Source organism: Tiliqua scincoides, chromosome 2, assembly GCF_035046505.1.
Source record: "Tiliqua scincoides isolate rTilSci1 chromosome 2, rTilSci1.hap2, whole genome shotgun sequence".
Classification (NCBI taxonomy): Eukaryota; Metazoa; Chordata; class Lepidosauria; order Squamata; family Scincidae; genus Tiliqua; species Tiliqua scincoides.
This window is the reverse complement of record NC_089822.1, coordinates 245,662,347-245,734,435: the sequence shown is the minus strand read 5'-3', so window position 1 is coordinate 245,734,435 and position 72,089 is coordinate 245,662,347. Positions and strand designations below refer to the sequence as shown.

Genomic DNA, 72,089 nt, shown 5'->3' with positions numbered 1-72,089 from the left:
CGCCTCCTGCTCCCTGCCCACCCGCCCCGGGGCCACCCATTACCCTCCCTCCCCAGCCCAGGAACACCTCCCTCCCTGCTTCTCCTCCTCCTTGCCCCCATGCCTACCTTTTGTCCTTGCGTCGGCTCATCTCAGCTGATGCAAGGAGCTGGGGGGAAGCTGGCGTGCAGGCCCGTGCTTCTTTGAGTGCCGGCCTGGCTTCCTCCTGAGGAGGCACAAATGTGCTATATGGCACATTTGTGACACTCCCAGGCCAGCCCAAGGGACTTGGGCCAGCATAGGGTGCAGTTTGGATTGCGCCCTAAGTAAGTATGGGGCAGCCAAATTCTGTCCCCAGCAGCTCTTCCGGGTTCAGCATATCCAAAATGGCTACTGCTGCATCCAGCAGCAGCACCAAGGCTGCCAACACTGCCTTCTCCTTGGGGAAGGGGACTTCCATTCCCTTCCCCGGGGAAAGCCCCAGGCTCCACAACGGGGCTTCTCTAGTTTGTGCCAGCTATTTTACTGGCACATACTTGAGAGCTTCTGTATTGGGCTTTGTAGCCGGACACAGAGGATAGGATATGACGAAGCAGAGATCTACTGGTCCCACATCCCTTCCAGGCTGGTTCCTCCCCATCCTCCCTCCACTCTGTTCCACCCAGTCCCCATCTTTCTCACCCCCAAAATATAACCGCCTGCTGGAGCTGCAGGAGCACTGGTCAGCCCCCCACATGGCGCTGAGGCTCAGTGCTGAGTGGTACCCAGCACCGGCGGTTTCCCCTCTCTGGGTGCCAAGGGTGTGCCTTATGGAATGTTTGTGACACCTAGCGCCAGTGTTGAAGCTCAGCACCAGTGGGGCTGAATAGGATTGTGCCCTATGTAAGTAAGCTAGGAATGGGCTGTTAGTTTGGCCTGTAGCTTTTTGTAATATGTGCCAACTATGCCTTTTATATACCCATAACAACTGGTCCGAATCCTAACCCTGATTCAAGGAGCTCAGGGCAACATTCACATGGTCATCTCATTTAAATGCAGACCATCACTCTCCCCAACCATTGTGCTTCCTTATAGACTCACCGTTTTGTACTTCGTTTTTCATTGGATCGGTAAATTAATAGTATTTGCTACCATAGTTCTCTCTAGCTGGCAAGGGTGTCCCACACCTGTGCTAAACACATCATTTAGTTTACAGATTTCAACTTTGCAAGTATTCATCTCTGCCAAGTAGTAACTTACAACAGTTCACAAAGTGGCAGAGGGTGAAATATTCACCGTTACTGGCAAAACAAAAACAAAAAACCCTTGGCCTTTACTGCCTCAGAGCTGCAAATTCCACCCTTGGGACAAATAGTATGCAGTTTTCATGAATTAGCCTCAGGCACAAATATACCATTTTCATAGCAGATGCATCTATTGTGGTGGGGGTGTATTCTTCCCCTGAGGGGCAGTGGGGGGGAACAAAAACTTGCCTTCTAACCTTTGGGGGGAAGCCTTCCATACTTCTCACACTCTCTTCAGGTTTCTTAACAAGACAAGCTGGCTCAACTTCACACTGGCTGGACAGGTCATAGCTTACATTATCTATAACTGTGTTGGTGCCTCCCATGCAAACAAGGTTTCTTTCAGTTAGGGATAAGTCTGTTTCTGACTGAACCCCACAATAGCCCAAAGTAGCCCACAATAGCCCAAAGAGCAACCTTGGTTTTGTCATGATCTGGAAATCACACCTCCTCTAACAGAGGAGGCATCTGATGTTATGTAGGGTTAGGAAGATGGGGTTCAGAAATCACAGCTGGTAAGAACACCTAAAGTTACCACCCAGCTAGAGAGTCCCACAGAAGAAGAGAAGGAGCCTTAGGGAACAGCAGCTTTTCTGTTCTCAGCCTGGGAATGTACCCCAACCCTTGTCCTCTGAATCAAGGATTCATCTGAAGAGTCTCTGTAGCTCAGAAAGGCACCCCTTCACCCCTTCACTACTATGTTCACTGCCATGGGCACCTCTTCACTACCATGTTGTATTCAGGGGTAGTGGGAGTCTTCCCAGCCATGCTGGTCTGTGTGCCTTACTAACAGGGTATAGTCCCTTTGAACCCAAGCAGTTTTCCTTCAGAGAGGTAGAGCTTGATACCCACTCTGTCATAGGACAAGATAAGCTTGCAGTCAGCTCTGTTATTGCTGGAGTCACACTTGTTTTGCCTTCAGCTTCAGCTTGTGAGGAGCCCCACAGTGAGCTGTCTGTGGTCCTGACCAACTGCATGCTTCCCTGAGATTTTTGCGATGCTTTGCCAGCGCAACTCTCAAGGCTTCAACTTGGCACAGGAGATATTTCCCAAAGCAGTGTATACCAGATGCTGGGGATGAATTACAGGGGACAGAGAATGATTTCTGCCATGTCCTGCTTGCAGCTTGTGGTCTGGGCATGGCCACGGGATCTGGCAGGGAGTGGCCAATGGACTCTTCCATTGCTGCTTTCTTTCTGGGATCGTTGGCGTGAATTACATGGTAAGGACCGGCTTCTTCCTTGGTTGTCCCATTGTAAAATATACTCTGCAGAGCTTGTTCTCAATGAAGGTGATCCTGGGAAGATGGCAGCGGTAGTGTATGGTCCTTGAGAGGCCACCATGTACATAGGCATTAACAACAACAAGTTGTTCTGGGGTGATGGTGGCAGGATGGTACTAGGGTATTTGGATCCTGAATGATTGTGTCTTAATCAAATGCGTCCCAGTCACTGGCATCCCTGGACATTCATGTCTGGTTGTTTTCCCCCCCCCCATCCCAGTTATTTGCATCCCACTAAGTGGGCAACAGACTACAACTGGGCAACAAACCCCATGTTATATATCCTAAACCTCCTATCCCAGCCCTTGCCCTAACCCTACCTTTGCTTTTAAAAAATAAAAAGTACATCTAATGTAAATATACATATATTGAGTCACAGATGTCAGGGACGTTAATGTCCAATACTGGGACACATTTGACCGGGACACAGTTGTTCAGGATGCAATGGTCTTGTCACTGGCAGGGACATCTGGGAAGCAGCATGGAAGGCATTGACTGGCAGGGTCTGAGGGCATGAGCATCTCTGCTGTCTAGCTGTGAGAGGCAATTCAGCCAAATCTTGGTCTTTCCAGAAGCCTCCTACACAGCCCTCATACTGGCAGTGTATCAGCTTTGCTGCCTCCCCTCCTCTGCTAGAGACTCAGCCAGCAAGTCCGAGCACCAAGCCCAATGCTGTACTTCCCACATTGCTCCACTTCTCTCTCCAGTCTCCAGCCTGCATCCATCTTCCTCTAACTGCTGCCCTTGGCTGCAGCACTGAGTCCAATTAAGGAGTGCACTATCAATACCAGCCCGGTTCACTTTCTATCACAGTCTTATGGGGCACTGCAGAGGAAAAACAAAACAAAGCCACATTCTTGATGTTCATGTACACTGAATTTTGGCCTTCACTCCTGAGAGAGCTCTCCATTGTTGTGCTTGTAAAAGACTTTTTCCTGAGTGTGACCTCCTCCTTGCAAAACCTTTGACTCACCCTGACCACTGGCTGTGAGACGTGGCCAAGGATATTGCCTGTTTCTGTCACTCAATACAGAATGGAAATATATTTGCCTACCTGCAGACCTGCCTCTGCCCACCACCTCTTCTTTCTTTTTAAGGAGCGGCCATGCGCACAACTCTCATTCAAAGCTTCAAGTAATTACAATTTTCCAGGGTGACGGCACAAAAAGGTAAGTGTGAGTTAATTGTCACTCTGCGGCCACGGTTTGAATGGCTGATTATAAAGAGTTCTCTTCTATTTCAGGTGGAGAATTTGCCCCAAGCAGAATTTTCGTTATACCAACACAAGGAGCTATAATACAGACCTCATTACTTCCAATCTGTTTTGCCTGTAAGGTGTGCAGGCACTGCTGTAACAGCTGACTGCACAGAAGCTTCGGTTATGTGAGTAAAAATCCATGGTGTTTTACTGATTTCTGTACTTCCACTCTTGTTTTAGGCGGAAAAAAAAAAAACTGAATAGAAAGCTATTCTGCCTTGGAATTCATCCATGCTTTACTTCCTTTAGCTGCCTTCTGTCAAAACATGGTGGATAAATGATTGGGGAAATCCTATATTCTCCTTGTCGCAAGTGCAAGAAGGCTCACCACAAACATAAAAATATAACATAAGAAGAGCCCCACTGGATCAGGCCAAAGGACCATCTAGTCCAGCTTCCTGTAGCTCACAGTGGCCCACCAAATGTCTCAGGGAGCATACAAGACAACAAGGCACAACCTGTGTCCTGGTCCCCCCCCCCCGTTTCTGGTACTCGGAGGTAGCCTACCTCTAAAACCAGGAGCTTGCACATACTTATCATGACTTGTAACCCATGATGGACTTTTCCTCCAGAAATTTGTCTAATCCCCTCTTATAGGCAAGATGCCATTATTACTTCCTGTGGCAAGAAGTGCTACAGACTAATTACACACAGGGAAAGAAATATTGTCTTTTGTCTGTTCTAACTCTCCCAACACTCAATTTTAGTGGATGTCCCCTGGTTCTGGTGTTATGGGAGATGGAAAAGAGCGTCTCTCTCTATTCACTCTGTGTCAAGGAAAAGGGAGTGCAAAGGGAGGCAAGAGAAGAAAGGAGAGAATGTAAGCCCTGGCTGATACATTAGAGGGCAGCAGCGGTAACGTCTGACACCGCCATCTGTTGCCTTCCCCTCCAAGATCACATGAGCCTCGGGGTCACCCACAATGGCAATGACTCCTGTGAAGTTATGAGGTTCCTGTGAACCTCTTGTGTGCTTATGTTCTTAAGTTATATGGTGCTTATATGATTCCTCTCCTTCAAATGTTGCCTCTGTCATAAGCAGAAGTTTTGTGAGGCTGATACAGCTGGTGCAGGTTTCCCTGGGTGTGGCCCTCCAGGGGTGACATCACATGGCCTGGGGACAGCACCATCGCCACCCAAGTCTTTGGCCCTTGCCTCATTGTTGGTGATGAGGCCCAGAATGTCCACTGGAACTCTGCACGCAGATGTTTCTCCACATGCTAGAAGGGCCCTCCCACCTACCCTTGCCTCCAATTGGCTCCAAATGGGGCACTTCAGAAGCAGTTGGTGGTGATGCCATGACCTGATGACATCATCACATCACCCCCGGACTTCCAGAATGCCAAGTCTCCACAAGGTAAACTCCACACTAGGGGCTGGCCAGTCCAGCAATACCACAGGCCATGAGTTCACTAGATTGCAATGGGCAAACCTTCGGCTCCCCCCCCCCCCATTTGCAATAATACTGATCTATCTCACAGGACTGTAGCCACTGTAAAACTTATGATGATGTGTGATTGCCTGTGAGTGCTACATAAACATGGTTGTTCTTATTAGTTAGGAGAGATTGGCAACCAAGTCCTGTTCCCTACCATGTTATAGCATCCAGCCGTGCCAATGGAGCATACGCTGCATACTATGATAGAGGGAATTGGACAGCCTGCAGGAGTCATTTCTTACTTACCTCCTGGTAGTCTGCCCAATCATCTATGCGTCTCCTCAGACCTACACCAGCCACTTTGCTGGCACATGTCTGAAGAGAGTCAGGCACATGTCAGGTTACAAAGTTGAGGATAAGTTCCAGTGAAAGTTGCTGCTGCCGAATCTATCCTCTCCTGCCCTTGATATGTCCCCAGTTCCCCCTCCTTCTCCACTACCAAGTTCCTCCCTGACTCTGTCCAGTGTAGCAGGGGTCAGCCGCTGCAGTCAACTTATGGCCGCAACCTCAAATAGATCAGAAGTGACACAGTCTTTGTGCCATCACAGGGCCTTTTATACCAGCAGGACACTAGCGCCACTGTTGTAAAAGGCCCATAGGATTGGCCATGAGTTACTGACGTCGTAAAGTAATCATATGGTCTTGTAGAATGATCAGTTGGAAGGCCATTCACTTCACCTCCTCCTAAAAAGCAACACCTATGCTTGGGTTGGCTTTCTTTTATGTCCACATCAATACTTGTCAATGTCACTTTGGAATATGGTCAGAAACTAGCTTTAATTGTATGGGAACCATCAAGTGTCAAGACATCAAATGCTACTGTGTGCCAACCAGCAAGTTTTGTGTGCCAAGTATCACATGTCAGTAGAATTTTGACATCAAATGTCATAGCAGGCTAAAAATAGCTTTTGGATACCAAAATATTGATTGAGCATCTGAAGAATATCCAACAACAACAACAACATTTGCAGAGGAGAATTCAGGGAGAGTCACATTTTTAATCCATCTGTAGTTAAAATGCCTTTCTTGACTTCTAATTCCATCCACCCATTGCTACTTCTACTTCAAGAGACGCACATTTATCACTGTTTCCACAGATGGTGCCTGTTTGGCAAGAACTGGATCCAGATGCCAAGTTCTGGAAAGTTCCCAGCAGCAGCATCTGGGTTTGATTCTGGCTTTCTATCTGCCTTCTTTGCTGACATTTAACAGCTGGCTGAGGAGCGGCCTGGGAGACCACCATGGGAATGGCTACCCAAGATCTGACTGGGATTTGGTCTACTTGTGAGGAAAAAAAAAATCAATGATTCAGTACATCCACCTGCAGTACAATATTGTAGCAGAAGCTTTGTATTGTACCTCCACACCTGGGGACTTCTCCTTGTCTAGTGAACTGAAAACAAAGTGAGATACAGAACTCACAGAGAGTTCTGAGAAACATTCATGAGAAAGTTTATGTTTTCAGAATTCGCCAGTCCTTTCTGATTATGCGGGCGGCAAACTGCACATTATGTCAAACCAGTTATAAGGGCTGATAGGCTTGTCCTTTCCTCAATAAATAGTCCACATAGGAACTGACCTGGATCAAGATGGCAGCATAGGGTGGGCAGACTCTGCCCCTAACATGATCCCATGTTGAATTGGAGCTTCTGTGGCTGCCCAAGATGGGAAGGTCCCACTGGCATCAGTGTTCACAATATGATCTCTGATTGGCTGGAAGGTGAAAGAGCCTTAGGGCCCAATCCTATCCAAGGTTACAGCACCGATGCAGCTGCAATGCAGCCCCAAGGTAAGGGAACAAATGTTCCCATATATTAAGGAGGTCCCTGTGATTGCCTTCCCACACAGGATGCAGTGCATGCCTCATTGGCATGGCTGCACCTGGCACTGGAAAACTGGATAGGATTGGGCCCTTAGCCAAGGGAAGGCATGGTGCTCAAGAGTAGCAAATTGCAAGTCTGAACAGGCCAGAAAATGACAGATATCCACAGAGGTGGTGGTGGCGCTTCAGAGACCATTTCAAGTTCCCTGAAAGCACGGCTTTTGTCCTGGATCCCCCAGCTGGATGAAAGTGTGGCACAGCCCTGTTACCAAAACAGCTGCCATCATTTCCTCATGCCCCCAATTGCGTCATTGTTTTAAATTATAATTTCTATGACCTTTCCCAGTGTACAGAGTGCATCGCAATTCTTATTTCATGTCTTGTATTTAACCAGGTTAAATTGAGATATAGCGGATTGCCATGGCTACCTAATGGTTTTTGTAGGCTCCTCCTTCTCCCAGCAAGCATGAGGTTTGTCGTGAGAAGGGACTACTTCCTGGGGACAAAATGGGTCTTTCCCCAAAAATGGTTGGCATAGGATATGGAATGCCCTGTAGGGTATGGGCCTCTGAGCTCATAAGGGGAGGGGATTATGCCACCCTCATGCCTCTTCTACCAAACTTGGGGCTCCTTCCCTGGGCCATGCTTTGTCCTTGTAGTGCTACCAGCAGCTACAGCCCTCAGGCAGGATTTCTTCAGGCTTTGTCACTGGTGGCCTGTGCCTCTCCTTTTTAACCTATTTCTGCCCAGCCCACATTTGATCCCTGCTGTGTATATGCAACGTTGGGCAGAAATGGCTTAACCTGAGCTACTGCCTGTGGTCCCCATTTGTTCTTGCCTCTTGCTGCCTCTTCCTGACTGGCCTCTCTTCTGAATCACCCTGGCCACCCTGCAGCCTGCGCCTGTGGCTGCTCCTCTGGAGATGGGCAGGCTCTGCCCCTTCAGGTCTGTCAGATGTGGGTTGTGTGGCCACGGCCATGCGCCAGAGACCTAGACAGGAGTCTTGATGCCAGTAAGTCAGCATGAGATGTGGGAGGGAGAGAGGGTAAGTGGGTGGAATGGGCCGGAGACTGAGGTGGGGAAGCCCAATCCCATCTGATTTTCCAACACTGGTGCAGCCATGCCAATGGGGCGTGTGCCACATCCTGCAGTGGTGGGGCAGTCACAGATGCCTCCTCAAGGTAAGGGAATGTTTGTTGTCTTATCTTGGGGCTGCATTGGTGCTGCATTGGTGCTGGAAAGTTGGATAGGATTGGGCCTTGAGGTTTGCAAAGAGCCAGCAACTCCACCAATATCCTATCCCCCTTCCCAGTTTTGATCCATCTTCCTGGGTCCACCTGGATTTGTGCCAGCAAAGTAGCTGAAGCAGGTCTGATGTAGAGCCATTTGGTGGTGAAGGCTTACTCTCAGGCAAGAGAACAAATGTTCCCTTACTTGGAAGAGACTTCTGGGACCTGAAATTGTCCATGGGATGCAGCATGTGTTCCATAGGTGCACTTGCATCAGTGGGGGCGGGGGGTATTTAGGTAGGATTGGGCTGCCAGCTAAGGATGCAGGTTGTCTATCACTTCTGCACAATGGAAAAAAGGAGGAGAAATTAGATGAAGACCACCTAGGCTCGCAGATGAGAGCTCAGAGCAGTTTGTGTGCAAACCTTTCATTGGACCTGGATTCCTTTATTTTGGGACACAGTTATTTTCTACTAGCTCAGATCTTTCTCAGCTCTCACCCGCCCAGCCTTTGGCAGGGCCACTTCAAATAATCTGAGCAGAACCAGTAAAGATCATAAGAACATAAGAAGAGCCCTGCTGGATCAGGCCATAGGCCCATTTAGTCCAGCTTCCTTTATTTCAGTGTTCCACCAAATGCTTTTGGGAGTACACAAGACAGCAAGATGCAACCTGCGCCCTGGTGCCAAACCCTTCATCTGGCATTTTGAGGTAGTCCACCTCTAAAATCAGGAAGTTGCACATACTCATCATGGCTTTTAAACTGTGATAGACTTTTCCTCTAGAAATTTGTCCAATTCCCTCTTAAAGGCATCTAAGCCAGATGCCATCACCACATCCTGTGGCAAGGAGTTCCACAGACCAACCACACGCTGAGTAAAGAAATATTTTCTTTTGTCTGTCCTAACTCTCCCAACACTCAATTTTAGTAGACGTCCCCTGGTTCTGGTATTATGTGAGAGGGGAAAGAGCATCTCTTGATCCACTCTATCCATCCTCTGCATAATTTTGCATCCATAAATATGCATCCCCTGCATATCCACCCCCTGCATAAGATCTATATAGGTCTTAGAGTATATCAGCATGCTGCCAATGCTCACTGCCCTGTGCCAAAGAATGACTGCTTAAAGTTGTAATCATTTTTGTAGCATACCTCCTGTGCCATTAAGAACTTCAATACAGCTGTCACTCAGAAAGTCAGCTGGTGAGAAAGACACAGAAATCCTGGGAGCATGAAAAGAGGCAGCCATCAAGGTGAGAAATGGATGGTGTATGGGCAGAAATATGAATGGCTCCATACCATTCAGTATGGATGTAAATATATATAATAGTAGGTTAAATGTTCAATTATTTGCATTTGCACCTAATTTCTGACGCCGGTTCATCCTGCCTATAAGAACATAAGAATATAAAAAGAGCCCTGCTGAATCAGGCCAAAGGGCCATCTAGTCCAGCGTCCTGTGTCTCAGTGGGCCACCAGATGCTTTCAGGGAGCACACAAGACAACAAGAGACCTGCATCCTGTGGCCACTCCCTTGCACCTGGCAATCCGATAAAGTTTACTTCTAAGACCAGGAGGCTGCATATACCCATCTTGCCTTGTAACCTGTGGATGGTTTTTTCCTCAATAAATCTGTCTAACCCCCTTTTAAAGGCATCTAGACCAGGTGCCATCACCACATCCTGTGGCAAGGAGTTCCACAGATTAATTACATGCTGGATAAAGAAATATTTTCTCTTGTCAGTTCTAACTCACCTAGCGCTCAATTTTAGTGGATGTTCCCTGGTTCTGGTGTTTTGGGAGAGGGAAAAGAACATTCCTCTATCCACTCTATTCATCCACGGCATAATTTTGTACATCTCAATCATGCCCTACCCCAGCACCTTTTTCCTAATGATAGAACAGTCTCCAAATATACCACTTTAGAGACCTGAAATGAGATCTGTGAACTTGATTCATTGGAGCTCATGGCTGACAAAGAGAGTGAGCTCCAGAAATCACCATTTCACAGGCTGCATGAAAAGTGGGGAAACTGATGTGTGAGCCACTCTTCTATAATTCTCTAAACTGATGGAGCCAAAGGTTACGCTGCTACAACTCTATGACTATGATCAGGCTACTGGATCATTATCGCCATGTATTGGGCTGCTCTTTCTTTTTGAACTTCACAAGTCTCTGGATGGCAAAGATCACTATGTTTGTTCTACTCTTGCAGTATGACCCTACCCTTTAAATTTGGATTCCTAGATAAGGGGGGGGGGGAATGCATAATTATTAATTGCAGTAATGAATCTGTGAAAAGGGGAGAACTCGGCAAAACACTTTTATCTACCCTGATAACTGTATAATTCTTTTCCACTCTTTGACTTGAGACGAAAGGGAAAATCGTCTCTAAATGTCCAAGGTCGCCTCTTCTGAAGAGTGAAATCTCTGTGAATATTTTTAGATTGAGTACCCTGGATCAATCATTTCTCTTCCCCTCCTTGCAGATGTTCCATCTCTGACATCACAAGAGGAACTAATCCCTCTAGTGACTTGTAAGGACAAACCCCCTGCAATTGTCGTCCCCTTTTGACAGTGAAGCCGTTGTCAGAAATCTTACCACTCAATGGGACTACACAGTCACTTCTTCATTTCTATTTTTCAACATGGAAGATACAAGGCTCTTCACATCCCTCCCTCTCAACTCTTAAGGTGGGGAAGACAAGCAGGGCTATTTCAAGCTGGAAACATCAGATAGCACCAGGAGTTGTACGTTCCAAGCAACCTCTGTCAGCCAGGTCAAACCAGCCATAGCTTTATTCTTCTCAGTAGGCTTTGAAGCTCCTCTCATGTCTGACCCCTTCTGAATGCCTGTGGCTCAGTGCAAGAAGACATGCTTTACTTGCCACCAAACTGTGACACCCTGGGGGCCTTTTTGTGAGCCCTTATCCTTATCCCAGTATCCTGGGATAATTCATGGTCCAATTCTATCTCCTGCTGGAATGCAAGATTTAGGGCCACCAGTGCAGCCGCCATTATATCCTGCATGCCAGCAGGTGACCTGGTTGGCTGGGAGAAGTAAATAAAGAAAAATCCCCTTTGGGCCTATTCAGATCTATGCCAGCTCTATTGCTATAAGCCAGCAGTCTCCAAACTGCAGACCACTGTGCTCCAAGATTCTCCATCCAGGCATGGCACGGCGGTGTCAAAGCCTTACCGTTGAACCTCGCAGCCAATATTTGTCACTCCCTTTCTTCACATAGACTTGTACTGGGCAGCCGCTTCTGCTACCTGTTGCCCCAGAAGGCTCTGTGCCCTGGAGGAAGCAGCTGCCAGGCCGCGATGAACATTGCCTGTTGTATGGAACAGAAAGACTTTGCCAATGTTGCAATACTCCTGGATGGAGTATCTTAGAGTGCTGAAACTGACCCACTGGCCAGGGTTTGGCAGCTCCTGCTATAGACCAAAGGGAGCCTGGGACAGGGATTCAGGTCTGGACAGGGATTCTGGATATCACAGAAAGCTGCTGGTGAGATCTGTCTCCGTCCTGACCTAATCCCTGACCTGATCCTCCTGCACTGCTACCACAACAGCAACAATGGCCAGTCTGCACAGTGCTGCTGCTGCTGGGGTGTGGCCTTTCAGCCTTTGCACTGGCAGCCGCTCTCTGCAGAAAAGTGACTTCTTATCAGCTCTGATTGTAATTGTGCTGTCCAATGGCTAAGTGTTGGAGTTGGCTCAACTCCGTCTGCTGTCCAGAGGGGGCAGGATGCTGTCCAGAAGGGGTCAAGCTATGACGCACTGACTCTGACCTTTCTACCTGTTCTCTCTGTGATCCTTGTGGGGTGTGGCCCTAACCCTTTATCCTTCCCTTCTCCTTTGAGCACTTCCTCTTGTCCTCTGACCACTGACCTCTTAAGATGGCGCACACCAGGGCTCTGATGCCCAGGCCATCTTGAGCACAAGGCATGCAGGGCGAGGCAGCTCCAGGGCCTTGCTATCTCTAAGTGTTTGCTGAACCTTGAATAATAACCTCTGATCCTGATCAGATGCTGTAAATATACACTCAGTGGAACTGTAAGTAAATAACTTCTTTTTGCAACTTTAACTATTTGTCTTTTTTATTGATTAGCAGTCAGCCGGGTGAGGGAGGTTCCCTGGGGTGATACCCAAAAGGGGGGGGGTCTGCTGCTTAAGCTACTCTGCTTCCCCCCCAAAGAGGAAACTACTTTTAATTTCCTTCAACACTAAGTGCCAAGAAGTAACCAGCTGTGCTTCTGGAGTATTCCACTGTGTGGGTGCTCCCATTGAAAAGGCTGTGGCTGCCTGCCTGCAGTTCTCACATCTGTAAGGGACAGGATAGAGAGCAGCACTTCCCCCACATAGAGGGCATATAGAGGTACTCATGGGAGGAACTGCTGTCTAAGCTGTCAGTCTTCAAAGGTCACCACCAGCCATTTGAACAGAGCATAAATCCAGGGAGTAAGGATGTACTCCACACTCCCACCACGTTCAGTAGGACTTCTGCATGTATAGGAAAAGTCTACTGTGTTTGTTCCAAATGCAGTGAATACATAGCTTGCAATGAAGGTGCCATCTTTAGCCTGAGGCGTGTAAAAACTCCCTTTGTTAACACATTAGATCACTACCATCTCAAAGCTTCTGCGGTATCAGCATTCCTCTTCCTTTAACCATGGTTCCAGGTCAGCTGCCTACACTTAACCTTCACTTCTGAGATAAGTCCCAAATTTTACACACAAAATTACTTAAATGCTATCAAATAAGAGGCTAATCTATCATTTCGGTTTTCCTGGACACAGCAGGCCCAGCTGCTCTCCACGATCATTTCTTTAATCCTTTTTTAATAATGCCTGTTTTACCTTTTATTGAGTGCACCGGTGCATTTACAAGGAACTTTCACTTTTAACAACTGTAATGGGTTTTTTTTTTTTGTATTTTATTTTATTTTATATATACACACACTGCTTCAAATAATAGCAATCCATTTCTTTTTCTTTCTTTTTTCACTGACCTAAACGTCTGGAAATCCTATTTCAACAGTTGCATCTAGCTTGAGAATGAGATTTAGCAAATAAAAGTGTAGTGAACTTTTAAATATAAATCAGCCCACTCCCTCTGGTTTTTCTTGTAACCGCATACCTTCAAAGAAATTATATTTTTACTCCCAGCAAATTACCTAGGAGAAAAAAATGACAAGAGTAATCTATTTTTTTCACAGCTGGTCGGTTGGCCAGAGTTTCTCATCAAGGAGTACATGCTGTTTGCTCCCCAGATGGACAGCCTGGATGAGTAACAAATCCTCAGAGCCTGGGACACAAGGTAGAAATTATACTGCCTGTGCTTTTAATCTTGCACAGGCTCTGCACACTGGTAATTGCAAATGGCCTCCTTCCAAATGAGGATCTACTGGGACAGGATCCTATATCTTGTCAGAATGAGTCCCGGTAAAGCCTCGCCTGGAATTAAATCAGAGACTTGTAATAATTACAGGAAACTTTTTTTTTTTTTAAGGCAGGGGAAAAGTCAACCGCGTAAAACTGTGAACTGAGGAACACTTAAGCGACATCAGCTGTAATTGGGATATGCAGTAGATTTGCATTTGTCCTTGCTGGGGAAAGAAAAAGGTGGGGGGAAGACCCCCATCAAAAGAAAGAATGATATCCAGGATACATTCACCACCATATGGTGTTGTTGTACATACACTTCTGGGTATCTGGCTGGCTATTGCCTAGACAAGGGGTGTCCAAAGTTTTTAGCAGGAGGGCCACATCATCTCTCTGACACTGTGTCGGGGGCTAGGGAAAAAAAATAATTTACATTTAAAATTTGAATAAATTTACATATGTTTACATAAATTAATATACTAGAGGTGGAACTTATATGAATGAATGAAGGTCTTGCAATAGCTCAAGGCCTATAAAAGGCCTTGCAAAAAGCAAGGCTGCCCTTTCCTTTGCTGCTGCTACTGCATCACAGACGTGAAACAGCAAGTAGTGGAGGAAGCCCTCATCCCACAGCTCACATGAGAGGTCAAACTGTCGCCCTCATGCTGAGAGCAGCTGTGTTGGGCCAGTGCGGGCTCCAACAAATCTCTGGAGGGCCAGAGGCTCATTGGAGACTGGGGGCTCCCTGAGGGCCACCCTGAGAGGCCTCGAGGGCCGCATGTGGCCCCAGGGCCGGGATTTGGGCACCCCTGGCCTAGACAGAAGCCACAGGAAGTCTGAACTGGCAATCAGGAAGATACTTGGCAGGGCTTTGGTGGGTGTATCACCACACTCTCTGGCCGAAGAAGGGAGCTGCAGGAAAACTGGCTAGCCTGAAATGAAGCACCTTTACACCAATAGACCAGAGCAGAGGTTCTCAAACTGGAGCCTGAGAATCTCTAAGGGGTAAACTGGAAGTGGATCTTGATTATTATTTACAGATTCTCCAAAGCTTAGGAAGCTCTGCAGAGGCTTCCGCGGGGTTCCCCACACCCCTGGGAAGCTGCTGTTCCTTCTGGTAAGTAAAAAACCCCTTGCGCTTCTGGCAGCAGTGTGATCCTGGGGATCATGTTACTGCACCCCCCCTCCAATGCAAAGACAACAGTTCCCAAACTCCTGGAGAATTTGGGAGCCACAGGGCTAGAGCAAAGGTTCCCAAGTGTGCACTGAAGTGCACTGGGGTGCTGCAGCACTCTCACAGGGGTGCCATGGGATGTCCCCGGTGTCCCCTCCTATCAGCTCTCCTCGGTGCCACCATCTTGGATTCGTGAGATTTTGATCCATGATGGCGGTGCCCGGCTCAGCTGGGAAGAAGAGACAGTTGGGGCACTGTGACCCCACTAAGTTTTGGAACCAGTGGGCTGGAGTGAATCTGGTGGTGCTGTCTGACCCGGATCAGGCTTCAGATCAAGGTGGCTTGCTAATTGGAGAAAACAGGAGATACTGTGCTTGTACCGTGTTCCTATGAAGGCTTCAAGACAAGATTCTGCCGATTGGCTGGGGAGATCTTCTTCCCCATCCCATCTCCATTTGAGGTTGCATTTATGGAATACATGCAACTTAAAGTTATTTATTTAAAACATTTCTATCCCACCCTTCATCCTCTGCAGAAGTCACCATGGTAATGTACAGAAGTCAAAACAGTTTGAAGTGGGCACCTAGTGGGCCTTCCCCCTTCCCGATTTTGCTCCCCAGCCCGGCGGGCACCCTTCCCTACTAGTAGACAGTTTTTGTTGGCTACGCACCCATGGCCCCCTCTTGGATCCACCCCTGTGACAGAGTGAGCCACTTAGTGGACCATGAAATCACTGCACTCCCTCGGAATGGGAAGGCTAGTCTCTCCCATGGCGCAGTTCCTCTTAAGCAGCACTGCAGCTGCTCGAATGGGTTCACGCTACTCCATTGAGCAGCCAGGGTTGAGCAACTGCTCATACCTTCACAGGAGTCCAATCTGAAGGCTTGGGACTCATCTCAGGCCTCCCCTAAAATGGTCTGACAATAGACCAAGTGTCCTAGACTCACACACACACACAGCCCTCACACCAAGGGGAAAAAGAATAGAGGCACTAAGCACGTAAGCATACATGACAAGATAGATCAGGGGTGTCAAACATAAGGCCTGGGGGCCGGAAGTGGCCCGCGGAAGCTTTTTATCTGGCCCTCAGGCTCTCAGCTGCTGAGCAGTGCTGAGATGTTACTGCTGAAAGGGCAGCCTGCACAAAAATTGGGCTCTCCCATATCTTGAAATATGATAAAGATTTGCCTGTTTTCTCTTTTGTCATTTGCAGCTAATGAATTCCTAAGTGAGAAAAAGTGCTTATTTTTGGTTGTGACCCTTTAATGACAATATTTTCTGCCTAACGACATCACTTCAAGCCCTCAGTAGGCATCATGAATGCCATTCAGCCCTTGGTATGAAATGAGCTTGACACCCCTGAGATAGATGATGCTTTGTGGGTCAATGGGCAGGTTTTGCAGAAGGCCAAGTTTAACTCTCTGCTGGCTCCAGTGCAAAGCTTTATAAAGACCATAGAAATAGGTTGCCAAGCAAACTCTGGTTGTAAAGAAGGATGCAAAGATGAAAAGGACCTAAAATAAACCATTAGGATATAGCCATAACTAGCATTCTCTGCACCCTGTTACTTCCAGTCTATGATTGCTTAATGAGATGGCCATTAATTTATGGAGAGATGGCAAGATCGGTTTACTAACAACATAAGCAAGAGACACTTGTATCACAAATAGAGGGTACAAATATTTTCTTTCCACTTTGCTATTCGTAACATAAATGCCTCCTGGATAATTAAGAGAAAATGTTAATGAGTCTGTCCATTTTGACTTTGTGGTGGGTTTTTCATGAACACTGAGAGAATTAATTGGTCTCAACACACAACTCTATTAGCACTGTTCCTTGTTAGAAAAATAATATTGTTTTAAAATCCAAACGAAGAGAAATTGACGCTTGTAGCAGACTGACCGACCTCTCTCTTCCCTGCAGATGGAAAAGGCCAAGAAAACGATGTTGCTTTATATATCAGAAGGATAGAAACCGAAAAAACAGAAACAGAAGAGCTGATAAAGAATCATAAAACCAGAATGGACCTGAGATTAATGCAATTCAATACATTGCTTAATCTGAGGCTTTACAGCCCAACGCTAAAGGTGGCAAGTCCACTGGGTGCAGTGGCATCAAGGTGGTTACTGCTGCATCCTGCGGCCCTTGGCAGCTGCCAGAGGTCACCTCGGGGGGAAAGGGACTTTCGTCTCTTCCCCTGGGGGAAATCCCAAGCCCCCAATGGGGTTTCTCAAATCTGCTCCTGCTGTTGACTGGGGTGTTGTGGGACATCTGCCACCTGGCAGTGAGACTGCAACGTGGCCCTACAAACAGTGGTAGGAGGTTTGACTCAGTGGCCAGAGCTCCTTTGCGTGGTTCTCACACAATTGAAAAAGCCCTACCTGAGCCTCTTACTACTGTTTGTAGGGTAGTGTCTGATCTCCCAACTCGGAAATGTGGGCAATGATGTCTTTGTGCCATCGTGTCATCACGCCACTTTCTCCCAGGTACCTGTGCGTTGCAATGGAGATACGTATGGGATCAGTGCAGACCAGCCAGAACATCAAATACAGGTAGCAGCTTAATCTGATTAGTGAGCGATTGGGTAGAATACGATTGGATATGTTCCCTTGTTTCTCCACAAGTAAAATGGCAAGATAATTTTTTTTAATGAAAACTGAACAGTCAGGAAGGGAGGTTGGAATATCTCTGAGGGGCTGGCCTCCCCCACAGGCCTCCTCTGCCTACACTCTTGGGGGAACATATGGAAGGAGATGCTCATCTAGACAGCTCCTGGGTGCATATGTTTGCCATTCACACATCACAGGTTTGCTCCGGGAAACATTGGCATAACCTCACTGTAACTGCAGCAAATGCAATCACCACATAAAACCTGGAGCTGCTCTCAACGGTGCCGTCCTCTACGCAGGATGCTGCCTTCATGATGCACTTTAATCAAGCCCGTTTGATTTCTTAGATCCAGTAGCAATGGAACCAATTTGTGCAATTTGGGGCGCAATCCTGCCCTGCAGATAAGACTCTTGTGCTGCCGCGTCATCGTCACAAAAGTATCATAAGGTGCTTTTGAGCTGACATAAGCGGGGTTAGGCCCATGTATGGACTTGCGCCAGTCTCCCTGCGCCAACATGGGCCCCAGCAACAGGGTGAGATGCATTGTCTGGCTCGGCCGACACAAGGGTCTGGGGAGGGCAGGGAGGAGGCGTTTTAGAGTGGGGAAGGGCGGGCGGTACCTGGGGTACGGGGAAGTGATTCAGCTCCAATCCTGAACCACTTTCAGCTCCAATCCTGCCTTGGATGCAGCGCAGAGCCCACCAGACTGCCTACCCCAGGGCAGGTTAGGATTGCACTGTTGAATATGCAGAACTTGGCTTTTTGGGTTACAGAATCTTCACTTTGCACTTGCAGTGAACAGAGGTCCCTGCTGTTGACTGTAATGGGGCTCAATCAACTTGAATCCAAGTACTTTAGCTTAATTAGTTAGTGGAAGTGGATGTTAGTCACCTTCTATTTGATGATATTATATAACTCTGCACCTGCAAGTTTCTGGGCTTTTAAATCAGGTTCCTGAAAGAATTTCTGTGGGTTTTTTCCCCCTTCTTCTAGCTCTGGCAGATATAATAAATAGTTTTGAGAAGGAAAGAAAAATACATCTTTGAGCAAGTCATCCTGCCCAAGACCATAGATATATACTGCACCAGACTGCACTTAAACCATATAATTAACAAAGCATATAATTAGAGTTCTATGCGGCGACGTGTCTGCGTAAAAATGGCAACATCTTATTTGAAATGTTCCTTGAATATCCCCCGAGTCCCATCTTGTGATTTCAATGACAAGAGGAGTCTACTACTTTTTTAAAAAGTGAAAAGTAGAAGACAGGAATATATATTTTTTTATAAATGGAATGCAGGATGAGCTTCCTCACCTTCCTGCATGTTCATTCTCATCAGCCTCCTTCACTCATTTCAGGTTGGTTTCACACCTTCAAATGATGGGGCTAGTACAAATCTTTTGTGAAATACAGAGCTAAGAAATGTCACCCACAGTATGATGTGTATTGATTGCATCTAAAGGCCCAGTCCTAGCCTTCTGGTATGCTAGCATATGTCATACATGTAATTCAGAGGAGATACATGTGCAAGGTTGAGTTCATAAATTGACATTCTATTAAGGAACAAACACATAGGAGGAACAAGGAGGATTTGATGTACACCATTGCCTAACCCCTTTTCTTAACTACATGCTGTGACCTCTTCTGGTGAAAAGATTTATTCTGGGTGGTGAATGCTCCCAAAGAGAATTGAACCCTGACCTTGGAGAGACTTGTGTACCTGGAGTGATCCTTGGACTTCACATCAATAACATATGATTATCAGCAGATACATATTACGGTATGATTCATTCCCTCCCCATTCACCCCCAAATCTCAATCATGTGCTTAAATCCAGAGAGGATATACATTTTACATTCCATTAAATTTAAAAACAGAATCTACAATTGTTTGCTCCCAAACCTGGGTAACTAATCCCAGAAAGATACTCACACATTGTGCAATCTCATCCGATTAATGGTGGATGAGATGGTCATGGGTGATAATCAATGCATGTGTGTTACATTTTTCCTGCACAGAGTAGATGCCTGTGTTGGAAAAACATAACACAGTGGCCCGTGCCTGGATCTCCATGTCTAATGATTACAATAATAATTCCTTCGACATTAATTCCTATCTGGCCAGAAGATTTAACATATATTTAACATGCAAGGATGTCTATATCCATTTTCAAGATCTATGGAAAATTTAGTGATGTTGCTGAATTTCATACCTTTTGGCTCAGAAAGATGAACCTTACTGGCTTGTAGTGTTAAATACGAGCCCCAAGAGTTCTTTTTAATCTGACCCAAAGAAGAATGTTAGAGTGCTTTTACTCCTTGTCGCCCTCCACTCTAATCTCCTTTCTCCCTCCCACCCACATGACAAAAACCGCTGCTTCCCCTTTTCTCCCTCCCACCTATCTTATTGATGCCAACAGGATGGTAGAGAGGTCTCGTCCTCCCCCCCTTCTCTAATCCCTGGCATGCTGCTAAGTCTGTGAGACAGAACCTTTCTAAGATTAGGCAATGTAGTTTTCCCAGCTTGACAGATAAATTTAAGCAGTGCTGAGGAAACTATACTTCCCAATGCTCCTGGCACTGGTCTCAGCCACTATATGGACTTATTACAACATTTTTCTTTTGAGTGATACATCTATTTTTCCCAAGTACCTGAACAAGTGAAACACTAAATTGAGATCTAAGCTCTAAAAGCCTAAAAAAAAAATTGATCTTCAAAACCACAGTTTGTTAGTCATTAAATGTTACCCAATCTCTTCTGCAGCATACATTATATTTAACAGCAGAACATGCAGTTGCGGACCTACCATTAGGTCCGATTGGGCAAATGCTCCAGGCGCGAGCCTCTAGGACCCCGTGGAAGCCTCTCTGAGGCTCTCAACAGGGTTGGAAACTGTGCTTCCGGTTTTCCTGATGCAGCTCTGGGTCGCATGAGGCTCCGTGAGCCTCAGGTGAGTGGGGGGGGGAGATTTTCATGTGGGGGCCAGTGACAGCCCACAGGGGGTGCCATCGCAGACCTTTGCCCTGGGTGCGGGGCTGGGAAGTTCTGCCACTGAGAACATTACAGTTATCTCAGACCTGACAAGGAAAACATTAGCCTCAGTTTCTTGACATGGAAAACGTGTGTGTGTGTGTGTGAAGTTTCCGTAAGCGCCGAGACCTCAAGAAGCAGCTGACAAGCTGAGCTGAGCTATTCCACCTGTTCTTTGGTGAGAACAAAGAAGCTGTCTCTGCTGCCCTTCAGTGAGAGAGAAGGAGATGTTTGTCGGTCAGCGTGGGAGGCAATCACGGCCAGAAGTGATACCAGACTGTGAAAGATCCATCTGGAATGTTCTTGAAAGATTAGAACTACTTTGGTATAGTATAGTACCAGGTCAGGTATAGTGCAGATGTCTTCCCCTCCCAATTTTGTCCCTGATCATTTTTAAGCTAAGGTTTACCTTCACTATATCCTGGAAGATCTGATCTTGGCCATCTCAGACTGTTCCGGGAAGCCTTTTTTGGGGGAGGGGGAAATACATCTTATCTGTGTTGTAATCTGAAGACCACTGGGAGAAGACAAAAGGGAGAGACACCATTCTGAGAAGTGTGGGAGTAAAACAAGGTAGTTGTCGGAAGCTGGAAGAACTGAAAGAAGAAATGTAACAAATTAGCTCTTACGTTTAACAGCTTTTCTAGGATGGTATCGCTCCTAGAATAGAACTATCCCATTTTCTCACCAAGTGTTGATTGTCTAATATGTTTTGTCTAATCGACTCTAATTTATTGTGTTCTAATCAATCTAGCATTTTGCTGGTATACATTTGCAAGTTATCTATCTTCCTAAGAGATTGCTCATTATTTTTACTATGTTTGCTAAACTGTAATAAACCTGAGAGCTAAAACAGATGATAATTCAATAATTGTTGTTTTAAGGTTTGGCAGTTATTCACAGGACTTTTCTTGACTGCAAAGCAGACTTGTCATTGTTTTTAGGCTTAAGCAACTGTAACCCTGCAGATGCCTGATCTCGTCTGATCTCAGAAGCTAAGCAGGGTCGGGCCTGGTTAGTACTTGGATGGGAGACCGCCTGGGAATACCGGGTGCTGTAGGCTTATACCATAGTCTTTCGAGACTGAAGGTTGCCAACCATATGAGATCTGTCCCTCTTCGATTTCTTTTACCTCTTCTCTTGCCCCATGATAAGCATTATGTGCCTCGCTGGGTCTACTCAGATCAGCTGGCAGAAGTCAGAGTGGACTCGGGTAAGTGCATTGTGGTTGGGAAGGGGAATTGGTGGAGATGCTGCCTCCAATACTGTCTCCTTCCCAGCCTTGACACATTCCACTCCCTACTCCATCTTTGACCCACCCCTCCCCTCCCTGTTCCTCCCACCCACTGCCCACATCGTTCGCTGACTTACCAAATGCTGGGGCTTATTCAGAGGCTGCTGGTACATGACTATGGCCACTTGCTGCTTGTGGTGGTGGCCTGGCAAGACAGAATGGTGGGCAGTGCTTGGGAAACATTGTCCAGGAAACATTGCTGGGAAAAGGTTAAACCTGCTCTGCCACAATCCCAGTCCAAATCCGACCCTGCCCTACAGTAGTGGTAGTCATCCCCAGCCGTTCGACCCGGGGCAAAGGTTCGCGATGGCACCCCCTAAGGGATGCTGCCCCCCCCACACACAAGCACTGAAACATGCATTCTGGCAGTGCAGTAGCTCAATAGGACTGGGCCAAAGTGTTGAAGGGCCCAATCCTATCCAACTTTTCAGTGCTGATGTAGCCACAATGCAACCGCAAGGTAAGAGAAAAACATTCCCTTCGCTTCAGGAGGCATCCTTGACTCTCCCCCCACTGCAGGATGCAGGGCACGCCCCCTTGGTACTGCTGCATTAGCACAGGGAAGTTGGATAGCATGGGGTCCTTCAACAGTATGAGATGTTGACCAGTCAGTGCATCCATCTTCAAGCTCTGAAACTGACAGAGCAAGTGCAGTAAAGTCATGTGGCCTGCTGACCTCACTGGCTGAATGAGAATTTGAATCCAAGCCTCTTTGTTCCAACTCCAACACGTTATCCAGTACACCACACTGGAGTGAGATAACTAACATAGGGATGGTGAACTCATTAGCAAGTGCAAGATGCCAATCAGCTCGAAATTTGTGTGTGAGTTTGTGACCTGAAATAGACTTGGGGGTCCAGCAGTACATTAAATTACCAGAATAAGATCTGGAGGAGAGTCAACTGTAGGTTACTGTTTAATGAAGTATATGAAACTCTTCTTGATCGGGACTCAAGGCTGGACATATTTCTAGCATCATAGCTTTATCTACTACATGGGATATTATACATGGGACCAGAATATGTGGTTATCAAAGTGAGACCCAGCATCTGAATTAATGCCGTAATCAGTTTGCTTTTTCCCCCCCTTTTATAATGCATTCAATCTAAGAGGAATCATTTGGATAAATTTTATGGCATGAGACAAGAAATATGCCACCATGCTAGATCAAATTAGATTTGGAGGTTCTTAATTCCATCATTAGCAGTCATTATTTCCTCTTCAAACCATGTAATTAAATACCACATGAGGAATATAGAATTTTTTCCTTCCCCTTATTTACCGAAGTATCAAGGGTTACATTTTGAGAATGATTTTATGGTACACAGCTGTTTGTATTTAAATTAGGAAGGTTTTAATGACAACTCAAGAATTAGAGAAGCAATTGGTTAACTAAACTGAGGGAATTTTCTGCAAATGGGAGATCATTATGTTTACATAAGATTGGTTATAGTATAAGATCGGTGGTGTAATTAGTTAAATTATGCCAGGGAAAATGGGACACCCTTGCATTCTTTACTGTTCTTTTGTGTATTGTGAAATCATATAGACTGTTGTGGAAGTACCTTTTTTTCTTAAATACCACATTTATGTGTGGTAGGTAATGACTGCCTGTAATGTCCTGGAAATCCCAGAAATTTACTTGATTAGCTTAAGTTTTCAGTATTGATTAATTTGACCTGACTTGACCTACCTTTTTCAATATTCATATTCATATTCAATAGTATATTCATATTCAATAGTATGTGACTTTCTAAGACTGCATTTGTTTTTCTAACAGCAAATACACGTATCCCCCATTTTCTGATGGTTTGTTTTTTGATGATCTGCTCTTCCAACACACTTTGATTTCACCCGGAAGTCATTCATTCAATGCATGCTCCATTCTTTCAACCTCTCTCTGCTGTTCTAAAGGCTAAAATTGCCCTTCCCCATGTTGGTTTGCATATGACATGGTGATCAAACTGTTTTGGTATATACGAGGGTCGCCCAGAAAGTAATGCACCGCATTTTTTTTCTTCAACAATTATTTATTGAACACTGAAACTTACACACAAGAAAGAATGATGTTTCTTCTACACTCCCTATTTTTCCACGTAATCTCCGTCCAGTTCTATGGCCTTCCTCCAGCGAGACACAAGGGCATGTATGCCCTGTTGGTACCACTCCTTGTTCTGGTCACGAAGCCATTTCTTCACTGTGTGAATCACCTCTTTGTCATCCTCAAAATGTCTTCCTCGAATGGCATCCTTTAATGGCCCAAACAAGTGGAAGTCTGAGGGAGCTAGGTCAGGGCTGTAGGGTGGATGGGGTAACACAGTCCAACCCTGTTTAGTGATGTGTTCCGAAGTCCTCAAACTTGTGTGAGGCCGAGCGTTATCATGTTGAATCAAACATTCACCTGGGTTGTTATGGCGCCAAAGTCGCTGGAAGCGCTTCTTGAGTTTGGTTAATGCCTTCACATAAGCTTCAGAATTAATGGTGCTGCCTCTTGGCATCACATCAATGAGTATGACGCCCTCACAGTCCCAAAACACAGTGATCATGATCTTACCGGCGGAAGCAGTTGCTTTGAATGTTTTCTTCTGTGGAGATTGAGGATGACGCCATTCCATCGACTGTCGTTTTGTTTCGGGCTCAAAATGGTGAACCCAGGTTTCATCACCTGACACAATCCTGGACAAGAACGCTTCCCCCTCATCTTCAAAACATTTCAGCAACTCAGAAGAAATGTTTTTTCTGAGAGATTTGTGGTCCACCGTAAGACAGCGCGGAACCCATCGTGCACACACTTTTGAGTAATTAAGAGCACGGATGATTGCATCCACACTTCCTTTGTTGATTGACAGCTTCAGCGCCAACTGCCTAGTCGGTCCTCGCGAATGAGCACATCAGCAAGCTGCATCTTGTCAGGTGTGACAGCCGTGGATGGCCGCCCCAAACGCTGCAAATCTTAGAGCTCTGCCGAACCGCCTTCTAATGGCCTCACCCTCTGTGCCCAGTGACTAACTGTACTTCTGTCGACTGCAGATTCTCCATAAACTGTACACAAACGTTTGTGAATGTTCCCAACAGTTTCTTTCTCCGCAGTGAGAAATTCAATGATGACACACTGCTTGTAACGTACATCACTTACAGATGCCATTTCGAAACACTGCTGCAGCTACGCTATCTGTCTGAAGAAACCAAAAATTTGTGTGCACACTCCTGAAAATTCAAATAATGTATATCTAAAGTTTCGCATTCGTACCATTACTGTAGGCTGAGAAAAAAAATGTGGTGCATTACTTTCTGGGCGACCCTCGTATATGTGTGTGTGTGTGTGTGTGTGTGTGTGTGTGTGTGTGTGTGTGAGAGAGAGAGAGAGAGAGAGAGAGAGAGAGAGAGAGAGAGAGAGAGAGTGTACCAACTTTAGCGTCAGGTTTACTGAATAATGAATGGAGGCCACCATATTTCTGCCAGTAGCAATCAAATGCATGGAAGTCACCATTTTTAATAGCTCTAAGCTTGCAATTCAAGTTGCTAGTGTGGCAAGCATACTAGAATATGAAAAAAGAATGTGACCTGAGTGTGCTGGAAGGAGAAAAAAGAACAGCTGTCTTGAGCTTCTAGCACTAGAAGCTGATAAATAAACATAGCCTAAGTTCTTGCAGTGGAACGTGAGCCATGCTAAAAATGTGGCATGCAAATAAAAAGGGAACCAACTTGTGGTAGGGATTAGTAGTGAGCACACTTGCTGTCTCTCACCTTAGGTGAGGGCATTTTCAGGGTCCCAGCAAAACTCCCTGGTATCTTGCATCCTGGCTCATGTCTCCTTCAGACACCACATTGTGTGGGATGCAAATAATGGCAAAGTTTGAACATGGATACAAGCTTCAGGAAATTGCAGTGCTTGACCCAGATAAAGAGGTGAGCATGATCCAGCCCTTTCCTTCCTTTCATCCTGCCTTTCAGGATCTGTGGTGAGAGAGCTTGGAGAGCCTTCTGTCTGAGGCTTTGGAGAGCTGCCACCAGTCAGAGGAGGCAGCAATAGACAAGAAATGTCAATGGTCAGATTTAGTATAAGGTAGGTCACTTTGTTCACAATCATCCCAGTGTGTATGACCAAATGGATGTGTGAAAGCATCCATCCAGGATGGTCCAGGTAACCGGAACCCATAACCTTGGAATCGACACTCATGTTGGTTTATTTATAATTCCTTGGAATGGCCTATGGAGGCTATCAAAAAATCTGCACTGTAAGGTGAACGAAAAGTCACGCAGATGAAATGCCAAGAGTAGTTTTTGCTTGGCATTGCAAGAGCGGAACTCTCACAGAGAGTTTGTCAAACAAAATTAGCACATTAGCATCGCAGTCATGGCAGATTAGCGTGGGGTGGTCGCATTTCTGAAGTAGGAGAGGCAACAGCCGTCCCAGGCTGCCAACGTAATTAATATTTTCCATTACAAAAGTCATATGCTGAGATGTGGAAGGGTTAGAGCAACTGAAGTACATAATTATTGTTTTGTGTGACTGTGTGTGTCTACATTTTTACTGTAGCATAATTTTTAATCGCATGTGTGGGTTAAAAATGGTAAATACTGCATATGAACAGAATTAACATGATCTCATTCATGTAGAAGCAAAAAAAATGCAACCTAATTTTTAGCAATAGAAAATTGGGGAATCCACCTGCAGAACTGTCCTGAAAAATTCATCTCAGAGAAACCAAGTTGGCTTGGAAATATTCTGATGTTCCTCCTTGGGAAGAACCCACAAATTCTTGAATTTCACTCAGGGTGACCAGATACAATGGAGGGCAGAATGCCTATACCTTTAACCATTATATAGAAGAGGGAAATTTGTTGTGTAGCTATTTAAATCTTTCCATACTGAGTTGCTCCTGCTAAAATCCCCTCTTCTATCCAGTGGTTAAAGGTATAGGTCCTCTGTCCATTGTATCTGGTCATCCTGATATCACTGTTGCCAAACATTGGTTTTAGAGGCAAACTACCTCTGATTGCAGGGGAGGGCACCAGGATGCAGATTGTGCCTGTTGTCTTGTGTGCTCCCTGGGGCATTTGGTGGGCCACTGTGACATAACAGGAAGCTGGACTAGATGGGCCTTTGGCCTGATCCAGCAGGGCTCTTCTTATGTTCTTATTTTCTTATTGGTGCCATCCCTACTTAAGATCACTGTTACTATTGTGCAAAATTTAGTGCATATGACAAGCATATCTTCTGGTTCACATAACAAACTGGTTCACATGACAAAACTGCAACTTGCTGGGAACACAGGAAGCTAGACCAGTGGTGTCACTAGGGTTTGTTGTCACTAGGGTATGGGAGGCCAGTGCGTAACCCGCATGATAGACCTTCTCCCATGCAGTGGGCATGGCAACGTCCTGGGCAGTGGTGATGCACCATTGCCCCACCCCTGCTGGTTTTTTGGGGTATAAATTTTGATAATATAGAGATATTTCAACGCAGTTTGTTTCATTGCATTCTGCATGAAGTTACGCATCGAATGATATATAACATGATGGTATTATTCAAAAACACCAAGATTTAAAATTTTTTAAATCAGTAGTAGTGTCACCCCCCTGTGCCCATCACCCGGTGCGTCCCCTGTGACCGTCACTCAGTGTGGCTTTTACCCCCACACCTCCTAGTGATGCTACTGAGTTAGACTATGAGTGCACTCTACAACTCAAGGCTAGAGACTTCTAGATATCAAAAGGCAGCAACATGGATACATTCACACCTTTCCCACAGAGGTGGAATGGGTTCGTTTTATGTGAAGCAGTGCTTGTGGGGAAGGGGGAGTGACTTTACAGCAGTGTGTTCTTTTCCTCGAAGCAGTCTTCTCCCCAGCCTAGTTCGTTTCCAGAATCAGAGCTGAATTGGAGAGAAAATTGCTTCAGGCCACGGAGTTTGAACTCCCTTCACCTCCATTTCTTGGTAAAAACAAACAAACAAACAAAAAGATACACTCCACCTCATGCTTTCTTTTTGAGTTGTCAGATACACATGAGTAAATAGATATGGCTGCTCTATCATGTCCAGTTTGGACCTCTGATGAACCAGGCCTGTGCTATAAACTGATAACTCTCATGATATTATTCTGTGCTGTACTGTTCTGTCATGCAGAATGGAGACTTTAGGCACTGAGTGTCCTGGCCAGTGAAGGAGCCCTCATGAGTGAGCAGGGACACTAATGATTGAGCAATTAGTGAAGCAAACAGGCTCCTTTGCTTTCCAGAATGTATGTCCCTGGGCCTGAGGTTGTAACTTTCCCCTGACCACTCCAGCTAATAACTGAAGGCTTTCTCATTCGTGAAAAGCTCAGTGTCATTTATCTTGGTTCCAGTGGGACCATTTTCCTCAGGTTCTTTCCAGGGTTTTAACATATTTTTTAAAATCCTTTGCTAGTAAGAGATGATTTACACATTCCACAGACTGAGGTGGCAGAACCCTTGTAGTACTTCACATTGCAAGTGAGGGATCCTATAGTTAATATTCCCCCCCATATGCAAATACCCCTTACATCTAGTAAAGTAGCAGATCAGGCAGAAGTAGCAGAAACATTCAGTGTAAGCCTGGACAAACTTGGAAGATCCAGGTTCTAATAATAATAATATTTCAGAATGGATCTTCCTGCTTTGGTCTCACTTCTGGCCTCCAGTTCTCCCACGCAGGCTAACAAGCAGCTCCATCTCTCACATGGAGAGCAACCACGACGCTTCTTGCTCACACCAAGAGCAGGTGGAATCACTCAGCTGGGCTTGTCAGCTGCTTCATGGTCTCGCCATTCTCAGCCGTTGAGGGAGCTGCCGGTGTCCTCGAACTGGCAACCTTCTGATGTTATCTTCCGGCTAATGGAGGCTCTACCCTCTAGACCAGACCTCCTGCCTACTCCCCACTCAGTCACAAATCCCCACTCAGTTACAAGCTTCCAGGATGACCTTGGGCCAGTCACTGTTTCTCTCTCAGCCTCATCTATCTTGCAGAGTTGTTGTGAAGAGGAAAGGTACATCACCCTGAGCTCCTTGGAGGAAGTGCAATATAAAAATGTTTATATTATTAAAAATATTACAAAAATAAAAAATGTATTTATAAAAATAAGTAAAAGGTACAGATGGCCCTTGACATCTGAGAATTTGGTACCCACAGATTTGGTTATCCATGGGTTCTGAACCTGCAAGGGTGGGCCAACATGGATCCTCCAAATGCAAGGGTTTCTGAAGGATGTGGAGGCTGCAGGTGGTATCCCCGACCCTCAGAATGCCTTCTTCAGCAAAAATAAAAAAAAAGACTTCTGGTTTCTTGGAGGAAACAGGAAGTGATGTTTTTATGTCCTTATAAGGTATTCTGAGGCATGGGGAAGCCCTACACATTTTTCATGCTCTCATCTGTGGATTTGATTATCTGCTGATTTTGGCATCCATGGGGGTGCTGGGAACAGAACCCCTGCGGATACTGAAGGCTGTGTGTAGTAGTTTATTATATGCTGGAACATATAACATATAATACATATGTTATACATATAGGCTATCTATAGAATATAATTTTTCTATCTTTTTGCTATCTATAGAACATATAATAAATAAACATATAATTTTTCTATATCTACTGCTATTATATGCTGGACCATCAAATTGCAGTCGACATGGGGGGGGCAGTCAAAATCATAACACTCCCACACCTGCTCTCTGAAGCCTGCATAACGTGTAAATCCACTCTAAGTAGGAAATTGGTAACACAAGCAAAATCCTGTGGGGGGGAGGGGGGAAGAGAAGCCAGGGAATATACAGCCGCAGAGCTCCATGCAATGTGACATTTGCCTTTCAGTCATGAAATGGGCCAGGCTTTGGAAAGCAATGCAACTCAGTAAATTATTCAGCAGTCAAAAGTCTGTAACCAAAGGGCCTATTATCGCAGATGACAGCTGAACATATAGGTCAGTGGGGAGCACAAATGAGAGTGACACCTTGCCCTAAACAACAGCAAAACATATTCCAGGAGCCATAAGCAATTAAATGAACTAGAAATGGCATGTATTAATACCATCCTTTCGATGAGCCAGGATCACAGTGTGGCAGCAATGATTCCACAGGGGGTCAGCTCAGCAAAAGTAAGGCATGGCAGGGAACTGGAATCATTAAAAGGGGGAGGGGTGATGGGATAAATGAGATATAAAACTTTGCCCTCAAAAAAATGATCAAGGTTGCAACCAAACATACTTTGGGTTGTATGATTTAGGGCCCAAGCAACGTGTGACATTAGCATCATTGCAACTGCTGTGTTACCCATGCATTCACCAGGCTGTGTTACCCATGCATTCACCAATAATGACACCAGGCTGTGGCTTTGAAGTCATAATGGTTCACTTTATTAAATATAAAATGCAGCAGGGCTACCTGAAATTAAAAAAAAAAAACCTTAACCCAGAATGTGTAGGGTACTAGACCTGGGGAAACAAACCTAGCCGTCTACTTCCTTGGAGGCCTACATCTCAGAGCTCAGAGCCCTACTCCTCAGCTATCTACTCTACCTCAGATGGATGGGCAAACCATCTGACTCCAGGCCATACTCAGTCATTGACTGAGCCAGTCAGTCCCAGAGCTAGTCACTCCCAAAGGGTCAAGGCAGCTGTCTTGCGAGTCCAGTCAAGGGGTTCACCCAGCCTCATCGAGCTGGATAGGCATAATCAGAGAAGTTCTGCCTCACCCCTGACTTTGCACTGGGCTCTTAGAAATATAGAAAGCAGAATCCAAAAATAAAGGAAGTGCAAGTTTTATCAGGTGGTGCACAAAACAATTCTGGTGGTGTGCGAAACAATTTGCATTTCAACCATGTCACTGATGCTGATGATAGCCTCATCTGCCATCAGGACTAGCAATGATCAACATGGAGATAAATATGGAAACCCCGCCCCTAGGCACCCACTAAAGCACTGGTTCCCAACCTGTGGTCTGTGGGATCCTGAGAAGTGGTCTGTGAGATCTCAGAAAAAGAAAATTGTCTTTGATCAAACCCAGTATCTCACAGAGCAAAATCTCCCCCATGGAACACCGGAGACAGTGGAGAATGGACTCCCTAAAGCTGCAGCAAAATATTCTCTATAAATAATTGAAATCTCCTCTTATTATATTATAAATTTAATTGTATTTTTTGTGTGCAGGAGGGTGGAGGGGTTGCATGCGGTCTACGATGATTCCAAGGTTGGGAACCACTGTGCTGAAGTCCAACCCTAAGCAACTTTCAGAAAAATTATACCACTTTAGAATGGAGGTGGTGGGGAGGAGCAGTGAGGCGGAGAGATTGAGGCCAAACCACCAGAGGGGCGGAGTGCTTTCAAAAAGCTGTTTTCATGGAAGTCTTTTAACTTTTAAGTTGCGAGCCACCCGGAGCTTTTGGAATAGTGCAAGCTGGAAATCTAAATCAAGACAAAAAGAAGTCTACTTTCCGCATGGCCTTGATGCCACTTTTTTAATGAGCACTAGCTCCTGCCAAATTAGACAAGACGCCACAGGTCACAGAGTTCTCTGACAGCTTTGGTAAAAGAAAACTGAAATACAGCAGTGGATGGCTGTGAATTTGATGGTAGCAGTGGAATGAGGGGTCACCCCCTTGGAGCATTTTCCCAATCAGAGTTTCCCCCCATGATTTTCTAGGTGGCAGCACTATGCTTGTGGAATTCTGCTCAGGGGGAGATCCCACAGGCTTACTCTCTTAGCTTTTTCAGACGAGCTTTGAAAACCCTCTTTTAGAAAACAAAACATGGCATGCATTTAGTGCCTGATCTTTGCGACTTGAAATGGTTTTGTGCTGCTTTCATTCTGCTGAGTGTTGTGGGGTTTTTTTTTTGGCTCTTGTGATATAATTTCATGCTATATGCTGCTTGGATTATATGTCATAGAAAGTGGGAAATAATTATTAAACATTTCTAATAATTCTCCCTTCCTTGGCAACCTCCCTTGGCAGCCAAGGGAGAGGGAATCTATATGATGGGGGGAGTACAGTGAAAGCCTCTTACCCCCCCCATGGGTCTTTTCTATGAGCTCACCTCTAAGAAGAAAGTGTAACCCCATAAGTGTTAATAATGGGCTTAATGTCACCTTTATTTTGGGCCCAGGTGACTTAGGTCTCTCAGCTCTCCCATGTACATTATGCAGATATTTACACAGGCCTACATCACAGGCCTGTTGTAAGGATAACTGCCATGGTATGGGTGTGAGGTGCTTTGAACCTTCTACAGCACCATAACAACGTTATTGGGACTGTCATTTTGAGAGTAGTCCCCGAATGCCATATCAAGCGTTTGAATTCTTGTGGCATCCATTCCGCAGCAAGCTTATTTACTTTATGTCTGTCTTATGTCTCCTTAATGATCAGTTGACACGGTTTTATTAACCTGCATTGATTGCTTTTAAAATGCCAATCGAATGCTTTAGTGAAAACTGAATGGCAGAGCGATGGCGGGATTAGGCTAGCACAGTGTGTTGGCGGCAGATGGACAGGAGGAGCATTGCTTGCAAAAGCCTAAATGAACAGAGCATCAGAAACCAGCAGGATTATTGTATAACAATTAAACAGGGACAACTTATTGTTTCAAGAAAACAATCACCTCATTACAAAGAGCAGCTATTTCATCAACATAGCTGCTAAGTGCTGCCATTTTCCCACCTTTCGGAGACAAAACGAAAACATGAGAATTTATGTTTGCCCAAATGGTGGCATAAGCATGCCCTTTAAATGCCAAGTTTCTTTTTGATTGCTAACACCAGAGCCAGTAGGGCAGGGACAAGCGGTGTGGCAGAACCGCATCCCCAAAAAGCACCACCACTGCCACCGAAGCTTTGAGTTCACAAACACAGCACAAGCGCTCCAACTGCTGTTCAGAGTGCATGCGTTGTGACTGTTTGTGCACTCACAGCTTTGGCAGCAATGATACTTTTTGAAGGACTCTGGTGAAGCCCTTCTGCCTTGCCTGCTGCCCCCACGCGGCACATTCCGTCCAGGGAAGTCAGAGTTCAAAGCCACTCAGAAGCTCACTGGATGACCTTGAACTCTGATCTGTTCCTGCATGTCTGTTTGTGTAAGCCAAACTATATATTACACCCAGTGTGGGAATGCTGTCAAAAATGGCATCGCTGGAGTAAGTGCTGCCCCCTCTCCATGCCATCATGTCCAAGACATGATGGTCTTAGTCCTACTTTCACCCTGTTAAACCGCACTGGTTGCAAACAAAATTAGTGGGCCAATGTGGGCCATGCATATGTCTCAGACCACATTATCTGCCTGTGGCCTTTGCATTCCTATTGGTCCAAGCTGTTTGCCTGCCTGCCTTCCATCTTATCATCTGCCTCTCACCTTTGGGAACAACCTCTGTGGGCTCTGACATGTGACCACCAGCTTGCTTTGACCATCTGTTTCATGAGCATCAGACTCAGCCCCCCTTCAGTCACAGCTCATCTATATGGCCACCCCTTTCACATTCGCATTTCCACCCCTTCAGTGGGCACTTCTTACTGAGCAGACATAATAGGAACAGGGCAATTTGTTATTCTGAACCGAGTGTCAATTTATGCCCCCGGATTGAAAGCAATAACATATAAACTACCCCATAGTCACATTACTGCTGCCTGTGTAAGGATCCTTCATACAAAGAAAGGGTAATTTGTGCTACATAAAGAATTCATTGGGTTACCCCCACAGTTACACAGTTTCTTGTCCCCCCTCCCTCATTACAGCCCCCTGAAAAGCCACCCCTGAGGACTCATTGATGTGAAATATGGCACTGGGGGTGTCAGGGGATTGGGAAAAGACCTGGGAACCAGGTATCAGCCCATTCACAGAGCGCCACAAGATTCCTGTACTCAAAAACTTTGGCCCTCAGAAACAGAAACTCTGTCCCTTCCCCCTGCAACTCAACAATGACTTTTGGGAGGGTTGTGATAGAGAGAAGGGGTTGAGAAGATCCCTTGTGCTTGCGTTTTTTGGAGCATAACTCTGGATGCAGCCCGTAGGATGCTGTATTTAACTGACCTATTTTTTCATTCTTTTTCTGAAAGCAAACAATTCTCACATAGAAGACAGTAGAATCAGGGAAAAGACAGAAGCAGGAGTTCTTTCGTTTTACTGCTCAGATCTCGTTGGATGGCTATTCAGAGCCGGTGCAGGATTAATGAGCGCATTTCTTAATGGAGTAATTGGGTGACACGCATGCAAATGTTCCACTCGCTGCCAGGAGAACAAACCTTTAAAACAGTCTGGAATGTCTGTGTTAAGCTGATGTGCATGAGCATTTGGCTTTGACGAGAATTTGGCACTTTTCAGTGTCTTGTAAAGCTACATTGTGAAGCGCTAAGCTGTGAAAAAGAAGTTTTGCATGTCAAACTTCACAGCCTTGAAAACTGGGGCAAACATTCTCCTCCTGAGCTGAAAGGCAACAGAAGCCAATGGCTGGAGACAGCCCATTGAAACACAGCAAAAAAGATGCAATGAATGGGAGCCATATCTCTCCATCCCTCTGCTTTATACGGAAAGCAAATATCATAAAAATAAGAAAGCCATTTCATATAGGAGGCAATTGCAAATGTTTGATAATAGGCACTAAATCCAATTTTACACATTAAGGGGAATGAGACGTTTATAGGGAATGAAATTCACTCGGAGTTCTGCAGTTGCATATGGAGATATCTATATTTAATATAATACCCAGGCCAATTAAGCTGTAGGTAAAAAGCCGAGCGGAACAGATACATTTCTCTTCACTAAACCTCCCAAGCTAAAACAAAGCAGGGCTTTCTAAAGATATGCCTGTCACAGGGATAAAATTCTTAGGGAAGTATCTTGCGTGCATCAAGTTCATTAGATGAGCAGGTCTCTACTTTGTTTTAAATTGCCATTTAAAGAGAGTCCCCAACTCAAGGGAAGCTTTGCTAGCTCTGTTCCTCGTCTAGGGAAAGACACGTTGATCATTAAATAAAGCCCTCCTGTAGCCTTTCCCGAAATGTCTGAAAACATAAAGCACATCTCATTAGGAATTGAAAATTCCCACTTTAATTGCATGGAATCTTGTTCCTCCAGTACCGGCATGATAAATGATTGAAAAATGCATGCAAGTTCTTCTCGGTAATTAGCGGCAGTTTTGTTTGATACAATACAGCGCAGGGCTGCAATTTCACGTCACAAAGGTGGTGTTTAGGGAGTGGACTCTTCCTGATGGAAAAATGCGACCTCCATGTTTCTCTCCAATTCCAGCCCAATTCTATTTAAGGCTGTGATGAGTTTTGTGCTATGAACATTTTCAGAGTGAACAGCGTAGGTGGGTTCAGAGAGGGAAACTTTCATCTCTTTTTTGCATGAGATTCACCACCTGTTCACCGCTGCTTCTTTCCTTTATAGACTACTTTTAAAATAAAACACAAAAGGAACTTTCCCCTGAAGTCAGCCCAGTCAATCAATGATCACGCAGGTAATGGGGATGACATCCCACCATTACACAGACAATAGACAACAATGTGATCATGAAGCCAAATCAGAGCTACGGAAATTCTTCCTGCCTTGATTGTCTGTCTTGTTTTCCAAGCTTAGTTACTCTGCATTAACTCCTGTCTTCTCTTAAGTTCAGGAATTCTTTCCCTCTCTCTTTCCCCCCTTCCAGAAACAAATGCTTGCTCGTGAGAAAAATAACACTCTCATGTACAGAGAATTCTCCTGCTGATGACAAATAGTTTTCTTTCATGCTGGGATTGCTGCATTCAATTTGCTTGCATCTCCGCTTTTAGTTTTCTCTTATTATTGCAATGAGCTCTCAGTAAAGGTGCTTTTTTACTTACTTCAGCCTCCTGCTTCCTTCTTAAATTCTTGACTGCCCATCTCCCTTTTGGGTGAGCCACAAGCTAATGGTCTAAGGTCTCTAGAACCCCATGTTTTGGTACATGTGTGGGTGCACTTCCATGTGTCATTGAGCAGGTGAGGTAACAGTGGGGACTAAGGGTGCAATCCTAACCAACTTTCCAGCACTGGCATAGCTGTGCCAGTGGGGCATGTGCCACATCCTGCAGTTGGGGGGCAGTCATGGAGTCCGCCTCAAGGTAAGGCAAAGTTTGTTCCCTTACCTTGGAGTTGCATTGCCCTTACATTATCGCTGGAAAGTTGGTTAGGATTGCGGCCTAAGATCTGGAGTATGTGACTGCCACTGGATCTACCTCTCCCTCCCCAACATATCCCTGGTTCTTTCTCCAATATGCTCTGTTATCACCCCTCCCTGCCCATGGCCTGCCTCCATCACCAACTTACTGGTGCATGTGGAGACTTCTGGATCCCCTGCAGTTCATGCGGTGCCTCTTGCAGTTTGCAGCATTGGCCCGGCAGCGCCGGAGAGCGGTCCAGCTTTTGTGCCTCTATAAGGGATCTTGTAGCTGACACTCTAATAAGACAGACAGATAGAGCTGACAGCTCTAATAAGAGCTTAATAGAGCTGACAGCTCTAATAAGGGAGCTGACACGGGCAACATCAAGGGGATGTATGATGGTATCAAGCAGGCCCTAGGTCCAACACAGAAGAAAATTGCCCCTCTGAAGTCTGCCACAGGCGAGGTCATCCAGGATCGGGCGCAGCAGATGGAACGCTGGGTGCAGCACTACTCTGAGCTATATTCCAGAGAAAATGTAGTCACCGAAGAAGCACTGAACAACATTGAGTGCCTGCCTGTGCTGGAAGAGCTTGACAGTGAACCAACCCTAGAAGAACTTCACGTGGCCCTGGACTCCCTTGCCTTTGGCAAGGCACCTGGAAAAGACAGCATCCCTGCTGAAGTCCTAAAATGCTGCAAAGAGATCATCGTCACTGAGCTGCATGAAATCCTCTGTCTCTGCTGGAGAGAAGGTGGAGTACCTCAAGACATGAGGGATGCAAACATCATCACGCTGTACAAGAACAAAGGTGACAGGGGTGACTGCAACAACTACCGCGGCATCTCTCTCCTTAGCATTGTAGGAAAGCTGTTTGCCCGAGTTGTACTAAAGAGGCTCCAGGTACTTGCAGAGAGCGTCTATCCAGAATCGCAGTGTGGATTCCGAGCCAACAGGTCCACCACTGATATGGTATTCTCCCTTAGACAACTGCAGGAGAAATGCAGACAACAACGACAGCCACTCTTTATAGCCTTCATAGATCTCACAAAGGCTTTCGACCTGGTCAGCAGAGACGGCCTCTTCAAGATTCTCCCCAAGATTGGATGTCCACCCAGGCTCCTCAGCATCATCAGATCTTTCCACAAGGACATGAAGGGCACTGTTGTCTTTGATGGCTCCACATCAGACCCTTTTGACATCCGAAGCGGAGTGAAGCAGGGCTGTGTTCTTGCACCAACCTTGTTTGGGATTTTCTTCGCTGTCCTGCTGAAGCAGGCCTTTGGAACTGCAACAGAAGGCATCTATCTCCGGACCAGATCAGACGGAAAGCTCTTCAACCTCTCCAGACTGACAGCAAAATCCAAAGTCCAGCTGAAATGTCTGCGTGACTTCCTCTTTGCCGACGATGCAGCTGTCACTACCCACTCTGCCAAAGATCTCCAGCAGCTCATGGATCGTTTTAGCAAGGCCTGCCAAGATTTTGGACTGACAATCAGCCTGAAGAAAACACAGGTCATGGTTCAGGATGTGGACTCACCTCCCTGCATTACAATCTCTGAGCATGAACTGGAGGTTGTCCATGACTTTGTGTACCTTGGCTCAACGATCTCCGACACTCATTCTCTCGATACCGAGCTAAACAAGCGCATCGGTAAAGCAGCTACCACGTTTTCCAGACTCACAAAGAGAGTCTGGTCCAACAAGAAGCTGACGGAACATACCAAGATCCAGGTCTACAGAGCTTGCGTCCTGAGTACACTTCTGTACTGCAGCGAGTCATGGACTCTTCGCTCACAACAGGAGAGGAAACTGAGCGCTTTCCACATGCGCTGCCTCCGACGCATCCTCGGCATCACCTGGCAGGACAAAGTTCCAAACAACACAGTCCTGGAACGTGCTGGAATCCCTAGCATGTATTCACTGCTGAAACAGAGACGCCTGCGTTGGCTTGGTCATGTCGTGAGAATGGATGATGGCCGGATCCCAAAGGATCTCCTCTATGGAGAACTCGTGCAAGGAAAGCGCCCTACAGGCAGACCACAGCTGCGATACAAGGACATCTGCAAGAGGGATCTGAAGGCCTTAGGGATGGACCTCAACAAGTGGGAAACCCTGGCCTCTGAGCGGCCCGCTTGGAGGCAGGCTGTGCAGCATGGCCTTTCCCAGTTTGAAGAGACACTTTGCCAACAGTCTGAGGCTAAGAGGCAAAGAAGGAAGGCCCATAGCCAGGGAGACAGACCAGGGACAGACTGCACTTGCTCCCGGTGTGGAAGGGATTGTCACTCCCGGATTGGCCTTTTCAGCCACACTAGACGCTGTGCCAGAACCACCTTTCAGAGCGCGATACCATAGTCTTTCGAGACTGAAGGTTGCCAATACATAATACATAAGGGATCTTGTGCTGCTGGAATGCTAGTTCTGATAGTGCAAAGCACCAATAGGATTGGACAGTGGCATAGCTACAGGGGGCAGCATGGTAAGTACTGCAGGTGCGGCAGCATGCCATTTAAGCAGTTCCTCCTGCAAGCCATGGGGGCCATTCTAGGCAGCGATGGGAATGAGTAGGAGATGCTGTTTGGGTTTGCCGAGTACCTACACATTGCTCTCACTGCCCTGAATGGCTCTGATCACAAGTGAGAAGGACGGCTTACATGGCACATTGCGGTGCCTGCAGTACTTACTGCGCCATCCCCCCCCGGTAGCTATGCCACTGTGGTTGGGTCCTTTGTTTCAGTTACTCTCAGGGAGGCTCAGGTCACTTTTAATTGCTTGATAGAGAAGCTAACCATTCCAATATCTGTGAACTCTTACTGTCTGGGAGTCTGACAAATTAGTTCCCATAGCCAGTCTTGACCAGGCTTCATTCTTCTTTACAACTTCTAAAACAAAAATGATCTGATGCCAAACTACTCATAAAAAGAAAAAAAAAAGTCTAAGAGCCTTTAAAGCAAGACAAAGCTACCCTGTAGCAATAATACTGAAAAATTTGTCATAAGGGCCTTTTTCATCTCCTTCTTCCACTGCCCTTTGCCTGCTTGGTATGGGAGTAGAGCTGGGCCATTAAATGTACCATCGGAATCTTTATGGAGAAGTCATTTTCCTCCTACATCATTAGAAGCACCAAAGGTCACTTCCTTTAATAGGAATCCTGGTTAGACTTCTAAGCAATGAATCTTCTCCTCCATCAGGTACAAGAGACACTCAGGCCTGCCAGTTCTAATCAAAGGATCTCTGGTTTCCCAAATGATGGATAAACACACAGCCCGTGAACTAAAGTTCAGCAGAGAAAAGACTTCAAAGGGAGAGTATTTGCTTGCCTGGCTTTGTGGACATGACCACGAATGTTTTGTTCTATGTTGCTCCTAATTGAGTCCTCCTAATCAAAAGTACCTTAAAGCCCAGGCCCCAGGGCTTTGATATCTCTCAGTCCCAAGCTAGTCAATTTCACTCACTGTTTGAAATAGTTAAGGTGCTGGCCAGATCTCAGTGGGAGATTAAAAGGATCTTCCACCTCCCCCTTTCTCCTTGTAGTAAATAACAACCTGCTCTGCTATAATTCTTTCATTTTCTCAGTGGCAAATTCCACCTTCGTCCATATGCAAAGGCAGTTTATAAAGGTTAAACGCAGTGTCTCTGGCTTTTTAAAAAAATATTTCAAGTTCATTTTTAATGCATGGTATCATTAAGTTTGCCTTGGTGACTGCTACTTTCCCACTGTCCCCTTGTGCTTTCGGTGTCTCTCTTTGTTTTCAACCTGTGGTCTTTTGCCCATTTAAGAACAGTGGGTCTGTGCGCATCAGGACACTCCGAGATCTGTTAAACAGGTAGTATTGTGGTGGAAAGTACAGAGGGAGAAAGATATGAGAGGGGCAAGAAAAAATGAAGCTGGGGTGGAATGAATGAGAACAATTATAAGAGGAATGAGCATCAAGATGGGTCAGGATTTGAATCCAGAGCTCTCACATTTATTGTGCTGTCCACTACAATATAATTAGTCAAACTTATAACCCACTTTTACTCCAAGGATCTCAGAGTGCTGTCCATGGTGCAGCCCATTCTATTCTTACAACAGCCCTGCAAGGTTGTATAGGCCGAGATACTGTGAGCTTTATGGCTAAATGGGGATGTAAACTCATCTGCAGTGGCGTAGCTAGCAGGGGTGGGCTGGCCTGGGTGCCACCCCAGAGCATCATGTGAGGCCAGCCAAGATGGTGGCCACTACCTCTTAGTCTTTATGGAAGAAGCCACTTGGCCCAGTTTGAATTCACTTCGTTTCTTTGTTCACCCTCTCCTGGCACCCCCTTCTTGCTGAGCAACTCCAAGCTCAGCTGAATGGCTTCTTTGTGTTCACAGAATGTCTCAGCCAAAAGGGGGGGGGGGGGTTGAAAAGAAGCAAAGAAGTGGGCATCGTCTCCTTTCTCCTCCAGACCTCAGAGGTTTGCAATGACTTTGCAGAAGCCAAAAGTTGGCTGGGAAGCTGCTGGAGAAGGAACAGGGGTGGCACCCACATCACGAAGCCATCACTGCCCTCCTCCGAACCTGCAAATGACATCACAAAATCATGTGATGTCATAACATCACAACATCACAGCCCCAGGTGGTGGCTACACCAATGCTCAGCTGTCCCTGATCCTAGCCTAATACTCTAACCACTGCGCAATTCTCCCTCTCTTTAGCCCCCTTACAGCAGATGAAAAGATCTGTAACTTTAGTTCAGTGATAGAGCACCTTATTTGTATGGAGATGGTCCCAGTTTCAGTCTGGTATCATCTGTTAAGGCTGGATAAGAAACCCCCCTCCCCCTCCCTAAAACCCTGAGAGCCATTGCCAGTCATTACTGACAACACTGAGCTTGATGGTCCATGGTCTGATTCGGGAATAAAGCAGCTTCCTAGGTCCTGCTCTTCTCTTCCGCTTCTACAATAACTCACACAGTTTCAGAAACAAGCCCTAAGAGTTATGTTGGCTTGATCTTTTGCTCCTGATAATCTTGCCGGCGTACAATATTGATAGAAAGTGGTTCAAAGCATGATTCACTATGAAACATTGAGAAGCAAAGGTTCTGCGATTCTTAAATTAATGAAAAATCAGCAGCAGGCAGCTGCTTGGGGCTGACGACCACTTGCCCGCCTGGAGTCAGAAGAAAAATAATGTTCCCTGGAAGAACACATGGCATCATTTTTTTCCCCCCTCTGACTGCTATTAAGAAAAATATTTAAAATACTTCTTAGAGCTGTAGATGTTATTCTCGGTTAAAATGGCACCACTTTTCGCCCTTTCATTAAGTCGTCAGCTTGGAATTTGCGGCGTGCTAATTAACTCTGATTTACACAACCATTATTTTGGGAGTTAATGGCTGGAGAACATTGTCTGATATTATTATATAGCCATTATTATGACAAAGGGGAAAAAATGAATTGAGTGAAAAGAGGAGAAAGTTCTGAAATGCAAGTACAGTGTTGTGTTTCTTGACATGGGGTCATTGGCAATGCGAGTTTCATTCTGCTTTATACGTCAGCAGTACAGAAGCCAAAATGCTGAAATCATCCTCGTTATTCACCTCTCCTTCTCTTGAGTTCTGCTTCAGTCTTGTCTTGAACTTGGCATGATCTTTGCTAGACCAGTACTAGCAAACGCCTGTCTTTGCTCATGCCTATCTCGGAGTGTCAGTAGCATCCCTCATTCAAGGAGCATCTTTGGCTATTCACATATCTGTAGTGATTTTCAGCCAGTGGCATATGTGGGGAGAGGCTCCAGGGGGTCACTTTATCCTGGGTTGGCACTTCTGGGCACAGTGCTGCCCCAGCCATGTCCCACTGGGCCTGCCTGCTGCCTCTCTTCCAGAGGCCTTCAGAAGGCTGGAGAGATTGCATGCAGCCTCCCTGACCCTCCAAAGGCCTTGTAAGGCCCTTGGAGGATGGGGGAAAAAAATCACTTCCAGTTTCTTGGGGAAATGACTTTTTATGCCCTTAAAAGGTCTTAAGTTGGGGAGGGACCGATAGGGGAGGGACAAATGGGGGGGGGTGGACTGAAGGCGGGCAGGATCACCACTGCCAATCAGAACTTTGCATATCAAAGAGCAAGTACCAGTAGTCAATTAATCATAACCAGGTCAGTTCAGTCATAACCAGGACGCTCAAACCTGTTACTGAATCTTGTGACAGCACACTTGGCAAAACAGCCTCTTGGGTGTGACTGCTCCCTGCCTGGCCATTATATATTGAAGTACTTGCCATGCTGCTCTGCTCCCCTGACATGAATCTCCATACCGCTATGTTCCTGGCAATTGCTGGAAGATTGTGTGGAGACACACTGCGATGAAACAGGCCTGCATGATAAATACAAAATATTAGGGCAGGCACCTGTGACTTATGACCCACTCATTTACGGCAGGTCACCAAGGCCATCATCAAGCTCCTGTTTTTGCTGCTTGTCTGGGACTGCAACAACAGGGAGATTGTCTAGCGCCTGGAAGATCCCCAGCTGGCTGGTGGGTAGCAAATTATGCAGACTTGCCTTGATGGCCAAGTCAGGAGTTGCTCACCGCAGGCAGGCAGGTTTTGGCAGGAGAAGCAGACGACACCTCCGAGCATGTTCTTTGTTGTCTTTGGGAAACCAAACAGGCAATGATCGCAAGCAACAGGTTTGCAAGCAAATGTGCCAGACCTCCTGGAGAACATCTGCCCATCAGCGCAGAGGCAACTTCTAAATATTGCCGTGGGTGGTGTAAGCACATCAAGGATGGCTACAAATTGTACATGTGGGTGTGGAGGTTCCATCTTGGCCTGCCAGGCGCTTGGCAAGCTTTTGATGCCCGCTTCCACAAATTGTTCCCTCCTGCCGCTTGCCAAGCCCGACGAGCAGCAGGGCACTCAAGTTCTCATCGTGCTGATTCTCTCCTCTCCTTTCATCACTTTAATGAGGGCTCCCAGGCATTTCTGCTGTTGCTGAGTCTCTCTCCCAAAGTATGCTCTTGCCCCTGGCGCTAACCGGCACAGTACGTTCATTATTGTGCCCCTCCGCATTTAGCAGAACTAGCAACAACTCAGCTGTATAAATCTTGGAGCACGCTCACACCACAGACATAAGTGGGTTTAATAGGTTTGTCTCTATGTCCGCCTACGTGACTGACAGCACAATCCTAACTGGCCTCGTGCCGGTGGAACAAGCACATGTGCTGTCCAAGAAAGCATCTTATGACAGCACAGGCTCTCCTGACACTAGTGCTAAGGCCTGCACCGCCCTGATGATGGTTGGCAACCTTCAGTCTCGAAAGACTATGGTATAAGCCTACAGCACCTGGTATTCCCTGGCGGTCTCCCATCCAAGTACTAACCAGGCCTGACCCTGCTTAGCTTCTGAGATCAGACAAGATCGGGCATGTGCAGGGTAACAGCCAGTGTCAGATTCAAGCGAAGTCCCTAATGGAGCAGGTAAGCTCCCAATGGGCAGCAGAATGGAGGCAGGGAGGAGTCTAATGGAGTGGCGGAGGATGAGGAGGGGGTGGATTGGGCCTGGGGTGCAGGAACTGCAGTTGAGGCTATTGGCATATCCTACCCCCCTGTACGTCTGTGGCCGTGTCCAGCCCTTCCCCAAATGGGGTCGATGGGACATTGAGGAAGGAGGTGAGACCGGTGCAGCTTTGCTCCACCGGATCCTGAGCCTCCATGTTGGGCCCTTGGGTTGCTGTAGAATCAAGTAGCCCCATTGTGGGACTACTCGCCTTAGCCAGAGGAAGGGGTTGAAAATCCCCTTCTCCCGACAACCCACTGAGTGCGTTGGATGCAGCGGCAGCCATTTTCTGTGCCACTGCAGGCCTGGGCACCAGACAGCTCAGTACTGGGCTGTTAATTATTTGATTTTGTCCATAAACCACTTTGTGACCTGTACTGCATATATCAATGGCAATAATATTATGGCTAGAGCCTGAATTGTGGCTAGATCTTGGCTAGATCCTGAACAGCAGACTGTAACCAGCCCGGCTTATACTGTGCTGAAGTATAATGATAATAATTCTGTAAATGGCACATTGGTGTTCTTTTCTGAGGCCGTAAATTGCACATCACACGGTGCGCTTCATATCATGTTATTGCTGACGACCACAGCTCATGCTGAAGAAATTGCCTGAGTCTGTCATCCTGTGAATTCTTAGGTAGGTTTTTGATGTGCTGCAGTGTAGGTGTGAAGTCCTTAGATTTGCCTTCAACAGAGTTTGCAAGGCTGGCTTATGAATGATTCAGATAAGTAACTCCATGCTGTGTAGTGGCAACAATCTGACTTCGGTCTGACTATTTGGAATGATGTATATCAAAAGCATAACCGCAAAACCATGGATGAAAGTCTTGATTACCATCATGGAGTTCTTTGCATTGGATTTTGTGCTAACCACCCAAACTAATTAAGCAAAATTATCCTAATTTGTTTATTATGTTAATGATCTGAATTAATTTATAGCAATTTAGCATGTATTACTAAAGATTTATTATGTTTCCTACCAAATGACTTAAGAGCTATAAATCCCATGGTTAAATGTAATTAGTGGAGACATATTTATCGACGTGGATAATTACATCTGATAAAAGTTCTTCAGTTAGGCTTAATTAAAACAGATTATTTCCCCATAAATGAAAAGTAAATATGGTAATTGCTGGGTTGATTTTCATCACCACCAAAAAAAATAAAAAATGAATATCTCAGCATTTTAATTTTCTAAAAGGGGTGGCAAAGTAAACTCTATAACTGATTACTTCCCAATAAACGATGATTAATAATCCCTGAGAAAGAAGGATTTTACTGGAGTAAACATTTTGCTACTTAATGACTAAAGGGCAGACAGTACTCAGGAAAAAAATATCAACCATTAACTCATTTTTTTTAAAGTGGACTCTTGCTGTTTTGAAACATAATGAAAAACATGTCAAACAAATTATGCGTTCTTCCAATATGACTAACTCGATGTAGCAGTGCAAAGGGGGAAAATAGTTCTTAAGCTCACTCCAGATAATTTTGCTGATGATAAAATTGGCTAGTCGCGATCAGACAGAAAAAAAATAAATTACAACTTCTCCTTCCTGATGCCAGCAAAATCTGCTCCGTGGCCATTGGTGCTCATGAAAAGCTTAGACCACAAACCTGAACTTTCCTCACTTATTTATTCTGGTTTTACAAAGCACTTTAGCCTTGGCCCTGCACTTTGTAAATCACGTTGCAAATAGAGAAAGGAGTAGGGGTGTGTTGTTTTTTTTCCCCCCATCAGCAATATTGTGCGCCAATGGATCCAGATGAAACCTTGCATGAAAAAAAATTTAAAGTCGGCTTGCAGAGGTTAAATCAGCTGGTAGGGAACCTGTTGGTTTCCCTTGACTATCAAGGTCCATCCATCTTGAAATCTTCAGAATGGATCTGCATAGGGGGAAAAAAGTGTATCTCACATTAATGCACACATCCTAAACACAAATGGAAATGAGTTCATGGGGAATGGTTTCTTATATATGTATTGCTGCTTTGTATATATTAATTCAGGGGGTCTCCAAACTTTTTGGCCAAAGGGCCACATCAAATATCTGGCATTGTGTGGAGGGCTGGAAAAAAAATTTAAATATAAAATTTAAATAAATAAATTAGAGATGAAATATAGATGAGTGAATAAATGAATGAGCTCATTTATTCAACCTCTCTGGCCCTCAGAAGACCCTCCAGACACAATCAGAGCACAGTTCTGGTCATGTTCAGTTGAGTGGGCCAGAGGCTTTCAGGGGACAAGAGGTTGGCCGCGAGCCAGAAAGAGGCTTGCTGTGGGCCGCATCTGGCTCCCAGGCCAGGATTTGGAGACCCCTGTATTAATTGACTGATGGTCATACAGAAAAGCACTCTGAATATGTGAAATGGCCAACAGTTGGAAAAGCAGAGGAATGAGCTCCTTGTCTGGTGTGGAAGAACTGGGGCAATTTAAGTAGTAGCAAAGGAGCAGCTGGTCAGGAGCAAGCAGCATTGAAGAGGGCGCAAATGGACTGCACTGATGAGCAGAAGAGGGCTCAAGAAAGCTTTCAGACCCCTCACCCCCCACAAACAATGGGCAGACATTCGATGTAACCCTGGTCCTAATCTTCTCTCTCCTTAACTCACCGCTTCTCCATGCTCTCTACCGCCTTAACACTGCACCAATGCCGATTTTATTGAGTCCAAAGCCAGTGTTTCCCCACCCCATTGGATCCTGTCCTCTATAGTTAACCTGTCTGTCCATTGGTGGAGCCCTATCTCCCTTTCCAAAGAAACTACCCATTGCACACAGCTGTTCTTGTTAAAAGATCTGATCCTTTCCACCCTTTCCTGGCCCCTTATCTCTCACATATGAGAAATAGATCTTTTCTGTTTAAAACAAAACTGGAAGTGTAGGATGCTACATTTGGCTCTGTGCCTCTTTCAGTGGTGTGAACTTGCAATTCCTCCCATTTCCCTTTGAAAAAGGCCATTGAATGAACTTTAGTGTGGGAGATATGTGTTGCTATGGCTACTTCAGAGTTCCAGTGCAATCCATCCACTAGGGAGTAAGCCCTCTTCATAGATTGTAGGGGTATTCAGATGAACCATTACATGCATATCCTCAATGCTTGGAGAGGGAAGTGGAACAGCACCCTCTAGCCCTATCATGTCCTAAGGTCCATGTGTTCTGTCAAATGTTGCCACGGTGTACCATACACACAGCTGCATAGACTGAGAATTTCTGGTGAGACCCTTGCAGGGATGGGCGAGTCCAGCATGGCTTGACTTGAGTTGAGTCACTGAGTCACCACCTCCTGCAACGATTCAAAAACGAGTCATAACAGACTTTCCAAGTCCCAAGTCACCCTTTAGTGACTCTAAAGAACTTGAATCAAGTCCCCCACTCTTAAAAAGCCCCCCTTTAAAAAGTGGAAAAAACAGGGTGGCTGCTGAGGGGTGTGCGCGTGTCGGAGTTCTCTTTACTACTCCCCCACTGTCCCCGCCCATCTCCACCAACAGGGTGGGAGGGGTGGAAGGGACAGCGAGACAGCGGAGATGGAAGCGGCAAGAGCGAGGAGGGTCATGTGCAGCAGCTGCGAGGCTTCCCCCTCCAGCCAATCGTAAGGCAAGAACCCTCTTGGGCTCCTTCTCCTGCTCTCCCTCAGCCAATAAAAATACAAGATGACTCATGCTGCTTCCAATGATCACCTATTCCTTCTTCCCTATTGCAGATGAGCAAAAGAGCTTTCTCCTGCCTCCCCCCTCCTGCTCAGATGTGTTAACCCTGCCCTGCCTCCTGGCTGGAAACTTCCTGCTGCTCACCCCATTGGAATGCTGGCCCCACAAGGTTTTTCACGCTGCCAAAACAATAAGCAAGCACACCGAGACACAGGCAGACTCGAGTCAGCACGTTTGGAGACAAGTGCCGAGTCAGGGGGGCTCTGCTCGAGTCTTCCACGTGACTCATGAGTCGCCAAGTCAGCAAAAATCATGCATTTTTACAATGAGAGTCCGAGTCACTGACTCGAGTTCCCAACCCTGGAACTTTGTACAATAAAGGTTTCAGGTGGTGTGAAAGGCCTTTAGGAGTACAGCTATACAGTACTTATGTAGGTGCACTTGACCAATATTCTGCTGAATGTGCAGATGTTTGGTTGTGGGTGGTTCCACTTCCCCTCCGTGCATGCAGTAAATGTCTGGAGAGCTTCATCAGGTCATCACTAGTGTATTCTGTAGTCTTGTCCCAAGATCACACCACACAGTCTACTGCCAAGTTCTCCTATGCATATTACGTTGAGGGACAAGGGCGGGGTGAACATGAAAATGAACCTTTAAAAAATGGTATGGAATTGAACATCCATTGAAAGAAACATGTGAACTGTACTTGGAAGTACAGAATGTCTCATGGTGAACTCCACAACATCTTCTTTGTTGAACACCCAGGCCTTATTAATCCTGACTTGGGAGTACAGGACCATGAGTGCTGGAGCATGAGACCATCAGGCACAAAATGAGGTCGACTTGAGTTGGGCACCTGTTCCTGAATGGCTTGATGAGATGTATATGAAGTACCTTAGTTCTCCTTTGTTAAAAAAATAAGAAACATGACTTGCTCCCTTTGGTATTAGAAAGAAAAGTTAAGTGCACAGAAAAAAGTAAATTACTGCACCAGAGGAAGAAAAGGTAGTCAAGTCTCCAGGGCTCAAAAAGGATAGTTACCCAGCATGTGCTATTTTTTTAAACAGAGCTCTAAAGTAATATTGATAATGTAAGGTTAAGTGTGTAAAAATTGAACAATCTGAGTCCTCAGGAGGATGGCAAAGATATAATGGAAGCTGCCAGGACTGGAACACTCAAAAGCTTACCTTTCACAGAGAGACAGCCAGGAGAAAAGAACCATTTGATTCTTTTTTTTCCATTTCAGGTTAGCAAAATTCTAACATAGGTGAGCAGTTCACAGTGAAATGCTGATTTGCCCACTCAGGGCTGGGCTATATTTACCTCTCGTACCAGGAATGAGGAGCAGAACACCAGGGGGAAAAAATGTAAGCATAGACAATTTGATTAAGAAGACATTCTGTGCCAGGCTAAGCCTAAAGGCGAGACGATTGAACTGTTACCCTGCACATGCCTGATTTCATCTGATCTCAGAAGCTAAGCAGGGTCAGGCCTGGTTAGTACTTGGATGGGAGACCGCCTGGGAATACCAGGTGCTGTAGGCTTGTACCATAGTCTTTCGAGACTGAAGGTTGCCAACCATTGAACCCCCTGCCACAAAAAAATGCATCAGATTTCTCCTTCACTTCTGGGTGATCCGGAAACCTTTTACGTCTCTCCTCTGAAAAGAACGAACATCGCTTAGTGGCAGAAGGCATGCTTTGAATGCGGAAAGTCTTAAAAGCAATGGAACTGTGGGGTTTTGCTCCTCACCTGAGAAACCTGAATCCCTAGCCTTAGGTTTAAAGTTCCCTTCTCGTAGGTCAGTGTTTCTCAAACTGTGGGTCAGGACCCACGAGGTGGGTTGCAAGTCAATTTCAGGTGGCTCCCCATTCATTTCATTATTTTGTTTTTATTGTATTAGACTTGCTGCTACCGTGGTATGTGACTGCATTTGGGGCAACCTAACAGATCTGTACTTTTAACAGGCTACTCTGTATATGAACAATGATAGTAAATGGGACTTTCTCCTGGGTAAGTTTGTGTAGGATTGTTAAAAATTTTCCTGCTTCATGATGTCACTTCCGGTCATAACATTACTTTTGGTGGGTCCTGACAGATTCTCATTCTAAAAAGTGGGTCCCGGTGCTAAATGCTGAAGGTTCTCCCTTGGACTGCACCTAGGCTGCCTTAGGGTCTGTGAGTTCCCTGTGGCACATTCCTGATGGTTGACAACAGCAGAGGCCCCTCTGCTTCGGAATTGCTGTCTGGAGCATAAGGGCCTTGGGGTACAGGGTGGGCTCCACGTCAGCTGCCACTTTGTGGTTGGCACTAGGGCATTTGCAACATGGACAATTGTGCCCCTGTCAAATGTATCCTGGTCTCTGGCATCCCTGGACATTCCCATCTGCTTTCTTGTGTCCTGTGCAACAAACTATAACTGGGAAACAACCCTCTTACCCACTATAAGAGGCTGAGGGCCTAATCCTATCCAACTTTCCAGCTCCGATGTAGCCACAATGCAGCCTCATGGCAAGGGAACACATGTTCCCATGCCTTGAGAAGGCCCCAGTGACTGCCCCTCTATCACAGGATGCAGCTCACACCGCACTGGTACCACTGCACCAGCACTAGAAAATTGGATAAGATTGGGCCCTGAGTCTGTAATTCTATACATACTTTCCTGGGAGTAAGTTCCATAGAACACAATGGGACTTACTTCTGAGTAGCCATGCATAGGATCGTGCCCTACGCCTCTTCCCCACTATAACTGGGCAACAAACCTCATCTTATATATGCTAAGCCTCTTACCCCTATATCTGGTCAATAATTGGGCGTCAAACCCCATGCTATATATCCTAATCCTCTTATCCTAGCCGTAATCCTAACCTTACAATTGCGTTTAAAAAATAAAAAAGTACATCTAACATAAATATACATATATTGGGACACAAATGTCTGGGAGGCAAAAAACTTGCATACAAATGTCCAGAGGTGTCCATACAAATGTCCAGAGGACACAATGGTCCTGTCACCTCCCTGGGCCCCTCTTACCTGGATGGGCTCTAAAGAGTCACTCTACCCTGCCAGAGAAAGGCTGCGGACACAGCAGTGGACTCAAGGATCAGCAGTGGGTCTTCCTGAGGTCCTGGGCCCTTGGCAGCTGCCCAGCGATGGTCATCCTGGTCTCAGTTGCCACTGCTGGGTCATAACATTCATTGATTAGGAAGACAAACAGCACTCATTGCCAACCATTAACAAGCAGCAGAATCTTAATCACATTTACTCAGAGTGGACGTCCAAGTCAGTATATTTAAAATGGTAGCACTGTGAGAATAAGGAAGTTTTTTTTTTTTTAAAGAAAAGACAGCTAAACATAATTGCTAGGACAATGATGCAATAGCAACCCCCCCCCCCCCGAGTTCAGCACCAAGTTGGTTTAATGAGATCTTTTGCGGAGCGACATTCACCCAGGAATAGGGAAAAGGAGGGGGGAAAAAATCAAGTCATGAGATGGGATAAAAAAAGAGAGACACACAGCAAAGAGCCCGAGACAAATGCCGAGAAGGAGGTGCTCCCGGTGATTTAATGTGTGCTGTTAGAAGCAAGTGACTTGCCAATTCATAAATTCACAGCAAGCCAGTTTTTTGTATTATCATCTCTATTATCTTCCACCTTTAGGATTGATAACGTACTACACAAGTAATCTCGAGCCCTTTCAGTCTCTGTCACCTAACTCACTGACAGCTTCTCCTTCTTTATGGGGCTGTTTCAGCTCCATTTCCATGACTTGCAGGTTGTTTTCATGCTGCTTTTGGAATTCAGAGAGACACTTAAATTCGAGACAAAAATGAGAAGGAAATGCTGGTGCTATGGTACCACCCTGTGAGTCTGTTCATATAAGGAATACATCAGGGAGTCTTGAGAATCTCTTTCCTTCCCTGCCTTTGTCTTTTTAAAGTAAGGCTGCAAGTCCTCATAGCTGATGGGAGAATCTGGCAAAGCGGCAGATTTGTATGCAACAAAGCACTGAATGTGATTAGTCGTCACATGAAAAAACTCATGGAGTGGAGATCAGTAGATTGACAGTGGACACAGAAAATGGACTTAGAAAGTATCCTGATGTACCCCTCCTGGTGCCAATACATTTCTGGTCCATGTGCCACCCAGGGCCAAGACTGTAAAATGCCACCCCCCCATGCTGCCTCACCCTCCCCACTGGGTACATCTGGAGGCCTTCTGAGGGTTGAAGAGTAACGTGGGTGGCCTCTCCAGCCCTCAGAAGGCCTTTTGAAGCCTCCAGAAAGCCTAAAAATGTCACTTCCTGAAAAGTGAAAACCATAAGTGACATTTTTAGGTGGGAAGTGGGAGAAAAAAGTTTTATTTTTTGCAGATTTCAGTGTTTTTCAAAGTTAGAAGTGTAGAAAGTGGTGCTATGTGTTTTTTATACAAAATTTACATTATCATTGTATATAATTGCTTTAAAAGTGTACTAGGTAGGTGATATAGGTGGTATAGTGTCAGCAGGTGCAGCAACAGTCATTACCCATGCATTCCCTATTAAAGAATAAATAAAAAAAAATCAATCTTATTTTTTTCACAGATTTATTTATTTTTGTTGCAAAATGAGAAGTGCAGAAAGCGGTGCTATATATTTTCATTTCATTATCACAGTTTCTTCCCACCTCTAGAAATAAGATAAGTTGTCATGCCTACATTTAGAGATAGTTGGGAAGGCATACATACATCTGTTCTGGATGAAGATGTCCAGATTTAATTGCCCAGGACTGCATGAGCATGTATATGATCACGTACATAAAGGTCATTGGTTTCACTTAGTTAACGGGTCAACAACAGAGTGCATGTTTTGCATGCAGAAGGTACCAGGTGAGTTCCATCTCCAGTTAAAACATCTCAGATAGCAGGCTGTGAAAGACTTCACCCATAAGCCTCTCAGTCCAAGCCTATTTGGATGTCCCACCAATGTTGCATAGACACTGGCATATCCTAAGCCCATCCCTGTGATGCCACTCTGAAGGCACACCAATATGGGTGTAACATGAGCCAAATATCAGGCCTGTTCTGGCAAAGCAATTCTGGTGTATCCCTTCATAATAACACCCCCAGTTATTATGGACACACTAATCTGTTCTCCATGGAGTGACACCCTGATGTGAGTATGTTATCACCACGGCACTGGCCTGTCATCCATCCATTGGCAGGTGGGCTTCTACACTGGTGGGAAACACTGGTTTCTATAGAGATACACCCGTGTATCTCAAGTATAGGATTGGACTTTCAGAGAACTGCTGTTCAGAACAATTGGGTTAGATCAGGCAAACCCCAGCCTGGGGGCCATTTGTGGCCCTCGGGGATCCCCAACCTGGCCTGCAGGCTGCCCCCAGTCTCCAATGGCTACTGGACTATCGACTGCCAGTTGTGAGCTATGGGCTGAGTTAGAACAAGGCCTTTTATAGTCTTCATGCGTTTTCTGCTTTTCCGTGGGCTTTAACACTCCCCATAGCCTCTGAACAACTTATATTTCCATGTGTTTCTGGCTTGGTCTGGCTTGGTCTGTATGTTTTCACTGTGCAAGAGGTGTGCGGCAAACAGTTCATAGATCTCATGTGGTTCTACATGCCTATATATAGTTCTCGTGTGTATTAGAAATAGTTAGTTGATAACTTTCAGTCTCTAAAGACTATGGTATCGCGCTCTGAAAGGTGGTTCTGGAACAGCGTCTAGTGTGGCTGAAAAGGCCGATTCGAGAGTGACAATCCCTTCCACACTGGGAGCAAGTGCAGTCTGTCTCTGGTCTGTCTCCCTGGCTATGGGCCTTCCTTCTTTGCCTCTTTGCCTCAGTCTGTTGGCCAAGTGTCTCTTCAAACTGGAAGAGGCCATGCTGCACAGCCTGCCTCCAAGCGGGCCGCTCAGAGGCCAGAGTTTTCCACCTGTTGAGGTCCACTCCTAAGGCCTTCAGATCCCTCTTGCAGATGTCCTTGTATCACAGCTGTGGTCAACCTGTAGGGCGCTTTCCCTGCACGAGTTGTATTAGAAATAAGCTCAGTAAAATTCATTCATTCATATTAATTATGTCTCTAATGTATTCATTTATGCAAATTTATGCAAATTTATTCAACTTTGAAATGTAAATTAATTTTTTTTTCCTGGCCCCCCTGACACAGTGTCAGAGAGATGATGTGGCCCTCCTGTCAAAATGTTTGCCCACCCCTGGGCTAGATGGATTAATGATCTATGCCTGTATCACTCCTCCCTTACCTGCAGTGGAGCTTTTGTTTTCTCCTGTTATATCATTGGTTTTACATGTGTATGCAGTGTAAGGGCTATAGCTCAGTAGTAGAGCACATGCCTCGCATGTAGAAGGCATGTGCTCATTCAATCCCTGCCATCTTCAGGCAGGGCTGCAAAATATGTGTCTGATATCCTGGAGATCGGCTTCCCATCAATGTAGACAATACTGAACTTGATGGATCAATGATCCGACTCAGTACAAGGCTGTTTCCTATTTAATCTATATATGCGTTCAAAACAACCATGTAGACTCATCCCACTTCAGAATACATGTTCCTAGTATTGACTGATGTGATATTGTGTCATGTCTGAAGTTTCACATTTCCACTGAGCCATGAAGCGTACTGGGTGACCTTGGAAAAGTCACTCACAGAGTTGTAAGGCTAAAATGGAGGCATGTGCATTACCCTGATCTCCTTGGAGGAAGGGCAGAATTAAGCATGCAATCAATCAGTCAAACATCTTCTAGAAGACTGAGCTCGGCCTTGCAGTTGCTAGCGTTTCAACAAGAGGGATAAACCTTAAGGAAAACGTGATGGGGAAAACTTGAAAGAAGCAGGTACAAGGGGTGTGGGGACTGGTCACTATGCTGGGACAGGCTCCCAAAAGATGGCCTAGGAGACCCCGGCTTGCATGAGGATGAGGATGAGGATGAGGTTGTACTGGGTCCCCTCCAGCAGGCCACCCATGCATTCCAGGACCGTGGCCCAGGGTTGGCACAGCAGAACTTGGAAGGCCCCACTGTAGTCCTCTGAGGAGAGGTGGCACCCCCTGGCAGCCAGTTGCTACTAGATGTTCACCCGTTGATCCATATTCTGCCAAAATTTGGTTATCAGCCTGGTAGAGTGGGACAAATGACAGTCAAAGAGGTCTCAAGGAGACCTCCACAATGGCCACCACCTCAGGATACAGCACACACTTCCTTGGTGTGGCTGCACTGGAGGTGGGAGATTTAGTTAGGATTGGGCCCTTAACCCCCTTTATAGGGAGTGGCTGGCCTTATAGCTGCATTAGGAAGAGACTTGCTAACACTCACAGTGCCACACAGGCATTGGGTTTCTTTGCTGCTGCCTCTCTTACTCAATATTCAGTCTCATGTCTACAGTGGCCTTTTTTCTGGAGGCGAGTGATATCTCACCCTGGCCTTATCCAATATCCACCAATATGCTGGGAGAATAATTATCAGCCTGTTCTGTTCATTCAAAGCGATCTGTTTCTCCTTAACTGAATCGGCCCTTTCTATCTACCCATAATCACAGAAGATTGGGGCTGGGGAAGGAACTTTTGAAAACAAAAGTTTCCACAGCCACAATAGTGAAAGCTCCCTGTTTTCTCACATTATGTCATTGGTTGTCCATTTGCACACAGTCGTGATCTTATGCACATCCCCCTTAAGAAGCATTGCCAGGATAAAAGGAGCCACTTTGGACACTTTCCCAGTGTGGCTTTGAAAATGACTTTGACATTTTGTTGCCAAGCCAGGAGTCGCCAAGGGCAAGGATTAAAAATTACTTGGAGTAAGAGCACAGCATCCAATTTGGGTTGTGACTTGAAAGTTCAGGGAGCTGATTACATGTTGTCTGGACACAGAAAGGAGACTTAGAAAGTATCTGGATGCATTAAATACTGTTAATAATAATAATAATAATGCATCTTTCCTGGTGCAATTGCAATCCTGGCCCCTGAGCCGCCTGGAGCTAGGACTGCAAAATGCTACCCTCCATGCCGCCCCACCCCAGGATGAGGTCTCTTGTTGTCTTGTGTGCTCCCTGTGGCATTTGGTGGACTGCTGTGAGATACAGGAAGCTGGACTAGATGGGCCTATGGCCTGATCCAGTGGGGCTGTTCTTATGTTCTTAACTACAATTCCCAGGAAGCCTTGCTGGTCTCTTGTTATCTGGCATGCTCCCTGGGGCATTTGGTGGGCCACTGTGAGATACAGGAAGCTGGACTAAATGGGCCTATGGCCTGATCCAGCGAGGCTGTTCTTATGTTCTTAGGTCTTCTGAGAGACAGAGAGGTGCACATGCAGCCTCTCTGGCCCTCAGAAGGCTTTCTCAGGCCTCTGGAAGGCCTAAAAACTCAACTTCATTTTTCAGTGAAAACCAGAAGTGACTTTTAGGGCTTTCTGGAAGCCTCAGGGGGCCGTCAGGGGGCCAAAAAGGTCACAGGTGACCTCCCTGGCCCTCAAAAGACCTTGAAAAGACCTGTAAAAGTCCTGTAAAAGGAAAAAAAGGCAGTGGGGTAGGAGGTCATGGTGCCCCCCCCGAGGGGTGTTCCAGGGATTTCCCCCCCCAACCCCCCCTAAGTACACCAGTGGCCTGGTGACCCTCTGTCTCACAGATCCTGCATCACTACATATTGATCTGGCCTGCTTGTAATGGCATTATGAAGAGCACAATGGGCTCCATCAGAAATTATTAACAGTATTTATATACTGCTTTTCAACTAAAAGTTCACAAAGCGGTTTACAGAGAACAATCAAATAACTAAATGGCTCCCTGTCCCAAAAGGGCTCACAATCTAAAAAGATGCCAAGGAATACCAGCCAGGCAGCCACTAGAACAGACAGTGCTGGGGTGAGGTGGGCCAGTTATTCTCCCCCTGCTAAAAAAAGGAGCACCCACTTGAAAAAGTGCCTCTTACCCAATTAGCAGGGGTTAATGAATAAAAATGAATGAAATGAATAAAAACATTCAGTTCCCCATTCAGTTACTTTTTAGATCTCCAGGCAACAGCTGCTAAACGAGCAGGACTCATTATTGATTGAGAATGGGATGTGGCGGGTTCCCCCTAAAACGAACAGTGCACATAGTACGTTGGGACCACAGATTGGTGTCTTGGACCTTCGAGGGGAAAATTTGCAGGTGACTTGGTCAGCCTCAGTTCCTAAGCAGTGAAATGGGATTACAAATGGCTTCACTCATGGTTTCTTATGGAGATGAAAAGGTCACTCTGTAGATACAGGGGAGAAGAATAAACTCACAGTTTTTCCCCCCCTTTGTCTCATGCTAAAGTAATCAGGCAAGAAAAAAAAATAAGATGCTTGCTTTCCTAGCAGCAAGTTCCCATTTACTTGCTCCTTTGTTCTTTTTTGCTGAGAAAGGTTTCTCAATATTCTGTCTCCTTTCCCCCAACATGCATCCTAATGCACATTTAGAGCGTGCATCAGGGGGGTGGGGGGGGAGAGATTCCACTGTGGGTTCATCAATCGCTCTTCTCTGCTGTTTATATGAGACAGAGAAAGCAAGCAGAACACAATCTTGAATTAGCGGCAGGCAGGGCACCCTCTCCTTCATCCCCACCCTACCTTACGCTGGTTCAGCCTTTTGATGTTGACAGAGGCAGCTCTTGATATACTCCAAAGGAACCACCTTGGTGCCTGGCTGATCTACTGATTGTGCCTTGCAGACGGAGGAGTGCTGAAATGTAAAAGAAGCCGCATGGCGGCCACAGGAAAGGACCAGCAAATGGAAAGAGAAGAATAATTATCCTGCCTTAACCTAATGTTGTTAATCTGTATTGGCCATTACAATCTCCAGCATCCTGCTTAGTGAAGTATGCAATCTCCGAGCATGGTAGTTTTTTGCGCAAGCGGCGTATCTAATATAACGGACGGCCTCCCCATCTATCATCATAATTACTGTGTCATAATTTGCTGCCCTTCTTGCCTCTGCCGCAAAGAGATAGAGGAAGTCTTAAAGTGCTGGAGAAGGTTAAAAAAATGGGGGGAGGGGAGAAAAGAGGAAATTATACAGTGATGTATAGGGAAATTAATCTGTATTTTGGTCCTATCTGTTTGCTACCTTTGCCTGCTCACATTTCACTTTGGATAGCTGGGGAAAAAGAGAGAGTAGACAACCTTAGAGAGTAGATAGGGGGCACAAACATTTTGGGTGTTTCTCCAAGTGGTGCACCCCCCCCCCCCAAGTGCAGAAAAGTAAATTTGCAAATAAATGCTAAATACATTTATTCTGTCTCTCTTCAAAGCACTAGTGCAAAGAAACCATATTCGGCTTATGGCTGCATGAAATGTGATCCATGCTGCAATCCTCCAAAGACCCTCTGGGAGGTTGCACAGTCCCCCCAGGCATGTGTAAATGTGCCTGGGTGCCCGTGGTGCCATGATCACTGTGGCACTATCAGGGCACCCATTTATGGGTCATTCCCCTTAAGGGGAAAGTGACCCTTTTAAGTTCCAATGGTGGGTCATGATCCACCACTTTGAGAAACAGTGGTCTATGGTATAGAATTTCAGGTAGCAAAGCTAGGAAAGGCTTCTCCCAGACAAGGCACTGCCATTCAAGTGTACTGCAGTAGATGAGCTTCTACACCAATCTTCTAAGCTTCTAAGACAGCTTTGCATCATGTTCCAAGTTGGAAGTAGCCAAGCAATGTGAAGAATTTTTTTTAAAATATTTTACGAGTGCATGTTTCTAGTCCTCAAGTAAGCCTGTAGTTCTATACATATGGCAGTGGGGATGGTTTGGGAGAGGATCATTGGGTGGATGAAAGCAGGAGATCTTTTGCTGGATTGGAAATCTTGGGTATAGACTGGAAGTGGGTGCACATCTGAATGTGAATCTGCATTACAATGTATATGTATACATGAGATAGGTACACAGGCCTCATTCTTGCTACATGACCTCTGCAAACTGGGCAAAGAGCAGTCTATTAAAGTGGTGTCTTTCTTATATTGAGCAGGGAGAGTTCTCCCTACTTATCTGAACAGTGTCCCCGCAAGTGGCTGTAGCTCATGTCTATCTTGTGTGTCATTTGAGATTTTGAACTCCTTTTGGACAGGGAGCCTTCTTCTTATTCAAGGGAGAACTTTCTTATTCTTAGAACTCTTTATTGAGAGGTGATATATATAAATGTCAGTGATGACAATGATGTTGATGATAAGAACATAAGAACATAAGAACAGCCCCACTGGATCAGGCCATAGGCCCAACTAGTCCAGCTTCCTGTATCTCACAGTGGCCCACCAAATGCCCCAGGGAGCACACCAGATAACAAGAGACCTCATCCTGGTGCCCTCCCTTGCATCTGGCCTTCTGACATAGCCCATTTCTAAAATCAGGAGGTTGCGCATACACATCATGGCTTGTACCCCGTACATCTGCATTGCTGTGGGAATGCACATACCTAGGTATGGCCTTGCTCTCTGCCTGTATTGCTGTGGGCAATCTGAGATCCTAGACCGAAGTCACAGCATCTGCTGACTCATTGGAGCATCCAGAGGGTTGCTGGATCAAACCAAAACACCATCCTGCTTCTCCAAAACAATTTGGTGAGACTTTCCATTTTGCAAAAGCAATTTTCCAAAAACCAAACCAAACTTCACGATGGGTTGGCTAACTGTTGTTGGCATTTCAGGTAAATTTTTGCACATCAGAATATTTAAAGCCTTTTAAAACCAGCTAATAGTATTCTATTCCTGGAACAAATCTAAATGTAAATGTTAAGAAATATGGTTTTCTTGGTTTTTTTCCCCTTTCTTTTCCTTTTTTTTAATAAATAAAAATGGCCTTCCTCATCTGTCTCCACCTATAGTGTTATGTAAAAGATGACAGTTATCAGCCACAGAGAAAAGCAGCTATATTAAATGTTAAATAACCTTTAACAGCAGCAAATATTTAATCATAAAAAGTTAAATTGACAGCAGTGTGGTTCAGACAGTATCCCCTCAAAACTCGACAGTATCATTCCTCATATATATTGATAAGCACAAGACATCCATAAAATCGCAGGCTCTGTAGACTTCTATTTATGAGAGGCCATCTAAAGCTCATTCATTGCAGGTAATATCAGTAAGTCAATTCAGCTTAGCCTGATAGCTCATAACTTTTTAGCCTGTTGTATTTACTGAGCCATAGACTGGCCTCTCTTGGAGTGTACTTGAGAAAATGACTTGAACTGCAAGACTATTTCTCTCCAAGTATAATCAAGTGCTTCAAAATGAACTCCAAAACTGCAGTGCCAAATGGCATTAGATCTCGGCAGTGCTATCGAAACAACTGCTTTGGTAATGTGTTGAAAGGTGCAATGGAGACCTGTGCCGTTCATGTGCTTGTTACATCGCATCCAGAGAAGTCGTAAGAATGCCCGTCAAATATGGGAAGGCTGTAATGGGAGCATTTGTACAACCAGGCTCTCCTCCTATTCCTGCCTGTTCCTTACTGGTTGTGTACGGGTCAGACTAAGAGCTGGGCAAAAACAATGCATGCCACTGCAACCACCTGGAAAACAACCATCACCCAAGATGGGTGGCCACCAACATCTTAGACATGTGCATGGAGTATCCCAAGATGGCATCAATCATGCTATCTGATTTGGCCTGACTGACACCAACAAGACAAGATCAATAAGTTTGTTCTGATGTAGAAATTTTGGTGTGGTTGCAGAGGAAGGACGGCGCATTGGGGTGTTATGCTTAGACTTATGGCATCTGAGTAAAATAACTCGAAGCATCAGATCATCTTCATCTTTTAGCATCCGTTCAAAGTTTCAGACACTAGGGTGGTACACTTAGTTTCAGATGCTATGTGCCTGTAATACTTCCATTTTCTTATGAGTAGTTGCTTGTTTGAAAATGCTTACAGAGGAAATTTTTCTTGCTTTAGACTTTCTCAGCCAGGGTACTTTTGACTCAGTTATCACGTAGGGGTGCTGTTTGGGGTGGAATAGCCAAATGGGAGGACTGCACCACTTTATTGACTGAATATTAGAGCTGGCCTTCAAATGTTTCTTAAGGCCCATTCCTAAGGGCATGCTATGCCAGTGGAACCTTTATAGCACTCTCCAGGTGTCACAAATGTGGCTGCACTGGAGAATGCAGTCTGGCTGCCATCACATGTGGCAAGTGGCCAGGTTTGTGTGGTGATGGACCTCAGATGCCTGCCTGGTAAGGCTGTGTATGGGGTCAGAGGGAAGTGGGAAAGGGCGAAATAGGGTGGCAACAGGAACAGGGAGGAGGTTGGATTGGCCTTGGGAAGGGGGTGGGTTTGGTGGCAGAAGCACCAGCCAAATCCTGACCTTTTTCCCAGGCCTGATTCACCTTCATGGTTCAATGTAGACTTGTGCCAGCTGTACCTTTGGCACAAGTCTGAGTTGACCCACCAGATCCACCTTATCCTTGGGCAAAGGAACAAATGTTCCCTTACTATCAGGAAGCCCTGGAGGCCAAAACCCCTCTGCAACGTTCAACAGATGCTGTGTTGGTATTGTTTGTTGAACCTCCGCATGGGGATTTGGAAGATTTGGGAGCTTTATAGCAGAATGGGATGTTTGCATCTGACTCTTTGGGACAGAGGGATTCTGCTGTTCCCACCTCTTACATTTAACCCTAGTAAGGAAGCAGAGATGCTGTGGCTGATTCTCCACCCTCCTCTGCTACAATGTGGTCGCTTACGCTTGTGTGCATGTGTGAGCGAGTGAATGTTTTCAAGTTTTAAAATCGGCCAAAAAAAAAATAAAAATTAAGGCTTGGTCAGTTATCAGGCCCTTTCTATATGGTTAGACTTAGCTCTCTCATGAATTCAAGATTGCTGCTGCTGTGGTAGCGGGATTAATTTTTCAGCCTGCATAAGATGCCTTTTAGCACATGTGTCATGCGGAGAATCAGGGGATAAATGAAGAAAAGGAGTCCACAGAACAGGAGCTCCCTCAAAGGCTTCTGTCCTCCCCTCTCCCCGAGTGCACATAGAAATGGATACAGTTTCAACCTTGCTTGGTGGAGTGGAAAGTTTAAAATGGAGAAAAGGAGAGGGAAGAGGCGGAGAGGGCATCCACACCAGTGTGCAGTGCTGATGCTGGAAATCTGTGGGTGAAATGTGCACGGCAAAGCTGCGTAAAGCTTCCTTCCGAACTTGCACGGAATACCAAATGGTAACCTCCGCAGCGGTGGCGCTGATTGACGTCTATTTTATAAGGTTAACAGGAGAGCTTGCCTGAAATAGCGCTTAAAAAAGAAGATTTTGCTCATGTTCTCGGACACAGGTCAGTTCCCTACAATTTCCTTGCACATAAAGGATGTCTCTCCACTGAAGTGGTCATGATTGTATTGTGAGGAAACAGGTGGCAAACGACAAGGGCACTTTCACAAGTGCTGCCCTTCCCCCCCCCCCCGTTTTCTTCTGGACAGACTCCAGGGAGCTGGTTTGTCACCAATAACATCTCAAAAACTATTGGTTTCAGTATAACCTGAGGCCAAGTCTACCTATGCAGCAGGGTGAGGTGAGAATGAGTTGGCAGAGGTCTACAGTGGGAGAACGGACCACACCGTTTTAGACTACGGGTGGGGGAACCATGTTTTTGAATGCTGACCGATGTGAAAAATTCCCTGCAGCTAGAAAAGTAGCACAATGGAGAATGAGCTGGGCTACAATTTCTGTCCCTTGGGTATAATTTTTGAGTAAAAGGGTCTTGGGATCAGATTCAAAACCGATGCCCCCCCCCCCCCGTGGTCTGAAATCACCTCAGAGTTCTTAACACCTCAGTAGGACTTACTTCTAAATAGAAATGCATATTATTTATTTATTTATTTATTTATTTATTAATTTATTTATTTATTATTATTATTATTATTAACAGTATTTATATACCGCTTTTCAACTAAAAGTTCACAAAGTGGTTTACAGAGAAAAATCAAATAACTAAATGGCGCCCTGTCCCAAAAGGGCTCACAATCTAAAAAGATGCAAAGGAATCCCAGCAGACAGCCACTAGAACAGACACTGCTGGGGTGAGATGAGCCAGTTACTCTCCCCCTGCTAAAAAAAGGAGCACCCACTTGAAAAGTGTCAAATAAATAAATTTATTTATTTATTTGACTGAATTTTATCATGCCTTTCTCTCCAAAGGGAAAGAAAAGAAACCCAGAAAAGAAAAAAGGTCAACACCAGCACTGTAGCATAACAGATAATTTTCTAACTGCTCAGTCTTACGCATGACTACTCAAAAGTAAACCCCATTATTTTCAATAGGGCTTGCTTTCAGGAAAGCGCATATAGGATTGCAGCCTAAAGCCATCCGATGCAACATCCAGCAATATCCCTTAGCCACGCACAAATGCTTTGTGGAAGAGCCAAGACTTCATCTTCAATACTTAATGTCTACAAATATATTTCACAGACAACTCACCATCAGCAAAGGAAATGGCTCTCTTTATCGCTTGTCTCTTTAAAATATAAACAACTGAGCTGTACGTACACCAGACTTGGTGGCAAATCATCTCTCATGTTCCCTGGGAAGAGCTGTATCTCTCCTAATTAAAGACTTCTTGTCATCAAGCTGTCATCACTAAGAGATAAGTATTGATTGGTCCCAAAGCTTTGTTTTGATTGGTCGCTTTAGGCAGTGCAATGGAGTTCAGTGGCTTCTGTTGTCTTTGGTACAGTGCTACCTCCCATCCTAGGAAAATAATGTCAGTTTCTTTTCTTTGCTGCTTCCTCCCCTCCCCCCCCCCCCGCATTTGAAAAGAATATTTTGAAGAGAGTTCCTATTTCACTATGGAAAACACAACCTACAAAAGGAAGGACAATGGGCATGTAGCAATGTAGACAGTGCATTTGTAATATAGGTTGTGTTTTCCATAGTGAAAGATGAACTCTCTTCAAATATTTGCAGCATCCTCGGCATCACCTGGCAGGACAAAGTTCCAAACAACACAGTCCTGGAACGAGCTGGAATCCCTAGCATGTATTCACTGCTGAAACAGAGACGCCTGTGTTGGCTCGGTCATGTTGTGAGAATGGATGATGGCCGGATCCGAAAGGATGTCCTCTGTGGAGAACTCGTGCAAGGAAAGCGCCCTACAGGTAGACCACAGCTGCGATACAAGGACATCTGCAAGAGGGATCTGAAGGCCTTAGGAGTGGACCTCAACAGGTGGGAAAGCCTGGCCTCTGAGCGGCCCGCTTGGAGGCAGGCTGTGCAGCATGGCCTTTCCCAGTCTGAAGAGACACTTGGCCAACAGTCTGAGGCTAAGAGGCAAAGAAGGAAGGCAAAGAAGGAAGGCCCACAGCCAGGGAGACAGACCAGGGACAGACTGCACTTGCTCCCAGTGTGGAAGGGATTGTCACTCCTGAATCGGCCTTTTCAGCCACACTAGATGCTGTTCCAGAACCACCATTCAGAGTGCGATACCATAGTCTTTCAAGACTGAAGGTTGCCAACAACTTCAGGGAGGGATATTTTCTCTAGGGTGGCCACAGACCCCAAAGGACAGAAGCAGCGTTTCATGTAGGATGCCCTGAGGATCTTTTAGATTGAAAGGTTGGGCATAAATCTTTAAAGCCACCTTGCCCAGAATTTTGGAATAGGGAAAAGAGACAGGGAAGAGCCTGGCCGAGAGCCACATGGGCTGTGTGCACTCATTTTCAGAATACTTGTTATTTGAAAGCTAAAACCTTTACCAAGTGCAGAAGACCTATGAGGTTCTCATTGAGGATCATTTTGTGACAGATTTCAAGAACTTGTCCTTGTTTCTGGTTTGGTCTGAAACAGAAAAGCTTGATGAGGCACAGCTCATGTTTGACTAGAGAAGAGAAGGAGGGGCTCCTGTTCCCTTTGCTAGGACAATAGGCATTACAGGTAGATCCTCGGTGTCCTTGGGAGTTCTGTTCTTGGAACCCACATGGATGCCAAAAACTGTGTGTTGGCAACCTTCAGTCTCGGAAGACTATGGTATCGCGCTCTGAAAGGTGGTTCTGGCACAGCGACTAGTGTGGCTGAAAAGGCCGATTCGGGAGTGACAATCCCTTCCACACTGGGAGCAAGTGTAGTGTGTCCCTGGTCTGTCTCCCTGGCTGTGGGCCTTCCTTCTTTGGCTCTTTGCCTCAGTCTGTTGGCCAAGTGTCTCTTCAAACTGGGAAAGGCCATGCTGCACAACCTGCCTCCAAGCAGGCCACTCAGAGGCCAGGGTTTCCTACCTGTTGAGGTCCATTCCTAAGGCCTTCAGATCCCTCTTGCAGATGTCCGAACTAAACAAACGCATCGGTAAAGCAGCTACCACGTTTTCCAGACTCACAAAGAGAGTCTGGTCCAACAAGAAGCTGACGGAACATACCAAGATCCAGGTCTACAGAGCTTGCGTCCTGAGTACACTTCTGTACTGCATGAGTCATGGACTCTTCGCTCACAACAGGAGAGGAAACTGAATGCATTCCACATGCGCTGCCTCCGACACATCCTCGGCATCACCTGGTAGGACAAAGTTCCAAACAACACAGTCCTGGAATGAGCTGGAATCCCTAGCATGTATGCACTACTGAAACAGAGACGCCTGCGTTGGCTCGGTCATGTCGTGAGAATGGATGATGGGCGGATCCCAAAGGATCTCCTCTATGGAGAACTCGTGCAAGGAAAGCACCCTACAGGTAGTTCACAGCCAAAAACTGCAGTTAAACAAACTTGTAGTTGGACTTCCGGCCATGGCCAGAAGTACCTTCTGGTCTCATCTCTAGGAGGTCCTCTGTGGTCTTCCCACATGTTCGGAACCTGTCATGGGTCAAATCCGCAAATGAAGAGGACCTAACTATACTTCTATGTTCTTCTAGGTAGGAACTTAGCTGTGTTGTTGATTAGTTGTCATACCAGACAATGGCATCACTTTGGTTTGTGTCACCTGTTGTGGGAGGCCAACATATCACCCTCATGATGGTGAGGCAGGACAATGCTGCAGGTGGTAGGCGTGGTTATGTACCATTGCCCCACCCACTGGTTTTTTGGCTATAACTTTTGATAGAATAGATATGTCAATGTGGTTTGTTTCACTGCATTCTGCATGAAATTACACACCAGTAGATAACATGACCATATTATTTAAAAATGCAAAGATTAAAAAAAATTTGGCCAGTAGCGGTATCACCCCCCCTCCCCGTGCATGTAGCCCGCACCCCCACACCCCTCTCGCAATGCCACTGATACCAGACCTGATTGGATGTTTCCAAACAATATCTTCAGCAGACTCTGCCGTCCCAGCATTCAAAATCCTGCTGGGGACATAGACACAGGGATTCTTTGTTACTTTGGCTGTTAGTTTTATCCTAAAGCTAAGTGGTTCTTGGTTAAGAGCAGTAACTGAAAACAGCTGGATAATTTTGCCTATTTTTGCATCTTTTATAGCTAATGAAGATGGAACAATAACATTAATAGATGATTGAGTAATTGGATGTTGTAATTTTTGTTCTTTCAATCAGCAAGCTTAGTATTAATTTTTGTTTTTAGGCAGAAATATAACACATATGTTTCTTTATGGCTGGTCAAAATTGCACTGGAATCAATGAATGAATGAGTCTCTCTCTCTCTCTCTCTCTCTCTCTCTCTCTCTCTTTCTGTGTGTGTGTGTGTGTGTGTGCGCGCATAAAAAATTCAGACCTACAATTTGAATAGTGGTCATTTGAAAGATGGAACAGATTTTGTTTTGCACTGTTATTGTCTCTGTTAAGGTTGCACTTCCCTCACTGGACCATCTTCAAGTAGAGGCTCAACAGAAACCTTTAGGAGATGCTTAATTGGGATCTTATAATAATAATAATAATAATAATAATAATAATAATAATAATAATAATATACAGTATTTATATACCGCCTTTCTTGGTCTTTATTCAAGACTTTATTCAAGGCGGTTTACATAGGCAGGCTTATTAAATCCACGCAGGGATTTTTACAAATTGAAAGAAGGATCTTTCTTTCAAGAACCACTACATTCAAGGTGTTACACTCCGATCTGGTTTAACATTCTGGCCTCCATCCTCCCACGCTCCGAGCAGATGGAACAGCTCAGCTGCAGCTTGCCAGCTGCTTCAAGGTCGCACAGTGCCGGTGGCCTCAAACTGGCGACCTTGTGGATGTTAATCTTCAGGCAAATGGAGGCTCTACCCTCTAGACCAGACCTTCCTGCTTCAAGCAGGGAGTTGGACTAGATTACCTTGAAGCCCCTTCCAACTCTATGATTCTCTGAATTAGACTGATTCAAAATTATGAAAAATGGGTTGAAACTACAGGAAGTAAATTTAGGTTGGGTATGAGGAAGAGTTTCCTAACTGTAGGAAAGTCCAGTGGCAGAACAACCTGCCTCATGCACTGAGCAGGGGTTGGACTAGATGACCTTCAGGGTACTTCCAACTTCAATTGAGTCTGCGAATTAACTTGATAGGCATTCACAAGTGAATTCTGGTCATCCTATTTAGATTACTGTTATCACACACCAAAGCTATCCCTGGATATTTGGACACATACAAGAATGTCTACATTCACCAGATTTTGGACAGTCACCGCACAAGATGAAATACAGTCGCAATAAAACGCCGAAACAAATTCACGTTGCTGCTTCCCACCACAGCTGCGACTATGACCTGAATTGCAGCCTCAAAATCTTTCCATCATCCTACCCAGGTAACTATAAACTACAGGTGCTTCCCTAAGGAACGGATATGTGATCATTAAATTGGGGCGGTGGGGTGGTGGGGGAAGGGGAAAAACCTGCTGCTGTGCGTATGTTGACAACCAATTTATTCACTGGAAGATTGTGAAGAATGGCGCAGCCTCTCCATGTCAGTCGGAGGGCACCGCACTGCATTTGTTGTCATCATCATTAGAAGGGTTACAAATCACCTACCTGGAGCCCAGCATATATCTTCGGGATGTAGCGTCAAAATACCGATAATATGGGTGATTTCAGTGTGCTTGTCCGTTCCTTAGGACGGTAATTCCATACTTATTGGTTGGAAAGCAGTTCACACACAACACACACAGAAAGAGAGAGAGAGAGAGAGAGAGAGAGAGAGAGAGAGAGAGAGAGAGAGAGAGAGAGTCCAGTTGGATTACTTTACTGGAGGCACTGCTGTTTGGCAAAAATGGCAGCACCAAACTACCACAAAAAGCCAACTTCCAAAGGAAAACCATTTTTTGGTCTTAATCTGTGGCTTTGTGCTTGTCACTAGATACTAGGTGGAATGAATTATCAGAAGACCAAATGGAATATGTAGTGGCATGACTATTCAGTTAGTTTTCAGGCTCTAATTGGTCATTAGGTTTAAAACTGCTAATTGCAAGCATGCTCCAATTATGAATGGTTTCATCCACTTTGTAATGGAGGTCAAAATTCTCTCTCTCTCTCTCCCTCTGTGTGTGTGTGTGTGTGTGTGTGTGTGTGTGTGTGAGAGAGAGAGAGAGAGAGAGAGAGAGAGAGAGAGAGAGAGAGGGCGGGTAATGGGGTACAAGGTCCCTAAACGTCAATGCTCCACCACTGGCACATACCATTTTTTAACTAGCAATGAACAACATATGAATGTACAGTCTGTTGTGATGGTCACTGTATGGAAATGTACCTGGTATGTTTACTCTGTCTATGAGCCAGAAATGTCCATAGCAAAAATAAAAACCCTATTCACACAACACACCCATGGATATAAATATGTTCAGGCAGGAAGTGAAACACCCATTGGACGCATCTTCAATCTCAGTGTGTCAATTGAAAACTGCAGACAGTCCTAATGTACAACTATTCTTGTGGGCATTTTTCAGGACTCCCCAGATTGAGCATCCAGCATCTACATACATACAGCTTGTTGCTCTGTGTACTGCTTCTGTTGGATTCATGGTGGTCAAGGAGCAAGGTCAACAAGCCCAATCCCATCCTTCCTCCCTCCCTCAATCAGAGGCTTGCCATCTCAGATGGAAACTATGCTTGGAGATTATTTTTTCCCCCACATGATATTGTGTGGGAAATTCCTGGCAATTCTTTTAAAACCTCCAGGATTGCTTTCAGTAGTCACCTAAAGAGGGATGCTAATTCCAGGAAAATCCAGAGCAGTCCTAGAAGGTTGGTGGCCCCACACCCTTTACAAGTCCATATCCATGAATATGTCACATGAACAGAATTAAAGACCAGGCTGCATCACAGCAGAACAGGGAGAAGTGCTGTCAGAACAGAAGGTCATGTTGGCTTTGACTAGCACAGGCTTGGGGGGTTCTCATCTGAACTGATCTGTTTTGAGCCCATTTTGCTGTTACACAATAATAATAATAATAATAATAATAATAATAATAATAATAATAATAATAAGAAGAAGAAGAAGAAGAAGAAGAAGAAGAAGAAGAAGAAGAAGAAATATTGTTAATTGATCTACTGCTCTTTAAAGACACTATTCCACTTTGTCAGGATTTGGGTTGGCAGTGAAACTCCAAAGCAAATATCCCGTGGGAAACCATCTGAGAATGATCAAGGGAAGGCAAATGAGTTTACATAAGACTCAGGCAATTTCTCAGGAGCTTGTGCACATTCTTAGACAGGACAAGCCAAGGAGAGGCAGTCAGCTTTGCAGCTGCTTAGGAAAGCAAAAGAAAAGCATGCCTCCAACCAGGCAAAATTAAAATCTAAATTAATATTTTAAAATATGAATGAATGACCGACAGAACCTCCAGGTGGAAGATGTAACAAAATCCTATCATATCATATATAAACACACAAGCCTGTATTAAAAACAAACAATACCGCTATGGTCCCAATGAAATGAAATCCATAATATGTTTTATAACAATTTTCTAAACATATGGCAAACAAACCGCTTGCCCTTAGATGTCAAAATGATGAAACAAACGTCAGAGTGCCAATCACCCTAATTATGCAGTCTGACAAGTCACCCTTCGGTACGGAAAGGCTGGTTGGCAACCTTCAGTCTCGAAAAACTATGGTATAAGCCTACAGCACCCGGTATTCCCTGGCGGTCTCCCATCCAAGTACTAACCAGGCCTGACCTTGCTTAGCTTCCAAGATCAGATGAGATTGGGCATGCGCACAGAAAGGCTGAAGATCTGAGGATTGTGCTGTCATTTCTGTGCAAGATTATTTACCATTGTGGAACGTAACACAATTTAACACACTGGATGCAGGAGTGAGGGTGGGGGTCGGGGGGTCGGACGTTGTCTTCAAGTCTTGACAAGCCAGCAAAAGAATAGCAATAAGGGGGCATTTCAATATTTATTACTTTATTTTAGCTTAGCTACTGTAGATACTCACGTATAGTACGTGAAATTTTTGCCAAGTAATCCAGCTCCAATTCTCACTTTGCCTGATCTCCGGGTCAATCAGAGGGCAGAGCCTTTCAACTCTGAACAGTTTTGTTTCTCAAGCGGCAGACAGGCGCCAAGTTTCTCAAGCAGCAAGCAGGCACAGCTCCTTAGAAGCAGTTTGTGACCCTTTTATTCTCCTTCCTTCTGCTGCAGCCTGGTTCTGCTTGGCAAATGCTTGCAAAGCAGTGCTGTTTTTTTTTGAAACACCAGGATGGGAATCCTCCTTTCCATTTGAAGCAGGCTACAATTCAATGCACCCTTACTTAAGAATAACACCCATGGAAAGCAGTGGGTCTACTGCTGAGTAAAAAGGGTTGCAAATATATGCAGCTGCATCTCTCTGCTGTGAATTGAATTGCACACTCCCAGTTATGTGTTATGGGTTGTATGTTGTACATAGAGCTTCTGGCTTAACACACCAGACACCTTAAAGATGGATTTGATTCATAGTTCAACCTTTTTCACTTGCATATCCCTTGGCAGCCCATTTCCATAAATTGTACCCTTCCTAGTAGCAAAATGTTTGTAATTACGAGACAAGCCCTCATCTCCTCCACATGAAAGCCCAGGCTTCATGTATTCATCACATATTTTCTCTTTTCATCTGTTTGAAGAACAGAAGACTCTGCCTTTGTACTGTTTTGCACCAGAAGTGTGCTGAGAAAATCTGGGTGATTGATCACTTTCTATATTATGTTTCAACTTTTTTACTGTGCTGGTTTTCAATCACTGGTGCATACATGAATTGATGACCAAAAACTAGCTATTGGTGGGGCTTTCACAGCCACCTCCCTTCCAGGACGTGCATTCTGGAGCATGGCCTGCCTTTTTCTGCCATTATTCCATTCTTTTTCAAGTACCCCTAAGGGTCCTGTTGATTGTCCCTGGGAGTACATAAATGGGAACCACTGGTATGTTGTTTACAGTGCACTTACTCTAATAGTGTTTACAAAAAGGTGGTGAAGACCAGAATTTAAAAAAAGAATAAAAATGTATCTTATGATCTTTTACTGTGTTTTTAATAAATTAGAGACTACAGTTCTTAGGTAACAATTAGTGTTAGGTTATTTTTCAGGATCTGGCCTCGGGTAAAATCAGACAAAACTATAGTCAGACAACCCCCCTAAGTTTAACCCCTGACTTATCCGAGGGTCATAGAAAATTCCATGATTGTTAGCTCAAAACCCCCTGACTTATCTGTGGGGTCGACTTATAGGCGAGCATCTGCGGTATATCATATATTTTAGAAAGAAGCCCAAGTCTGCATGTGCCTACTGTCAAACATTTCCCCTGTTTAAATGTATGACCAAAATGCTGCTTTTCTGTGGTTCTACTAGGGAGAGATGCTGCTACAAAGATCATTCAAGAACATAAGAACATAAGAAGATTTGAGAGTGCCGGGCACGGCAAAGCGGCCCTTTTCTGTGCAGGTTTAGCGGCAAGAAAGAGAGCCTTTGTTACACCTGAAGCGCTTGAAGAAGGGGCCTTTGCTCTGCAGAAGACACAAATGTGGGGAGAAAGGAGATGGCTACTGGTTAGTGTCATATGAGAAAATGGCTCAAAGTCCGGATTTTCCTCAGGAGGTTTTTGCTTCATCAACACTGCTGCAGCACAATCTCCAGCTGCCCCAAGGGTGACCTTCTTCCTTTCTTGTAAGTGTCACCATCATCCCTCTGTGCTGGATTCTTCCTTTTGCAAACAGAGCAGCCATCTTCAGGCTGAATAGCCGAGTCTTCCAGAAGCTTCTTTTGCAAATGTGCAGGACCTGGAAAAAAGAAAAAACAAGAGTGGTAACAGATCTGGTTGATACTGTACTCTTGGACTCTCCAAACAGTTTTGGCAAAGGCCCTCACCAAAGGCTCTTGAGGAAACTTGGTTGGTTGGCAACCTTCCGTCAGGCTGAAGGCTATGGTATAAGCCTACAGCACCTGGTATTCCCAAGCGGTCTCCCATCCAAATACTAACCAGACCTGACTCTGCTTAGCTTCCAAGATCAGACGAGATTGGGCATGTGCAGGGTGCAGCCATGGAATAAGAGGACAGCTCCCTTTAGTCATTTAACAGCCTAATCCAAACCTTGACTGGTGCTGCTGGCCCCCTGTGCTGGCTGCTGAATGTTGCAAACGTGCCATAAAGCATGTTTGCGCCAACTAGGGAGCAAGGCATGCCTGCACAAGGTCACATGCTGGCCTGCTGCTGCCAGATCCCATCCTTGTGCTGGCTAAGTAAGGTAGGTTTGTGCTGGGCAGCCCAGTGGGTGGAAGCGGGAGGGCATTCTGGGGGTGGGCAGGGGATGTTCCTAGGTGGGGAGGTGGAATGGGGGAGGATCAGGCCCAGGAGGGGGATTGGATCCCCGGCAGCAGTGCATGCCATTTCCTAACCCCCAACCACAGCCTTGGCAGCCTTACATGGGCTACTTGGACTTGCACTAGTTATATAATTGGTGCAATGTGAGTAGCCCCATAGGGTAGGCTGGGACTCAATATGAGATAAGGGGAAAAAAATATATCTGTACCCTGGGATGACCACCAGCAGCCTCCCAATCTGTGTTGGAGACAACCTAGGCCACTGCAGCCTGGCTGTACTGGCACAGGTTAGGGTTGCACCCTAAGATAATTATATTTTCTACAGATTAGTACAATG

The 72,089-nt window shown here is 45.5% G+C and overlaps 4 pseudogenes; 2 read left to right on the top strand and 2 right to left on the bottom strand.

Moving 5' to 3' along the window:
• The first annotated feature begins 21,436 nt into the window (after positions 1 to 21,436).
• Positions 21,437 to 21,556, top strand: LOC136642291 (5S ribosomal RNA; annotated as a pseudogene).
• A 21,646-nt stretch (positions 21,557 to 43,202) lies between these two features.
• Positions 43,203 to 43,319, bottom strand: LOC136642929 (5S ribosomal RNA; annotated as a pseudogene).
• Positions 43,320 to 48,500: 5,181 nt separating this feature from the next.
• LOC136643090 (5S ribosomal RNA) lies at positions 48,501 to 48,619 on the top strand (annotated as a pseudogene).
• A 20,453-nt stretch (positions 48,620 to 69,072) lies between these two features.
• On the bottom strand, positions 69,073 to 69,188 carry LOC136642464 (5S ribosomal RNA; annotated as a pseudogene).
• Positions 69,189 to 72,089: the final 2,901 nt, after the last annotated feature.